Source organism: Cibotium barometz, chromosome 48, assembly GCF_041138505.1.
Source record: "Cibotium barometz isolate CiBa-2024 chromosome 48, ASM4113850v1, whole genome shotgun sequence".
Taxonomy (NCBI): Eukaryota; Viridiplantae; Streptophyta; class Polypodiopsida; order Cyatheales; family Cibotiaceae; genus Cibotium; species Cibotium barometz.
In genome coordinates, this window is record NC_141093.1 from 26,398,257 (window position 1) to 26,470,345 (window position 72,089).

General features: G+C 41.4%; 1 protein-coding gene across 1 annotated transcript; it reads right to left on the reverse strand.

Moving 5' to 3' along the window:
* Positions 1-15,848: 15,848 nt before the first annotated feature.
* LOC147611014 (ATP phosphoribosyltransferase 1, chloroplastic-like) lies at positions 15,849-53,703 on the reverse strand. Its single transcript, XM_086785663.1, has 12 exons — positions 53,334-53,703; positions 53,120-53,217; positions 23,972-24,031; positions 23,765-23,878; positions 23,570-23,635; positions 23,381-23,488; positions 23,223-23,306; positions 17,867-17,968; positions 17,649-17,762; positions 17,476-17,556; positions 17,265-17,384; positions 15,849-16,937 (listed from the first exon to the last, which is right to left on the reverse strand). The coding sequence occupies exons 1-12, from the start codon at positions 53,527-53,529 to the stop codon at positions 16,842-16,844; spliced, it is 1,239 nt and encodes a 412-aa protein (XP_086641789.1). The 5' UTR covers positions 53,530-53,703; the 3' UTR covers positions 15,849-16,841.
* Between the last annotated feature and the right edge of the window lie 18,386 nt (positions 53,704-72,089).

The window sequence follows — 72,089 nt, forward strand, 5'->3', positions numbered from 1 at the left end:
ACTGTTAACACTTGATCCAGTGGATCAAGTTAAGGGATGTCAAATCAAAAATCTGTATAATTGAAAATTCCCATGGAGGACTGTTCAGATAGAAAGTTCGATATAATGGACCATTATTGTGATAAGGATTTGAATGTTATGATCTGAGTGAATTGTTATCTGATGATGAGTTCTATATAAGGGATCTTTATCCCAGGATTCTATTGGGTTCACCAGACTATAAGGAACCCCAGAATCAGTTGGATCTTAAGGAAAAGAGTTGTTCTCTAATTTTGCGAGATGAGGACATCTCGCATTTTTTAAGTGGGGTAGGATGTAAGATTCCTCCCTCCAATTTCTGAGGGGTGCAGGTGTAAGAACCTTCCCTTCTGATCTTATAATTATTCCCCTCTGTGAATTAAAAGAAAGATCCTATTTTACCTTGTTTTTGCCTAGAGAGAGAAAATGTCTAGAGGGAGGTAATTCAAACTTGAGATATTTTTGGATATAAAAATCCTCCTAGTGTCGAAAATGGTTTCCCTTAAAACAGAAATTCAAAAAGAACTTTCCAATGTCCAATTGGAATTAATAAAAAATAGGTATAAAGAACCTTAGCCTAAGGGTATGTCCAAATTTTTAGAAATTTTTGAATTATGCTCCAATTAAGGTTCCTATGGAGCATTAAAATACAAGCATAACATCTCAAGTCTTTCTATGAGTACAAGTTTCTATCTTGTAACCTAACTGAACTTGAGTCTAAACTTAATTAGCACACACTCATCACCATGAGTATTGTTCATTTTTATCCACCTTAGATTAGTGCTGTCATTAGTGTAGGATTAGATAAGGATTAGGTAGTTGATTAGGGAGCTTGATCCATGATTTCAACATGGTATCAGAGCTTGGTTTAAGCTCCCTATAGCTTAGCGTCCATCTTTCCTAACCCCACATTAGTCTAATCTCTTCACAAATCTTATAATCCGTGTGACTATAAAACGATAGAAATTTCTCTCTTAGAGTATTTAATTATTCATTTATCAAAATACTCATAGAATATAAACATAGAATTTAAGAGAATTCTAATTTTGATATAAAAATTCTTTATGCATCTATTTATGCATAAAAATCAACTTCAATGGGAATAACACTTTTATTAAAAAAATCTATTTATGCATAAAATCAAATTTAATAGGAATAACACAACATAGTGCATTAAAGAAAGTCATTGAGGAAGATGAATCTATTGCTATATTTCTAAAAAGTGTTGACAAAGAACCTTATGAATCAATTGTTGTGCTACACTTAAAAATGTGGCCAACACTAAGCTTCAAGATATAGAATCATCTCTACGTGAACAAGAATCCAAATTCAAAAATAAAGAGTCATTCAAATCACATTCGGGTGAGTAAGCGCTATAAAGGGTGGGAGATTTCAAAGGACAAATCAATCAACATCTCAACTTCCAAGATGCTATCACTGTGGAAACTTGGTCATACCAAGAATGAATGTCACAATAAAGATAAACCAAAGCTTGTTTGTGGAAAAATTGGTCACCTAGAGGAAGATTGCTATCACAAAAAGAAGCACTCAAACTACATCGAGGTCGAAGATGCCCCAATTGAAGACGCACTCTTCTAGAGAAAGAACCATTGTACTTTTCACCCCTCTTGTCTCTACAAAAAGTGTGATGTAATCAGCCTCTGAGGCCATATGATGCACTCAAGTTGAAATTCATAAGACAAAGTAGCTATAATGCCAAAGTAGCAAAAGGCCAAAGGAGCCTAGCACAAGGGGAGAGAGAGGAAGAGTGAAAGCCTAAAAATTATACCCAATCTAGCATCCGGGGGTGTTGAAATGAGTGCTGCTAGAGTGCCAAGTCACCTAGCCAAGTTATCCCACATGAGCTATCATAGCTTTGTTGTACTTTCCTCATATAAAAGGAGGACATTTGAAGCATTGAAATACAAGCACAACATCTCAAGTCTTTCTATGAGTACAAGTTTCCATCTTGTAACCTAACTGAACTTGAGTCTAAACTTAATTAGCACACACTCATCACCATGAGTATTGTTCATTTTTATCTACCTTATATTAGTGTTGTCTCATTAGTGTAGGATTAGATTGGGATTAGGATCTAATTAGGTAGTTGATTAGGAAGCTTGATCCATGATTTCAACATGCTCCACAATGCCACCATACACCAAATTATTCTCCAAACTTGTGTCAGCTTTCTCAATATGCATATCAACAGTCAGCTCCAAGGTTCCATGAGTGTCAGTGCATGGGTTCTCCACAACTTCTTCCAATAGGCTTTGATCTAGATCTATATCTTCATCAAATTCATCAAAGGCCTCTTCCCCTTCAGAGGCTGCATCAATCAGATTCACATGATCAAGCTGACCTTGGGGTTGCACCCTTGATTCCAATCAACTCCAAGGATCTCCAACACAACAAGATCTAGACTTCCAACTTGTTGAGTCAACTTCTCAACCTCCTAATGTAATCCTTCTCTACCTGGTTCCACAACTTTTGGAGCTTCCACATGAATTCTCCTTTCCAGATGCCTATCCATAGTAGGCAATGGGTCTACCACTGGTCTAGCTTGAACTTAATCATGTCCTACATGTAAACCTACCTCTCCCTCCTTCCATGCTTCCTCATCTTCTTCCTCCACTATTCTATAGCTACTCTCACAGCTTCAACAAATGTACTTGGATCTTGTAGCTCCACCTTCTCTTTGATCCTCTCATGAAACATGTCAACAAACTTATCCTTCAAGAAATCAGGGGGTTCCTTGTTTTCTCCCAAATCTCTCAGAATTTTTCTCCAAACAGCTTCAAACCTTCCCACAAAGGTTGGCATCTCCTCATCCTCTCCTTGGATACAACTTGCTAAGCTCTCTTCATAAATCCTCAATACTATCAATTTTCCCATACCTCCTCTTCAAAGATCCTCTCAACCTATCCTAGCTTCCTCTTGCAGCATTTGTGGCTTCATCCTCAAAGCACTCCCTAGCTGCATCTTCTAACAACAAACCCACAATCCTCAACTTATAGGCATCCTCATCTCTATTGTTGTTCAAAGCCATCAACTCAATCCTCCTCAGAAACTAAGTGACATCTTCTCCCTTCTCTCCTCTGAACACTTCATATCTCAATCCAGTCCACCATTGGTCCTGAATCCCAGCCTGCTAGTCAAAGTTCTCAACAAGAACTCTCTAATCCTTGGTGGGGGCACCAAAACATGTGATGGTCTTGGGTGATGGCTTCTATATCACTACCAATAGACACACAAGAAGAGAATGTAAAGGGATTAGAACTAGGGAACTCCAAAATCCCAGCTCCAAGGCACCTAACAACTCTGTTGATATCCTCTGATGCTTTTGCTGACTTAAACTGACACCTGAACACTCTCCATCCAAACAAGATAGATCTATCCTCCTACCCCTTCAACTAACTTACCCTAGTGCAGAGATGACTCTAGCTATTTGTAAACCTCCTATCATCACATTTGACTAATATCTAACAGAAAAATCTTCATATCTTCGCACTTAGATGGCTCTCTTCAATAGTCTCAACCCAAAGAACATCTTTCTCAAAGCCCACTTCATACTTGACTCTATCCTGATCCCTCAAAGATTCAAATCTTTATCCACAGTTGATTTCTTTCGACAAATTCAACCAAAACATCCTATCCATAACTGATCCCATAAAAAGCAAATTCATCAGAATAGATGACACCCAACCCAACCAACACATTTCATTAGAAAACATCATCACACCATATACAACATATTCAAGCCCAACTCTCTGTGAACTCCAAACTTGCAAAATCAAACAAGTCTCAATAGCCCTGAGACATGGACTCAAATAGGACAATAGAAACACATAAAGGGGCAGCCTTCACAATTGGAACCTAGCATCATTCTTCAAATCTCCATCTCCAAGTCCACAATTCCAAGCTTCAAATTTCTTTGTAGCCACTTCTGAAAGCCTTCTTCTTCACGCACAAAAGGGAACAGTTGAATCAGGTATTGGATGCATCCAAGTTCCAACACAAATGCCTTTATAGAGATCCTAAGGCACCTCAACATCCTAGAAGATCATCTACCTCCTTGCACACCCTTTGCTTTGGACCAACCCAAACCTCTCCAAATTGTTTGCTTTTCTTTTCTCATCCTGCACTCATGCATCTTCCAGATGGTTTCTCTTCATCGCCTCTGCAACATCGACTCACACAAAAAATAGCCGAAAATATCAAGGCTTCCAAGCCTGCAAACCCTCAAACTTACAAGAATCTAAAGCTCTCAAGATTTTCAAAAACCTTTACAAAATATCTCCCCTCCGTAATCGCTTCTCTTCCCCACCTTCAATGAATTTGCAACTGTCAAAAATTGGAGAAAAACATGCATACTAAGGAAACATTGAACCTTCTCTCTTACTGTGTGATATTAGCCTTTTGCTGTCGATTAACCACCATTCTCTTGCCACATGGACTTTGATGCTATCTACGTCTGTAAAACACATAACCATACAACAATCTTATGCACAACATCATCATTATGTCATCCCCTATCCACTCCATCATGGTTCCACATATCATCCCTTGTCCTCTTCCCATTTTTCATTCCATAACCTATCAAAACCACATCCACTGTCTACACTTTGCCTTCTCTTCCTTTGGGCTTGCATTCATCATAAAAACTCCTCTCACAATGTGATCATGCCAATCGTTTCCATGCATGGCTCAAATCCCAAGACCATTAAAAGTCATGCCACGTGTCCAACATAATTCACCCAGGCCATTGTGATCCTCTTGGCCATAAATAGTCTATTTTTTCATTATTAGCACACTTTTTCACTTATTTCTCTTCGATTTCACTATTTTCTTGTAGCTCTCCATCACTGTGTGCTCGTCGTTTTTTGCCCAATCCCTGTTTGCACTCCTTCTAACCAGTAGCCCCACACCACTTAGGTAGGACTCATGGTCCTTTGATTTTTTTGGTTAGTTGATTTACTTTGTTTGGTTCTTCTATTACATCTAGTTCCATGGTCGTATTTTTAAAAATACCCGATAGGTGTTTCCATGGTAATGTTTTTCAAAATATTTTCATATTCTTTCACATGCTAACTATCTTCTCCTACCTCCACCCTCATATCAAGGTCTATAGTCTTTGAACACTTTCCTACACTAACCCCGACCTACCTGTGTGATTCTACAGTTTGCACAAGCACGGTATCCATTTTATGTGACTGCAAAATCACATCATCTGAACTATGTGAAATCTAACAATTACACATTCCCCTTACACATTTAACTCCCCAATGTTAATTTCTGAGGGTAAATTTCACCCCTTAAAAATCGTGATTCTACAGTCTACACAATCACAGTGTGTGTCTTAACACATCACCAATCACGGTGACACATCAGCAATTACGCCAAACAAATCATGCCATGAATTCCACATCATCAATCATGGGGTGACACATCACAAGTTATGGCATGAATTCCACATCATCAATCATGGAGTGACACATCACAAGTTATGGCATCCAAAAAAATCATGCTTAAAAAATCACAATAGAAAATCACGGATAAGGAATCATCAATCACGATGTGATTACCACATCATGCTCACAATCATGTCACAATTACCTACCTAATCACATAATAAGACATTATCCAATGTTTGGTACCTCCTTTCTAGAAAACCCATGAAGTTTGACACGCTGTGATTCTGCAGTCTATGGAATCATGGGGCATTGATTGTGAATCTAGAGAACTATTTTCTCCTCCCACCAGTTGTCAGCAATGTCATTCCAGCTACACATTCGAATTGCTAACATCTAACAAGGGCTCATGTTCTTCTACCAATCAGTTGTGACTAATTCCATTCTCATTTTTAGCTTAATGGCAGGCAAGGATAAAACCCGAGATCCCTTGTACAAGGATCCATCTTCCTTGGGAGGAGATGACATGACCCCAAAGAAGAAGTCCAAAGGAAGAACAAAGCTAAAAAGGCAAACTACCGTACAGTCTCTTGCTAAGGGCTTGTTCCCGCACACACCCATTCACTTGCATATTTCAACAAATTTGAGGGTTTGCAAGCTTTGGGAGCCTTGCCCTTTTTGGCTATTTGTTTTGTGAGTCGAAGGTTATAGAGGCAATGAAGAGAAACCATCTAGAAGATGCATGAGCATAGGGTGAGAAAAGAAAAGCAAACAATTTGGAGAGGTTTGGGTCGGCGGTCCAGAGAGCAGAGGGTGTGCAAGGAGGCAGATGATCTTCTAGGATGTTCAAGTTGCCTAGGATCTCTGTAAAGGCATCTCTATAGGAACTTGGATGCATCCAGTACCTGATTCAATTCTTCCCTTCCGTGCATGAAGAAGAAGACTTGCAGAAATGGATGCAGAGAATTCTGAAGCTCGAAAGTGTGGATTTGGAGATGGAGATTTGAAAAATGATGCTAGGTTCCAATTGGGAAGGTTACCCCTTTATGTGTTTTTGTTTTCCTTCTATTTGAGCCCATGTCTTAGGGCTATTGAGACTGGTTTGATTTTGGAAGTTTGGAGTTCACAGAGAGTTGGGCTTGAATATGTTATGGTGTGATGATGTTTATGATGATGAAATGTACTGGTTGGTTGGGTGTGATTGTTCTTGGATAAGTTTTCTTTGTGTGGGATCAGTTATGGATGAGATGTTTTGGTTGAATTTGTTGAAACAAATCAACTGTGGATAAAGATCTGAATGTTTAAGGGATCAAGGTAGAGTCAAGTCTGAAGTGGGCTCTGAGAAAGATGTTCTTTGGGTTGAGACTTTTGAAGAGAGCCATCTGAGTGTGAAGATATGAAGATTGTTGTGTTAGATCTTAGTCAAATTTGATGATACCTGGAGATTTACAGTTGGTTGGAGTCAGTTGTGCACCTATAGGTAAGTCAGTTGAAGGGGTAGCAGGATAGATCTATCTTGTTTGGATGGAGAGTGTTCTTTGAGTCTGCATAGCATCAAAGGATACCAACAGAGTTTCTACATGCCCTAGAGCTAGGATCTTGGAGTCCACCAGTTTTGATCCCTTTACATTCTCTTCTTGTGTGGTTGCTGGTGGTGATATAGAGGCCATCACCGAGGACCATCACAATGTCAACAGTCGGCATGATCACATCCAACACGGCCATGGTTATCAAGAATCATGTCAAGTGATATTGCCAAGATGGACTTAATTCAGTGATATCCATGTGTATAACCTTACCATGCTTGTGTAGAGATGATTTTCATATCATTTTGTGAGGCATGATTATGCAGGCATGGCTAGATGGGGTTGGTTAATAAGGGTTTGGATGGGGCTTTGGAGACATGGGGTAATGGATTGTGTCTCTCCATGACAATAATGTGTTGGTTAATATGGGGTTGTGGATGGGGCTTAGGACACATGGTGTAACAGATTGAGCCCTGCATGATGATGATAGGAGAAGTTATTTGACGTGATTCTGCATAATGAGGGTCGTGATTTTGCATAATCACAGTGGTGAGGTAAGAAGAGAGAGTACATAGAGCTTGTTAATCCGCCCGCCACACAGCCAAGGGTTATTGTGCTACATCATGGGTGTTACGGGCTACATACTCCATGAGGTAGGCCCAAGAATATCTAAATGAAGGTCTATATGTAGAGAGAGTGTGCTGATATAATTTCTACAAGTCCTCGGTGGAACACAGTAGCTATTTCTCCATTCATTGAATTAGCCAGTCCATCGAGCCTATAGCAAGTTCTGGTGGGAGCTTTGTTGTGGACTTATGTTCTTGTTTGTCGACTAGAACAACTTTGCCCTTGAGGCAAGGCATTGGGTAATACATCGGTTTTACCTCAGTTTATCTGGCATCTTTTTGCGACATCAGGTTGGGAAGGTTCTTGTGGCTTTTTCTGAGGTTCTTGTAACTTCCCGGTTGCATTTTTAGCATGTATTGACTTCCATCTCTAGTCCCATCAAGGCTTGATCTCGTTGATTTATTTAGTGAGATTCAATTTTGAAGTGAATCTTATCTTGGGCACCCATACCTATTTTGTCACTTGGTGTTGTATAGTGGTCTTCTTGGGTTGTATCCATTTTGGCCTTCCTTTTCTGTTACCCCTTTTTGTGGTTGGATTGGTTGTGGTGATTGGGGTGACTGGTGGTTGCTAATGAGGTTTGTGCACCAGAGGTTGTGCCACGGGATTTCGTGACTTGGGTAGTCATATTTGTGTGTTTCCTTCATAGTACCCTTGTGCTTTCAATAGCCTTGGGAGCCCAATAGCATTAGACATGAGGCTGCTAGGTCGAAGACTTTCATTGTGGAGTGGAATTTTGACCTTTATCTATCCCAGTTGTTGTTGCCTCTCTCTCTCTCTCTCTTGAACACTTGTGGTACCTTAGGTGCTGGAAGGCATAGTAGCATTGTGGATGACTGTGGTGACTCAAGTTTGAAATTGTGGGTAGTTTCTATGGTACTAGTTAGTGGCAATGTACAATTTCCTATTGTTAAGTGAGCAGTCCTTTGCTTCCAATCGAGTTCACCAATTCACAACAAAGATCCAATTCCACCCGAGCAACATCTCTTAAGAGTCCTACTTTGAGCCGCACAAGCTTGATCTCAAGGTTCTCATCCCTGATCAGTGTGAGAGTAGCCATGTTTAAATGGAGTGTCTACCCACTTCATTTAGCCTTAGCTTGGGCTGCCATGGCCTTAGCCTCACCTTGTGCTCCTTTTTTAAACCTTTCTTATCTCAAATTTTCTTGCTTTTTGTTTCGTGCTTGTTCCAACATGTCTTGGGTTAAGGGTCCATTGTATTTCTTGAGTTTAAGTACTAGGTTGCCTTCTTGTTGTTCCTTAGATTTTAGGTTGTGGTCAAACCATTATTTACGTCAGAGCTTTTCGACAATCATGCCATGTAGAGAGATTATTGTAGTCGCATTGAGCTTTTCTAATTCAACCAATCTTTCCGCTAGAGAATTCTCCCTTAGGTGTTCTTTGACAAATATCCTCAAGCTGGGCAGTAAATATTCCATAGGTATCACTACCTTAATTCTGTAGGTGAGCTAAAAGGGAGTTTTTCCCATGGCTACCTTAGAGGAGGTCGTATAGGCCCGCATTGTAGCTACTAGCTTATGTTCCCAATCATTTTGGCTAGCTTCCACAGTCTTGGTCAAGATACCACAAAGGACTTTATTCATACTTTTTACCTACCTGTTGGCTTAAGGGTAGTAGGGTGAAGACTTACGGTGTATCACCAAACATTGTTGGCCACCATAACCCAACTTACAAGATTTTCCTTGCAATTACTTCACCCACAAAATTTCCTCCGGTGATTCTGCTATGGGCTTCTTTGAAGATGGTCAGAATTTCATCCTCCTTGACACATCGTCTCAACACGTGATCTTTGCCTAACTTATACAAATGATCGGCATTAATTGATAAGGTGCAGCTAACTTAATAAGTCATCGCATCCTAGTTTAATGGCTAGTCCTGTGGAAACCCATTAGTAAGATACTCGGACATTTCTTCACTCCATTTTGGTGCCATATCTAATTTGAATTGAGCAACATCTAGTAATTCATCATCAACACCAGTGTGGTAACTTTGCCACGTTATGTATCCGTGACATGTGGTCTACCAACACATGTTGTGATCCTTTCCTTACTATGACAATAAAGCCAAACTCCATCAATCGTAACAACCAGCGTGTAATTCAGACCGTCATGCAAGGCTTGTTGACCACATGCAATAAAGCTTGATGATCCACAAAGAAGATGAACTCATTAGCTCTATGCGTTTTCACTACATACCCCATGGCTAGTCCCCTTTTAGTCATGGTTTAATTTATCTCAACATCATTGAGCTGTCAACTCGCAAAGTAGATTAGGTAATCTAATTTATGCTCCCCTAGCTATGCTAAAAGACACCCAATTGCAAAGTTTGATGCATCGATATGCACATGAAACACAAAGTGCCAATTTGGTGGTCTCAAGATGTGTGCTTTCGCCCTCTTTAATTCATCATATGCTTGCTAGCACTCTTCAGTCCATTGAAACACAATTAAAATCTTGTACAATGGCCTAGCGATATCAACATAGAAGACAATAAACCTCTAGTAATAGCCATGCTCAATGAACCATTGTACCCCCTTGTAATTTGTGGGTGGTGGTAGCTCTAAGATAAGTTTTATCTTACTATCATCAATGGAGATCCCATTTTTGGATACAGTAAGCCCCAGTATCACTCCATGCTTTACTCGAAATTGGCATTTTAAAGGATTCAAGGATATGTGATACAATCAACACCTTTCAAACACCTTTTTCAAGCAAGCTAGATGGTCTAACCACTGCAACAAGTGCACACAGAGATCATCAATAAATACCTCCAATTATTTTTGGAGATAATCCTTGAAGGCTATGCTCATTAATCTCTGGAAGGTTGTGTGGGGGTGTTGGTTAATCCAAACGGCATGACCTTATATGCAAAAGTTTCCTAAGTTGTGGTGAAGGTAGTTTTATGCTGGACCTCAGGTGGTGCAATGGATACTTGGTTGTATCCCGAGAACCCATCCAAGAAATTATAGGCTTCATCTCTCACCACACCTGTTCCAGAATCTGTTATGTGTGTACGAAAATGGGTAATAATCCCTATGGGTTGCTGCATTTACCTTTTTCAAGTCGACACACAAGTGGAGCTCCCATTTTTCTTGGATACGATCACAATTGGTGATACCCGATTTGTATGTTCAATTCATAAATGAAATCTACAACAATGAGTTTATCAATTTCCTCCTTTATAATTGTTGAATATTTTGGATGCATTTGGTATGGATGCTACTTGACCAGCCTTGAACCTTCCATGATAAGGATGGTGTGCTGCACCACTTTTGGCGACACTTCCTTCATGTCCTTTTAACTCCAAGCAAGCAGCCCTCAAACTCTTTTAATAGAGTTATCAATGCCTCTTCTTCTTTTGCAAAATGAGGTTCATGAATGAAAATAGGTTTGGGGTCCTCGCCAATCTCTATAATTTTCACCTATTTCACCTCTGTAGGTCATCATATGAGGATCCTCTTTGATCACCTTTCGAGCATTGTGCCTGTAGGTGAACTACCTTTCTCTCATCAACATCAAAGGATTTGAAATGGCTAGGAACCTTCCCAGATTGGGGTCCTCGTCATTCTCCTATCTTCTTGCCAAAGCTCTTTTGCTTTCTTGTTCCTCCTCAGCCAAAGCTTTGTTTTGCTTTCTTCTTGCTGACCTTCAGATCTTAGGGAGATCCTAACTAGCTTCCGACTCTCTCAAAGTTAGTAGCATTACCTTTCTTAACTCATTCCCCCAATTCTTAGAAAACTCCTCATGAACTTCAATACCTTCGATGTATTGTAGCCAATGTGCATCCATGGGTCTTCTTCGTAGAATCTCACTATGTGATTTGCTTGGTAACGTTTCGTCTTCAGCCATTTTTAAAATTTCAGCCTTGCGGGTAAAATTGATGCTTCTTTCATTTCACCAAATTCCAATTCTTGCCCATCTGAAGAGCTCTCCTCAGATTGGTTGATTTATTGAGGGTCCCAACATTCGTACTATTATAACTGGCATCTCATCAAGTTCCACAAACTTTGTTCCAGTCTTCCCCATGACATCTATCGTGGCCAATATATGCATCCAATTCTCACAAAAATCGCGATTCGGAAGAGAAGCATACAAGATATTCTCTTCTTGTGATGGTTCTAGTGGTTCATGGGTTGCACATAGTTGCAACAAAGTAGTTCGGTTTGTCGTTCCAAATTGTTCCCGAACAACCCCCCATCCATGGGATGCGTCTTCCAAGTTTGCAAGTCCTCTTTTAGGATTTGTGAATCCTTTTGTCATTAGATAGATGTGATGTGGGCCAATCATGTACCAATTCGACACTATTATAAAAGGATTTCCAAGAATCACATCATATGAATCTCCATGTCTAGTAAAATTCATCACTGCAAACGTATAACAATAGCAGAAAGAGAAGATTTTCATCTTCAAATTCTGTAGAACTTCCATGGGTCGTGACACATGGTACCGTCAACCATCTTAACAAATGAGGTTTGTCTACACTAAGGCTGGCATTCCCCATTTTTTCCAACATTGTTTTGTGATGATACTCACTTCGGCTCCCCCATCTAGGATTGCAAGAGCTTGTTAACCCTCATGCACCACTAGGAGTGTCACATTTGTGTCATCACTCTCATAATAATTTACCATTTGGTTAACCAAAATCTAGAGAAGTTCAGGTAGATTATCTCCTCCTTCCTCCTCCATATCTCCATTCTTCCCAAGAGGCAGAGGTACTCCTCCATTGGTTTGAGGATCAGCCTGCATTTGGCCCTCCGTCCAATCTTGCATATCAGTCCACAGTATGGAATTTCCTCTTAGCTAGTTTCCAATTGGAATTTTGATTTCTGCAGAGAGAAAGGCAGATAGTCTGGCCACATCCCCTCCCGTCTAGCCTCATCAATGTATGAGCTTAAAACTAGATTTGCTGAGTTATAAAGCAGTTAATCCCCTTCTTCATCAAACATCCATGAGAATATGTCTTTTCTTCCTTCCTCTTCTGAGTCAGTTTCACCCTCACTGTGTTCTAAAATGGTCTTTGGCACATATAGCCGTTTGGCTTCCTTTGTGAGATTTTGTCTAGGATATATTATTTCAACTACTCGACTAGCTTCATTAATCATATTCTTTCTCAAACCAAAGCTTGTGCAGGCTCAAACTTTTTGATCTCCTTCTGGGAATTTGGGTATTTTCCCACTCCTCTTGGTGTTTGGGACTCTTCATCCTGCTCGGTTTCCTCCCATGTTACTTCCCCATCTTTTCTTGCTAACTCCTATTCTTGATTTGACTTAGTGGATATGGTTTCGACCGTTCCTTCTTCCAAACCATCCTAAATTACTACTACAAAGTCTCCTCGTCTCACCTTCTTTGCTCGTCTTCTCCTCCTCGTTGTTCGCATAGAAAGCTTGGCAAGTCTCCCTTGACTTCCGAGGTCTTTAGTGCTTGTGCACAAGTTTATGATATTATGTAGTGTTGTCACCACCCTAGATCACACCCCAATTATTCAAAGTACTATGGTTGGATTGGTGGTTGTTGAAGACTCTCCAGTGCCCTTATAAGGATAATCCTTAATTAGATGGTCAATTCCACAGTTTACACTACTCAACCTAGGGTGTGTGTTGACGAGCAGTTTGCGGGTTTGTTTCATTGAAATGTAGAAATTTCGACCAATGAGAGTACAAAAAATCGTACAGATTATCACAAACTTGAAATAGATTAGAGAGACATATAAAGGATATGACTCTAGATGAGCTAAGCACCGCACTCCTAGAAAAGATAAAGCTAAAAGATGTAAAGGAGACACCCAAGAATCAGCATGAATCACCCATGAATCAACATTTACACCTCAACGCGAGAGTTGGTGTGGTGTTCCATACGTCGGCAAAATCGTACAAGCACTAAGTGTCCCCAATTGAGACCTCGCTCATTGATGTATTGTGCCCAATGTATACGACTGGGGAGCCATGATACAAGTATGTGTATGTACTACCCACGTTTACGCAACAGATGCAAGTACTTCAAGTGCCTCAATTTCCTTCCACACAGTAACCATTAGATTTACCTACACCACCTAGGCAAGGGTTTGCGCCGCCAGGGGTGAATCTTTCAAACGTGTAAAAACAAATGAGGGGAATGTATACAGTACCTAAAGTGCCTATACTGCCACCTATTCTACCACCACAACCAGAAACACCTTGTATAATGCCAGTCAATCAAATGATTATTGAGGAGGTGCCAAAGGAAGGAGAGTATGCAACCAACTTTGGAGGAATTAGATGACAACTGGGAGGTAAACCCGGAGTACTTCCTAATGCAATGGAATACACGAGTGCTAATGATTATTGAGGAGGTGCCAAAGGAAGGAGAGTATGCAACCAACTTTGGAGGAATTAGATGACAACTGGGAGGTAAACCCGGAGTACTTCCTAATGCAATGGAATACACGAGTGCTAATATTCCAAGCTGCAATGCAATGGAAAGGGCCATGAGATTAATACCACCAAGGAGGAGAACCCCGTTTTGCAGCGCTATCATTGTTAAGGACCTCACCAAGTGGCTATGTCCACATAAGATTAGAGTGGTTTTTTAACACATCAATGTTCATTAAGAGTAGTAGTTTTTGTTACACACCAATGTTCCTTAAGAGTAGTAGTTTTTGCTACACACCAATGTTCCTATTTCAAGATCCTCCAAGTGTTTGTATAGCCTTTTTTTTTCCAAGTCTATTTGTAGGTATTATAGGCTCTCCTCTTGTTTTTGTACCACATACACACACTCTTCATGTGTACTTATGTATACATAATATATAATTGCATGTGCATATGTTGTACTCATTCTCTCTCTCTCTCTCTCTCTCTCTCTCTCTCTCTCTCTCTCTCTCTCCCGTCGACCACGATCACCACATTAGCTCCAGGTCCAGGACATGCTCCACCGTCATCGAGCTACCTTTCCACGTGACATAGATGAGGGAGACCTCTCGGCCATACTCGTCAACCCCATGCTTGACATTTTGGAGAGTAGTATACCACCTACTCGGAGCTGATGTTGCTCCCATGTTTTTAGGTTCTTAGTATTCCATGACGAGTTTCCATGGACAGTTTTGTATCACCCCAGTGAGATAGCTATATTTATGTTTTCATTCTGTTTTATTTTCCATTCCATGATGAGATATGCCATGGACATTATTGTACCACTTTGGTCTCATAAGGCCCATTGGGTCTTTAGTAGACGCTTAATATATCTTTCTTTCTTTCTCTCTCTCCACAAAAACCCTATCACCACAAACATGGATTTGAAAACCTTAAAGAATTTTTATTTTCACCCTCCTAAAACACCATTCCCACACAACTCCAAGATGGCACTTTCCTTCAAAAAACATGTTCCAACTCTTGAAACATAGGGGGTCATTTTCTTCTAGCCATCTCATTTCACTGCTAGCTCGATGAAAAGCCCACGGCCTTGATGAAACTTCGCCTATTTGCCTACTCACAAGAGCATTACTAATCCATTGGTTCAACTACTTTCTATGTTTTTTCCATTACATCAGCTTGTGAACTTTAAGCTCTTCCATGAGCTTATGCAAAGCCCTATACATCTTTTGCAAGGCATTCAATAAGGATGAGATCTCATCTTTGTTCATACTCTTTGCTTTTCTTGCATTCATACTTGCATCTCATACACAGATGCTTTTAAGCTAGACAATTTCCTCAGTTGTGCCTTTCCATGCGCAAACATCACCATCAAAGCTTGTTGCACTCAATTCTTTTTGAACATTTTCCATTTGCACAACCTCCTAGTCATCTACTTTCAAATCCTTACTTGCCCCTGCCAATTTCATGACTATGAACTCCTCCATCGTCTTCCCCCGTCCATCTTTAAAAGATGTAAGTATTGAAATCTCAAAAATGTCTTCCCCATGGAGATATTTGTCTAGTACTATGTGTGATAGCGCTGAGCTCAAGACACTACAAAACAAACAAGAGCATTACTAATCCATTAGCTTCGAAAGCCACCACAATCTTCACATTATGATAGACAAATCTCAAGCTGAAATTTGAATTTTTTGTTAAGAGAGTGCTAGCACTAGGCCATATAGTGCTCTAGATTTCCTTAAGTTCTACACAAGTATTTGATGCAGCCAATTGAGTAGAAATGGAGTGGGTATGAGTAAAATGGGAAGCAAAAATGAGGGGGGTGGGGAAACATGAGTACTATGGTGGGAGATGCATAGTTAAAACTATTAAGTTTGCTAATAAGAAGACATTGATAGATAATGAAGACACCATATATTATATTAAAGTTTGACAAGGTTACGTAGCAATCTCAAGGCCTTGTCTTATGATGGACGTGAGTAAGATCCAAACTCATGGAATACCAGAAGATCAAACCAAGGATCAAAGTGTGCTTGGGAGAGTAGCCTCTTGTGGCAAGCTTACATCTTTGATGTGCTTTGTGAGACATCGTCACAGGTTGTTATGGCAATGGCTAGGCGTCTCGGGCTAGGCGTCTGGTGTTAGGAATGGAAATTCCATGTGAATACAATCTCTTTATGTGCACCTTGATCTGGTGCATCTCCTCCTCATCATCTTACTCTCTTGCTCAATATAGTACACTGCTCTCAAATAAAGACGTGAGAAGTGCCACATGGGTTGTGTTTTTATCTCCTCATGAATTGATATGTATGTCTCCATATCATGGAGACACAGTGGCACACTTTCGGTCCTCAAAGTCCATGACTCAACAAAGTGACCAAAACTTTTTGTGCCTATGCCATGAATGTGGATAGTATGTTGGGCATCACAAAATGGTGCCCTCGGCCTTCATCTCACGCATATTGCTGTTAATGCATCTTCACAGCTCTCAATTCTCACATGTACATGGCACCATTAGGGTGCCACTTGAGTGTTACATCAATCTCATACCATCTCAGGATAGTGAATGCCAAAATGATGTATCAAGTGACCGAGTTAACGATGAATTTTACCATTTCAAAGCTAGTAATCAGTTCAAGTTTCTCAAGGTACATCAGATACAAAAAAAAAAAACGATTTCATGGATGGTTTTGGTTTTCATGGAAGCTAGAAGTATAACAACCGAAAGACGCGAGAAATAAAATCAGAATGGCTTATGCTGTCTCACTACCCAAAATCTTTACCCTGCCAAGAAAACTTTCAAACCACTCAAATATCAATGACCAAAAGTCTTCCACCATAAATGGGTGCCGCAATGAGTATAAGTTTAGAAATACATTGCAAAAATTAGCTAAAGCTTCAGCTTATCCAGTAGTTGGCGCCAACGAGGTGGATCTTCATCAAAAATATAAGTCAAAGGAGATACAAGAACCCCACTTCCTCCAACCTGGGCATCAAAACAACCAAAAGACATTTTAACCATCAATAGAGGTTCTTCATCAAAAATATAAGTCAAAGGAGATGCAACCACCCCAATTCCCCTAACCTGGGCATCAAAACAACCAAAAGACATTTTTAACCATCAATAGAGGTTCTTCAGATCTTTACAGAGTCCAGACATCTCCCCCTTCAATCAGATGGACAGAATTGGATGGAGGAGACCCCGCACCATTGAGGGGCGGGTGAGAGACATCTTCCCTTTTAATGGGAGGGGATTATGTCTGTAAAGCCCTTTATACATGATTTTTAAAGGCTGTGCAGCTGCAGATAATACCTTTCTTAATTGTTTTACTGCATCGTAAAGACGTTTTTTCGCCACACAGATGACAATAGCATAATAATCCTCCTGCACTGTCCCATTTGTTCTACTAAAAACCGGACTGACGGTCGGTCCCTACAACCGAAAGAACAGTCAAAACTGTTGTAAAAAGGAGAGCCTGCATGCACACACAAGGATAAATACTGAAAAAAAAAATTATTAAAACCTGCAATCCATGGAACTCGGTGCCATTTAGGATGAGCTTGGCAACCTCTGCCCTTGACTTGCCACGCATGTTGGCTACAACCTGCATATGAACACAAACAAACTCTATTAGATACATCTCTACACTTCAGGGTGGGGGGGAAATGGAAAAAAAGGGAGAAAAAAAAAACTTGCCATAAATTGACTCCTTGCCCGAATATGAGCCTCCATTCTCTCTAATATTTCATGAGTTGTCTCTAGTGCCGTCTCCCTATGAAGCAATGCACGCTTGCTTGCAACTAGCACACCCTGCACAAATCCTTTGGCAAAGCCATTTTTTATAAATTTTGGAATATGCTACACATATTTAGAAAATGTAGAACAATACTAATATATAAAGAACTTTCAATGACCTGGCTTTTCAAAACTAATCCCCCATCAATCTGCTTCAAATTATTTTCACGTAAGGTGGTGCCACTGCTTACAAGGTCTAGGATGGCATCAGCTGTACCCATCTGCCACAAAACATGCTGTCATTAGACAATGCTTGGACCAAGTTACCAAGCATGTCAAGTGAGAAACTTGAAAAGAAAAGAAAAAAGGTTTCCTAAGGTCTCAAAATCCCAAGTAGCTAAATCCACATCCTTATTTCTTCATCTCGGACACCCACAACAGCACAAACGCACACAGAAGGCCAAACACACGGGAAAGGGAGGGGCGGCATCATCCTCAACATTGACTCGGGCATTCTCCCCAAAGTGGCAAACCCCGACCATCCCCAGTATGGGTAGCAATCTTCTCTCGCTAGGAGAAGCATGATCCTCCTTGGACAGCGGGCCTGTAGGTTGTAGACGGCATAACCAGCCGACCTCAAAAGTTAGCGAAAGTTTTAGCATGGGAAGGATTCTCAGACTCCAGCAGAAACCCAAAGTCAACCCCCGAGCTCGGGAGACACCAATTCAAAGAAGGCAAAGAAAGTGGAGCAATACACTCCAGTACATTAAGGAGGGTCGGTGCTTCACATGTGGTCAGCAAGGGCACATAAGGACGAACTGCCCACAGGCTAAGGGCAAGTCAAAGTCGAAAGAAGCCCATTTGACCGAGATAAAGGAAGCTACAAGTGAGGATGCAACTGAATGATTATATGTATTTGGCAAGTATCTCAGTCACTATTATTATAGGTTGCCTTTTGTCTACTGTCCACAGCAGGTGATCCATCCATGATTCTGTGAAATCTGTTAAACTTTGTAATAAGATAATTATGGAGTGTGTTGTTCCATTTTGTATGACGCTAATTGGAAGGATTCAGTTAGCTTAAGTGTATCGGAATATATCTCAGGGTAGGTAACAATAAATCTATTGAGATGAATGAGGGTGCTTCTTGAAGCACAAGATTGACAAAGGCAACTATACATATCCCTTCCCATACGAATTATTTTTAGAGATAGGTTATAGAGTGCTGCCTATTTTGAAGGTTGACCTTTGTACTTAAGGAATAGCTCATACCAGTTTTGTAATACCCTTTGGGCTCTTCGATGCTCTGCTATGGTCAGCAGATATGAGATGATTTCTTTAGAGCATAGTTAGAGCAGATCCAAAGGGAGATTGACTCGTGGACTTTCTCACTAGGTCAGAGACCTTCACATGGTTATGGGATTTACCTTCTCTTCTAGGGAGTGGGTGAGGGATTAATTTGACCTGAGAGTTCCTTTCACAGCCCACCTGCAAGCAGTCCGTGACATGAGGGAAGGTATAGTCGCATCAAGACAAGGATTAGGAAAGGATTGATCACCCTGACTCAGTCTTGCTATCTAAAGGAAGTTTTATATGGGGTATATCCTAGTGGTAAAGGAAGCCAAGATCTCCAGCATGTAGAATTTCCCCGATGAGGTTGTATTGTCCAAGGTGAAGCAGTAATCTAGGTGCAAGTGAGGGTGGGAGGTACGCAAGCAAAGGCTAGGAAAAATCAAAGGCCTTAAGTAGAATTAGGGAGGCGAACTACTTGAGTTTCGCCGAGAAGAGGACTCACTTTTGTGATTCCCTGAAAGGGCTATGTGAGACCGACATTGTGTAGGTCAATATTGGCAGTAGGTCCAGGAAGGGAGCTCCATTTGATTAGACCACAACACATAGATCATACCCTTTATTAAGGTGATTATTTGTTAGTACCTCTATTGGAACAAGATGTTCCAGATTGAGAGGTCAAGGTATCAGATAATGTTGAGACTAGGAGAGGATCATTTAGCATGCTTTACTCCTATAACAAAAAAATCCAAGGATACAGTAGACTTGATTTTAGGAATGGAGGAGCGTTATTTCTCTAGAGATCCCGAGAATGAATGGGAGATTATACCCATGAATTGTTGGATTGCCACAAACCAGTGGAGAGCATGATGCTATCTGAGTGGTGGTATATGACCGTGGAGACAACCAAAATGCCACAACAATTGTTGGGCAGCATTTCAAGTTGCACGGTTGGGTGAATTTTCCTGGTTATCCTTAGTTTGTCACGCAACAAGAGGATGGATCAAGGCTTAGTGGAAATGCTTTCTGCATATCTCCAAAAGACCATATGACTGGTCAATTCTGCCTATGAGATGTTGAGCGTGATGGTAGGTTACGTTTAATATGGCTATTGCCAGATTCCCTAACATTGAAGGACTCGAAGGTATGACAGCTTTTGCTGGATGCTCTATCAGGGGTCGCTACCCTAGATAGAGTCGGTATTCTTAGGGATCACGACCCTAGATGAGAAAACTCAGATGTATTTGTTTACTTGATAGTTCTACGTTTGATAGGGAAGTATGTTATGTTGTCCCCTAGGTAAAAAGTTTATTACCACATCCAAGTATGGATAGGTAAATTGACTGGAACTAACACTATGTAGTATGGATTCAGGTGCAGACTAACACACAGATGACACATGGCAACACTTATCTTATCCACTTATAAGGGTGTGTTCACACCTAGACAGGTGTTCACACACACTCATTCATGAATAAGTGTTCACACACATATAGGATGGACACATACACACATGGACACCCAGGTGGACACATACGATTACACACACACATGTATATGTATATGTATATGCATATGCATATATATCTATCTATATGTATGTACACACACACACACACACACACACACACATATACATATATATATATATATATATATATATATATATAGATGAATGCAAGAAAAGACTGGAGAAGGAGAAGAAAGATTCAAACATGTATAAGGCTTATGCATCACCATCTAGTACTGAAAAGGAGGAGTCAACAAGTTATGCACATGATGATCGGGCTTCCATCATGCATTGTAATTATGATCCTTTTATTCATCATGTATGCTTATCAGTAAGGATACTGCGCTCCTTGACGAATCCTGTCTGGGTAGCATGAATCAACTCCCCAAGGAAGGGCTGGATCCTCAAACTCAAGGCCTTTGCTAGGACCTTGTAGTGGTACTTTGATAGTGGTGCTAGCAAGCATATTACTTCGTTTTTCTCCCTTGGGTCTACTCTTCAAGGAGGTACAGTCACATGTGCAAATGAAAGGAGTTAGAAAGGTTGTGCTCATTGCTGCAAATGATGGGATAATCACACTCCCTCATGTCTTGTCTATACCTGGCATCAAGAAGAACTTATTGTCAATCTCAGCCATTGTCAATCTTAGCCATTGCTAGAGCAGGTCTACACATCAAATTTATGGATGTGAGATATGCGGTTCGTGATCAAAGTGATGACGACATCATTGTTGCCTCCGGTACACTATGCCATGGACTTTACAAGTCCGATAGTTATGAGGATTGACACATGATGCATATTCACTTCTTGCTAAACATGCTATGATAGATACGGAGCTATGACATGCCCGCTTTGGTCACTTAAAATTTGGCAGTTTGTTGCGCCTTAAAAGGCAAGATATGGTGTCTGAGAGCCACAACTTTAGACTCCTGTTAGGCATGTATGTGAGAGAAAAATGCAACCGGTAAATAAGACAGCTCGAGCATACACAATGATGTATGTGGTCCCATGAGGACACCATCTACGAGGAATATCTCTACTTGGTCTCTTTTATTGATGATTACTCCAAGCACACCTCGGAGAAGTTAGAGATTTTTATATGCTTCACACACTTGGTTTCCATAACTGAAACTGGGTCTACATGTAAAGTTGGCACCCTACGTTCAGATAGAGTGGAGGAGTATTATATGTCAAAGGAATTTCATGCATATATGGCTGAACAAGGTATAAAGAATCAATGTGAAGTGCTCTACACACCTAAGCAAAATGGTGTGGGTAAGAGGAAAAACAAGTATCTTATGGAGATGACACGGTGCATGGCAAAAGACCAGGACTTGTCTCATGGTTTTTGATTGGAGGCAGTTGTGTGCCACTTATGTGCTAAACAGACTTATGCCTTACGAAGCTTGAAATGGCAAGAAGCCCTCTTGGCTCATTTGCATGTTTTTTATTGTCTTGCTTATGCTCTTGTGCCTAAGTAACAAAACAGTAAGCTGGATGATATGGTGGTTAAATATATATTTGTGGGATATATTTCGGAAAGCAAGGAGTATAAACTCTACCATTTAGCCACAAAGCCGATTTTGGTGAGTAGAGATGATGTTTTTGTGGAAAAATCAGTTCAGCCCATGCTTTCATGCAAAAAACAGGGAAGTGTATGCTCACAGGATATATTTGATTCACTCCTACCTTTGTGCAATTTGGGTCAATCATTTATGATGCAGTCAAGTGCTCAACGGGGTGCTGAAATTCAACCCCCATTGGCTGAAAATCAGCTCATATTACAACCCACATATCAACCCATTGATGAGCATGTTGTGGAGAATGCAGTGAATGAGGAACGGACAGCCATTCAAGAGACCAAAAGGGTGCCGAGATGGCTGTTGGATACACTACATGATAGTAAAATCACAACTCCATTGTCTAGCATGACATGTGCACGTTCTCATTATGCATCTAGTTATCATGTGGATCATGCTCTCATTTTCAGCACACGTGCGCAGTGACAAGGAACCTGTTTCCTTTGAGGAAGCACAGGAGAATGATCATTGGTTGCATGCCATGCAGGATGAGTATGACTCAATTCTCAAGAATGATACTTGGTATTTCGTAGATTTGCCTTATGGCAAGAAGGCCATTGCTACAAAGTAGGTTTACAAGCTCAAGCACAAGACTGATGGTAGTGTTGACCGCTACAAAGCAAGGCTTGTTGCAAAGGGTATCGATTATGATGAGACCTTTCTCCCCACATCTCATATGACTATCATTAGGTGTATCATGACATTGGTGGCACAACAATGTACATCAATTAGACATCAAGCCTTCCTTCTTGAACAGTGATTTACATGAGGTCTATGTAGCTCAGCTTCATGGATTTATTTATAAGGGTCATGAGAGCAAAGTGTGCAGGTTACGGAAGGCTCAGTATGACCTCAAGCAACCACCTCAAGCATGGTATGAGAAGATTCCTGCATACTTGATTGCTATTGAGTTTCAAAATGATCCAACTCAAAGTACCCTCTATGTCAAGAGGACTCCGGACGTTTTCTTGGTCATCGTTTTATACGTTGATGATATGCTACTCACAGGCCCTAATGAATCAGCCTTCAAGGCTGAATTACATACATCGTGTATATTTCTTTCATGAAGTCTAACAGGCCTTAGAAGACAAATAACAAATCTCTACAAAGAATAGGCAACTTAATATACACTCTAAAAAGAAGAAAGCTCCTTACTGCAGGAGCAGCTTCCAAGGCTCCATCTGCCGTGAGCAATTGCACATGTTTGAGACCATTTTTTTGAACAAATTGTTTCCCTAGCTGCACATCAAATTCTCCCACCATTCATGTTTTATCTTAACAGAAAATGCTGAAAACATAGCATGAAAACACACATATGTATAGCCTGTAACGATCCGCAAAGGCCTTTCCGCAGACCATTGTGGCATTGCTGCCAGTTCAGATATGGATGAAACATTTGCAAATATTCCATACGTCGGGACCTGCACCTCATGATCAAAAAGTTAGTTGGTGTTCTCCTCCTCTAGTTGAAACTATGGTTGGATCTGAAAAGCACGACTTACACCAATAGCCAATTGGCATTCTCCAAACTCAAGAGCATCATGCACAATTATCAGATCATCATCCCCCTGGTCAAGATCAATAACAGACAAGAGCCTTAATCATGCAACTCCCTTTAGCTCTTCAATCCCAACAATCCTAAGCTACTTCCTGAAGAAAAGGATTCTAGAACAGAAACTGGAAAACAAATGACTCACCTGACCATACTCACACACCATGTCATAGCCCACAATTCCTAAATCCACATCACCTGCCCTGATCTTACGTACCACATCTGAAGCGCGTTGGAACCAAACTTCCAAGCCTGGCAACTGCACTTAGCAATCTAGAATATATAACATACATACTTGCATGTTGGCACGCTACTTTAAGGCTATCAGAATCTAGGAGGTCAGGAGTGTTACGCTTGGAATGTTTGCAATATACTGCCGTGGATTAGGCTTATGAACTGAGAGTTGGCAGTCCTGAAACAAATAAAACCCTATCTAAGCTAGATAAATTGCAAAAAAAATTGCAAATTAATGCACTAGTTTTTTTTTTATGAACAACAATCTAGCAGAACCTCTCAAAACCTGGTGCATGTGTGCACACACAGAGAAGAGAAAGAGAGGGGGAGAAAAAGACGGGGGAGGGGAGGGCACCGGGGAAGGGGGGAGGGGGGGGGTGGGGGGAGGAATGTGTTGGGGGGTTGTGGGGGGGTGTGGCACAGTATTGCAACAATTGAAACATAACGGGGGTGCATGCATCAGCTCCTGATGGACCCATTTCACTCACGTGGGGCAGTAAGTGTTGTCCAAGTAACTACCCATCTAAATCATGGGTCGTTCCATTAAGGATAATAATGTTTTCTTCTAGAGACGAATTACATAAAATAAAGCATCCACTTATCTCCCAAGCAACTCTTGCAAGCCAAACACATATGCAAACCAACATAGATATGGTGCCCACAGCTCACCACCCGCCAACCGTAGTGTCCTCCAGAACAACCCCAAGCTAAGGGGCTAGACCAACATCACAGCCATGCTCTATGCCCAAGCCACGGCATCCCATGCCACAAGAGCCATGGCCAAGGCCTTGCTTGGGTCTCGATCCCCTAGAAAGCCCTCCCTAGCGGGGTTGTGCACTTATGAGCCAATAACTCACTTGTATACGGCTCGGGCTATAAATAGAGCAAGAAGGCACACGTATTAATAAATATAACTAAATATAGATTCACATTAACTGTGACACCTACGAGTATGCATGGCACAACCAAACATCAGATAGCAACTCATGCAAAGTTGGACAGCGCGCAACTGACACGTGGCACTGCCACATGGTAGTGATGATGTTGCAACACTGATGTGTAACTCGTGACATGGCAATCGTGTACAAGTGGTCGATAGCAATACTACTGGCCATCCAGCAACATTGGTGCATTTATATGCATGGGTAGCCAAATTGTCATATCCATCTACTTTCCTCAATGTTGGACTTCATAGAGCATGCAAAGTGCTAGCCAGGAGTGCATGGTAGGTCAGAGGGGTGTGATTTTGTCTTCATTCTCAGCCACATCTTGTACTTGAATTTGTTATTACTTCTTTCTTGTACATAATACAGAGTAGTAGTTTACGACTCTTGTGTGTGTTGTATGTGTGATTCCACCGCACTCTTCTTTCTATCTCTAGAAAACCCTAGCACATAGGCACAAGTGTTCTTTTTTTTCTCTATTTTTTCTTGTTTCTTTTCCCAAGAAAGAGATCCTTCTATTAGTTACCAAGCAAAACAGCCATAATGGCTAAGTACAAACTCAGCTCCACATAGGGAAGCGAGAGTCAAGAAACTGAAAAAAGGGGAAGGATGCTCTTCTCCTCCGACTTGGCACCTCTAGGAGGAGAAGGCTATCTCATACAACAGGGGGAGGGGGGAACAACCACATAGGTGGTCCATAGTGCCAAGTGGGCTCACCACCACTGTCAGTGAGGAAGAAGCACTGTGACGCCAAATCCTCAAGAAGGCCTTGCGACGTTTCTGCATGCGACGTTTCTGCATGCGATCAGAGCCACCCTGAAGCTTCCCCCACTTTTTGTGGAGGGTATGAATGATACCAAGCCAGATGCTCTGAATGGACTCCGTTGGCAAGGTCAGGGTGCCCTCGATGGCCTTGCTGCATCGAGCTCTCCAAATGTGCCACACTGCATTGCTACAACTTCTACAAATCTCCAATCTCTAGCTAGAAAATGGAGTCCAATGATTAGTGGATGGAGCTAAAAGAACGCAGAACATTAAAACACATGCAAGAAGCGGCACACAGCACACGAACGGAGGTCAACAACAAGCCAAGTCCCCCCCCCCAAACCCGAAGATCCCGTGAGACCATCGTAATGGTGGGGGATAAGGGGAGACCAATGAGCATTTAGCCCTATATAGAGAAGTCAATTTGACCCCAACCCACTATGTGGGATAATACACTGCCACATGACAATGTGAGGAGGAGGGGGGCAAGAATTCATTCCAACACCCCCTGGATGCGAAGCCCGATACAGAGCAAGAGCAAACGAGGCTCTAATGCAAAGCCCAATGCCAAGCAAGAGCTAACGAGGCTATGATACCATGAAAGAATGCGGAACAGCAGAGTACATGCAAGCAAAGATGCATCACATGGACGGAGGCCAACAACCGGCCAAGTTCCCCTCAACCCGAAGATCCTGTGAGACCACCGTAAAGATGGGAGATAAGGGGAGACCAAATGGACATTTAGCCCTATATAGAGGAGTCAATTCGACCCCAGCCCACTATGTGGCATAATACACTGCCACATGGCAACGTGAGGAGCAAGAGGACAAGTGCAATGCTTCTTGAGGAGGAGATGCAATTCAAGATAAGGAGTGAAGGAAACCAGGCAGCTTTCTCTGCCAATGCGAAGGGTAAAGGTAAAGACTCGTCATCCTCTTCTAAGCCTAAGAAGAAGAATGTGAAATGCTTTTACTCTAACAAGAAAGGACATGTAGCAAAGGAGTGTAGAAAGAAGCAAAATGATGCTAAAAATGGCACTCTAAAGACAGAGTCTACGAATGCTGCCACTTCATCAAAGAAGAAAATAGAGCTCTTCGTCGCCATTGAAGAGGTTCAAGGAGAAGCAGCTCATGTGACTACTCATGATGATACATGGATCATAGATACTGGTGCTTCGTGGCACATGACCAATCATAAGGATTGGTACTCTGTCACAAAATTTCTTCCAGCTTCTATTTTTCTATTGTTCATGTGTCGCATGTGAAGCCTGATATGACATACATGTATGGCTGGTGTAGCCTGACATGGTGTGTCTGTGTGGCATTTGGAGCTTGACATGACAGTACATGTATGGCTGGTGTAGCCTAACATGATAGTACATGTGTGGCTTGTGGAGACTGACATGGTGTATATGTATGGCTCATGGAGCCTGACATGATGTAATTCCCTGGGACTAGCTATCCTAGAGATCTTTTGTATTTATGTTCTGGGAAGGTTCTGGAAGGATCATGAGCCCTGGACATTTTATTGGATACAACTGAGCAGATGGGTGTTTCTTCCAGTCTAGCTGCACTCATGCGTGTTCATAACTTTGATTTTATCTTTGGATGACTTGTATTGTTTGCCTGGACAATGCGTGAGATTTCTACCTACGTTGTCCATGGGGCTAGGGACGCTTGGGCACCTTGTGGACGTGTATGTGCACACCTGTTTGGGACTGACAGGTGGTCTTCATGTGTTTTGCAGGTGGTGAATATCCCCAAAAACTCAATTTATAGCTTTATGTGTTGGGGTAAAGGCATTATGCCCACCCTTATAGTGTGTACAAGCCCATAAGTTATAGTACATAGTACACTTAGTACTTTTAATGTACTAAGTGCACTATATGTACTAGTGCAATATACATGTGTGATAGGGGAGTCACACACTCATCTTGATGAGTTGACTTATCCCCACAACTCTCTCTCTCTCTCTCTCTCCCTTGCTTCTCTGTGTATGTCTCCCACACATGAATCTCTAACCTAACCCTAATTCTCTCTCCCATTCAACTGGTATCGAGCCCTGGTTTTAGGGTTTTGTTCTCAAGGGTGCTCATAGCTTCGCAGGCCCATGTTGCTGGAGAAGTAGCAACCAGGAGGAAAAGGTGCAAAGGATTTCCCACAGCCGGACTTGAGTAGCTTGCAGGTGTCACCTGACAGGCAGCGCAGCAAAGCGCTGCACAGCAGGTCGACTAGGGGTTGACGATCAAAGCTATGCGTAGCAAACCCGCTGGGCGTTAGACGGCGTAAAAATTGACCGGCGAAGGCAGCAATACGTGAGCGTAGTCGGGCGAACACACAACGCGTGTAGCGCAAGCCACTAGGCGGAGGCGGCAACGTTGAGTCGGCGGCAGCTGGTAGGTAGGCGAGCGAAGAAGAACACCAGCGCTCGCAACTGATGAGTCGAACAGCTGCTGACAGGAAGGTGTTCAGCTGCGGCGACGTGGTGTTGTGGAGCTCGGATGTGGAGGCGCTGCGCCGCTGTGACTTCCTGAACGACCGCCTTATCAAGTTCTTCTTCGCCCACCTCTCGGCCCCCGATCACCTCCTCCTGGTCTCGCCCGCCATCACCTTCTGGATCTCCCACGTTGCTGTGCGTCTCGCACTCTAGAAGGCGGAGAGGATCGATGGTGGCGTGTAAGGTGTGGGTGTCCGGGCACGGGCGGCCTTCATCGTTCAATACGACAGAAGAAGCTCACCCTTTTGCAGCAGCAACAGAATCAGCATCAACATCAGCAAGTTTTGCCCCCCCCCCCCTTTCTGCATCAGATTTCTGCAACAGCATCAACAGAAATTCAGCCTGCAAATCTCAGAGAAATTCAAAAATTAAGAGGTATTTGCCTTCAATTTTGGGAATTTCTTATAAATTCAATCAATTGAGCAGGTACAGGTGCCGAATTGCTCAATTTCTGAGCAAAATTGGCAAAATTGGGTGACATTGGTCACAATCAGGATCAATTTGCACGAAATTGGATGTCAAAATTTGGGACTTTTGATGTATTTGTGCAATTAAGCATTCATACATGCTGTATGATGTGAGAAATCACACATTCGGGCAAAATTGCAGCAAATTGCAGTGCAAATCAAGGGGTTTTTGTGCCGATTTGGTTGATTTGCATGCAGGCAATCGCATTTGATGCTGTGGATAATGTGTTGATGCCTGACAAGCACTCAATGTGCCTGTAAATCAAGGGGCTTTCATGTATTGGATGTATATGTGGCCAGGGGGAAGCATCGCGAAGACTTTGGATGCCTTCATGTGCGTCAATGTACCATGTATGATCAGCAATTGATCTTAAATCAAGGGGCTTTTCAAGATTTTATGCTTGTTGAGCTTGGCAAAGCAGCAGGCAAGACTTTTATGCCTTGAATCCTCAGAAATCAGCTTGCAGTCAAGGGGCTTTTGCCCAATTTCTGTTCGGGACTGTTGTATGCAGTGTTCGGGACTGTAAATGTCTGATTTTCACTCATTTGGACAGCCAGGAGAGCATTTATTGCTACTGTACCTGCTGGTACAGATTTGGCACAGCTTTGTGCAAGTTTTGGCATGGCTGTACACTGATTTGAGTGAGGAAAAGGTTCAATTCCAGCTGCTGTACTTGCCGGTACAGGTTTGGTACATCATTGGTGAGCACTTGGTACTGTTCTACAGTACTTTGGAAGGGCAACAGAGCACATTTAAGGTGCTGTCCTAAATCTGCAGCAACCAGATTTTGGTGATTTCATCACATAAAGTGGGAGTAGAGTTGCATTTGTGCTTCCGCAGTGGGAGATAAAGCTTGGGAGAACAACTGTGAGCACTTTGTGTGCTTTGATGGGAGTATTAGGGTTAGGTCATGTGGGAGACATACACAGAGAAACAACAAGGGAGAGAGAGAGAGAGAGTTGTGGGGATAAGTCAACTCATGAATGCATGAGTGTGTGACTCCCCTATCACACATGTATATTGCACTAGTACACATAGTGCACTTAGTACATTAAAAGTACTAAGTGTACTATGTACTATAACTTATGGGCTTGTACACACTATAAGGGTGGGCATAACGCCTTTACCCCAACAACCTCCCACTTAAAGGCAAAGTGCCCTTAAATGAAGGAAAAGAAAAATCAGCATGTACATGATAATATACAAGGCCATATCAAGGCTGAAACTGGCCTCATCCAATGCCCATCAAGTGTCTGCAATGAGCAAACCGCTCCGGAGGCAAACTCTTTGTCAACAGATCAGCCGGGTTGTCATCCGTATGAATCTTAACAAGCTGAATTTGCTTGTTCTCTATCACCTCTCTGATGAAGTGATACTTCACATCCACATGCTTCGTCTTTGCATGAAAAACAGGGTTCTTTGCCAACTGAATGGCACTCTGACTGTCACAATGCAACAATGGAATATCCCCTGTATAGCCCAAATCAACCACTAACCGAGATAGCCATAATGCCTCCTTGCAAGCCTCTGTGGCTGCAATATACTCGGCCTCTGTAGTAGATAAGGCAGTGCACTTCTGCATCCTGGATATCCATGACACAGCACCTCCTGTGAATGTAAACACATAACCGGTAGTAGACTTCCGGTTATCTGGATGACCGGCATAATCCGAATCCGTGTAACCATGCACTAATGCATCCTGTTTGCCAAAACAAATGCACATATCCTGTGTGCCCTTCAGGTAACTCATGACACCTTTCACTGCTTCCCAATGCTTCTTGCCAGGGTTGGCCATGTATCTAGAAACCACTCCCACTGCAAATGCAATGTCCGGCCTAGTAGCAACCATGGCATACATGAGACTGCCACAAGCTGAAGCATACGGAATCTTGGCCATATCAGCCCTGTCTCTATCTGACTGTGGGCTGTCCATAGCACTGAGTTTCACATATGGAGGCAAAGGAGTACTAGTCTTCTTCCCCCCGTCCATATTGAACCTCTGCAAGACTTTGCCATTGTATTCCTTCTGAGACAAATACAACACATGCTGATTTCTGTCCCGAAGTATCCGCATACCCAAGATGTGATTTGCATCACCCAAATCCTTCATATCAAAGGTTTCATGCAGCCTCTTCTTCAAGGCATCCATCTCTTTACGAGATTTCCCGGCAATCAACATATCATCAACATACAAAATGAGAATCAATAGACTGCCATCAAAAGCTTTTTTGGTGTACAAGCAGTGATCTATGTCACTTCTCCTGAATTTCTGAGATTTCATGAATGTATCAAATTTATGATACCATTCTCTTGGTGCCTGTTTGAGCCCATAAAGACTCTTTTTCAGCTTGCATACAAGCTTCTCCTTTCCACTTACTGCATAACCCTCTGGCTGCTGCATATATATCTCCTCACGGAGATCACCGTGAAGAAAAGCAGTCTTCACATCCATCTGAATCAAGTCCAGATCATCATGCGCAACCAAAGCCAACACAGCTCTAAGTGTGGTCATTTTGACCACTGGAGAGAAGATCTCCTAAAAGTCCACACCATATTCCTGCTTGAAGCCCTTAGCCACTAACCTGGCTTTGTATCTTGGCTTTGCATCTGGTGCAACTTTGAGCCTGTAAACCCACTTGCATGGCAAAACCTTCTTGCCTGCAGGCAAAGGCACCAACTTCCATGTTCCATTTTTATGCAGAGAATCCATCTCTGACTTCATGGCACGCTCCCATAGAGCTTTGTCTGCCCTCTGTAAAGCCTCTTTATAACATGAGGGCTCCCCACAGTCAGTAAGCATCAAGTAGTCAACCCCTGGAACAAACCTGTCAGGGGCTCTGGAGGGTCTAGTGGACCTCCGTACCCAATGACCATGATTTGCAGGTTGCTGTCCAACCTGCATATCACCCATTGGTGGCTCCTGTTCCATGCCATAAGGCTGAAATATCATGCCCGGTATCTCCTCCAACTGTGGTATATCCATAAGGATATCTTCTGCCATCTCTGGTTGTCCATTTGGACCATTTTCAGCACCATTTAAGGGCTGGTTTTCCTGCTGTAATGGCTGATTTACAGCCCTTTGTTGTTGTCCATGATGTCCATCATCATCAAAGATGAGTCTGCCAGGCTCCTGTTGCCTTGCAGGCTCCTTATACATGCATGTTTCATCAAAAATGACATCATTGCTGCGTATAATCTTTCTATTTATGGGATCCCAAAGTCTATACCCCATTTCACCTCTGTCACCATATCCTAGGAATATGCATTTGTGAGACTTAGGAACAAGTTTGGTGCGCATTTCCCTGCGTATGTGCACGTACGCAACGCAACCAAACACTCTCAAGTGCTTGTATGACGGAGGCTTCCCTGTCCATACTTCTTCTGGCACTTTTCCACCAAGCCTCGTGTTAGGTGACCTGTTTATAAGGTGAACGGCTGTCATAACAGCTTCAGCCCAAAAACCATGAGGTAATGCAGCATGTGACAACATAGAACGGACCTTCTCCTGTATGGTCCTGTTCATCCTCTCTGCTGTCCCGTTTTGTGGAGGATCATAAGGAGTAGAGAGCTCCCTCTTGATGCCTTTAGCATCACAAAAGTCCTGAAACTGTTTGGACATATACTCTCCACCATTGTCGGAACGCAAAGCCTTCAGTGTTTTGCCAGTTTGATTCTCAACAAGAGCAACAAACTTCTCAAACACTGAGAATGTATCACTCTTCAAACGAAGAGGATAAACCCACACCTTGCGTGTGGCATCATCTATAAAAGACACAAAATATTTTGCCCCTCCCAAAGAAAGCTGAGGCATCTCACATACATCTGTATGCACAAGCTCTAACTGAGCATCTTTCTGTCCAAGAGCTTTCTTGTGGGGGCACTGTAGTTGCCTACCATATATACAATTGCTCCATTCCTTTGACACTCATGTGTCCCAACCGGCTATGCCACATAGAGATTTCCGGCAGCTCGGTTGCATTTACATTAGCATGGTGACAAACACCTGCATGCATGAAGTAAAGAGTGTCCACCTTAGAGCCTCTGGCAACAACCAGTGAGCCCTTACTAATTTTCCACTTTCCACTACCAAATGTGGTAACATAATCAGCATCATCAAGCTGTCCAGTAGAAAGCAGATTCTTCTTGATCTCAGGCACATGCCTGACATCATGGAGCATAAGCTGTGAGCCATCTGAAAATACAAGCCTCACATCACCTCTGCCAAGAATCTTGCATGCATGGTTATCACCCAAATAAACAACTCCTTCATTGCCAGCAGTATACCTGACAAACAAGTCTCTGCAACCTGTGACATGAAAGGAGGCACCTGAATCAATGATCCATGAGTGCATACCATGACCACCTGTAAGAAGTGAATGGGCATCAAGTGAAGACGTAAAGAGGACCTCATCCTCACTGCCACCTGCATGTGACACATTGATTTCTTCAATCTTGACTCCACTTTTGCCCTTTGGCTTTACATCTTTGGCTTCATCTTTCTCTTTGTCTTTGCCTTTTCCCTTTTCCTTTTGATCATTTTTCCATTTGTAGCATTGCTTTTTAATGTGTCCCTTCTTGCCACAATAATGGCATTCCAAATCCTTTTTGGAGCGAGACTTGCTCCTTCCCCTTTCTTGGCTTTTCCCCCTTTGCTGGGATCTCCCACGTGCATTCATTGCATTGGACTTTCCAACAGAGTTGTTCTTCCTGTTCATCTCTTCTTGAAGAAGAGCACCCTCAACATCTGCATATGACAGCATAGCATTCGAATTGCTAGTGGCTGTCCTAAATGTGTCCCAACTCTCTGGCAAAGTGCATAAGAGAAAAGTGGCTTTGAACTCATCGTCCATCGCCAACTTTTGATTAATGACCTGGCTGACAATACCATTAAACTCATTTAGATGGGCTGTCATAGACGCCCCTTCCTTCATCTGAAGACCTATGAGTTTCTTCAACCAATACACTTTGCTTCAGGCACTTTGCTGGGCATTCAAGTCCTGCAATCTCTGCCACATTCCCCAAGCTGTCTTCTCTTCACGAATGCTGAAAAGTAATGAGTCTGACACAGACAACATGATAGTAGATCTTGCCAGCTCATCCATATCTTCCCACTCTTCAGCAGTAAGAGAAGCGGGCATCACACCCCTTTCTTTGATAGGCTTGTGCTGCTTTTTCTGGAGCAACACATTGTAGCACTGGGTTTCACATATGGAGGCAAAGGAGTACTAGTGATACCAGTTGATGGGAGAATTAGGGTTAGGTCATGTGGGAGACATACACAGAGAAACAACAAGGGAGAGAGAGAGAGAGAGTTGTGGGGATAAGTCAACTCATGAATGCATGAGTGTGTGACTCCCCTATCACACATGTATATTGCACTAGTACACATAGTGCACTTAGTACATTAAAAGTACTAAGTGTACTATGTACTATAACTTATGGGCTTGTACACACTATAAGGGTGGGCATAACGCCTTTACCCCAACATGCTTTTGGTGCAGTGTTTGCACATTTTGCAGGGAGTCAGGCATTGACAGGTTGCATATTGCTATGGCAACCATAGGTGAGAGCTCTTCATTGCTTTACATCATGGAAAGTCAAATGCAATGAATGCACGTGGGAGATCCTAGCAAAGGGGTAAAAGCCAAGAACGGGGAAGGAGCAAGTCCCGCTCCAAAAAGCACTTGGAATGCCATTATTGTGGCAAGAAGGGACACATTAAAAAGCAATGCTACAAATGGAAAAATGATCAAAAGGAAAAGGGAAAAGGCAAAGACAAAGACAAAGATGAAGCCAAAGATGTAAAGCCAAAGGGCAAAAGTGGAGTCAAGATTGAAGAAATCAATGTGTCACATGCAGGTGACAGTGAGGATGAGGTCCTATTCACGTCTTCACTTGATGCCCACTCACTTCTTACAGGTGGTCATGGTATGCACTCATGGATCATTGATTCAGGTGCCTCCTTTCATGTCACAGGTTGCAGAGACTTGTTTGTCAGGTATACTGCTGGCAATGAAGAAGTAGTTTATTTGGGTGATAACCATGCATGCAAGATTCTTGGCAGAGGTGATGTGAGGCTTGTGTTTTCAGATGGCTCACAGCTTATGCTCCATGATGTCAGGCATGTGCCTGAGATCAAGAAGAACCTGCTTTCTACTGGACAGCTTGATGATGCTGATTATGTTACCACATTTGGTCGTGGAAAGTGGAAGATTAGTAAGGGCTCACTGGTTGTTGCCAGAGGCTCTAAGGTGGACACTCTTTATTTCATGCATGCAGGTGTTTGTCACCATGCTAATGTAAATGCAACCGAGCTGCCGGAAATCTCTATGTGGCATAGCCGGTTGGGACACATGAGTGTCAAGGGAATGGAGCAATTGTCTCGTTTGGGTTACTTGCCTTCTCTAAAGTTTTCAAGTTTTCAGTTTTGTGAGCATTGTATATATGGCAGGCAACTACAGTGCCCCCACAAGAAAGCTCTTGGACAGAAAGATGCTCAGTTAGAGCTTGTGCATACAGATGTATGTGAGATGCCTCAGCTTTCCTTGGGAGGGGCAAAATATTTTGTGTCTTTTATTGATGATGCCACACGCAAGGTGTGGGTTTATCCTCTTCGTTTGAAGAGTGATACATTCTCAGTGTTTGAGAAGTTTGTTGCTCTTGTTGAGAATCAAACTGGCAAAACACTGAAGGCTTTGCGTTCCGACAATGGTGGAGAGTATATGTCCAAACAGTTTCAGGACTTTTGTGATGATAAAGGCATCAAGAGGGAGCTCTCTACTCCTTATGATCCTCCACAAAACGGGACAGCAGAGAGGATGAACAGGACCATACAGGAGAAGGTCCGTTCTATGTTGTCACATGCTGCATTACCTCATGGTTTTTGGGCTGAAGCTGTTATGACAGCCGTTCACCTTATAAACAGGTCACCTAACACGAGGCTTGGTGGGAAAGTGCCAGAGGAAGTATGGACAGGAAAGCCTCCGTCATACAAGCACTTGAGAGTGTTTGGTTGCGTTGCGTATGTGCACATACGCAGGGAAATGCGCACCAAACTTGATCCTAAGTCTCACAAATGCATATTCCTAGGATATGGTGACAGAGGTGAAATGGGATATAGACTTTGGGATCCCGTGAATAGAAAGATTATACGCAGCAATGATGTCATTTTTTATGAAACATGCATGTATAAGAAGCCTGCAAGGCAACAGGAGCCTAGCAGAGTCATCTTTGATGATGATGGACATCATGGACAACAACCAAGGGCTGTAAATCAACCATTACAGCAGCAAAACCAGCCCTTAAATGGTGCTGAAAATGGTCCAAATGGACAGCCAGAGATGGCAAAAGATATCCCTATGGATATGCCACAGTTAGAGGAGATACCGGGCATGATTTTTCAGCCTTATGGCATGGAACAGGAGCCACCAATAGGTGATATGCAAGCTGGACAGCAACCTGCAAATGATGGTCATTGGGTACGGAGGTCCACAAGACCCTCCAGAGCCCCTGACAGGTTTGTTCCAGGGGTTGACTACTTGATGCTCACTGACTGTGGGGAGCCCTCATGTTATAAAGAGGCTTTACAGAGGGCAGACAAGGCTCTTTGGGAGTGTGCCATGAAGTCAGAGATGGATTCTCTGCACAAAAATGGAACATGGAAGTTGGTGCATTTGCCTGCAGGCAAGAAGGTTTTGCCATGCAAGTGGGTTTACAGGCTCAAAGTTGCACCAGATGCAAAGCCAAGATACAAAGCCAGGTTAGTGGCTAAGGGCTTCAAGCAGGAATATGGTGTGGACTTTGAGGAGATCTTCTCTCCAGTGGTCAAAATGACCACACTTAGAGCTGTGTTAGCTTTGGTTGCACATGATGATCTGGACTTGATTCAGATGGATGTGAAGACTGCTTTTCTTCACGGTGATCTCCATGAGGAGATATATATGCAACAGCCAGAGGGTTATGCAGTGAGTGGAAAGGAGAAGCTTGTATGCAAGCTGAAAAAGAGTCTTTATGGGCTCAAACAGGCACCAAGGGAATGGTATCATAAATTTGATACATTCATGAAATCCCAGGATTTCAGGAGAAGTGACATAGATCACTGCTTATACACCAAGAAAGCTTTGGATGGCAGTCTATTGATCCTCATCTTGTATGTTGATGATATGTTGATTGCCGGGAAATCTCGTAAGGAGATGGATGCCTTGAAGCAGAGGCTGCATCAAACCTTTGATATGAAGGATTTAGGTGATGCAAATCACATTTTGGGTATGCGGATACTTCGGGACAGAAATCAGCATGTGTTGTATTTGTCTCAGAAGGAATACATTGGCAAAGTTTTGCAGAGGTTCAATATGGACGGGGGGAAGAAGACTAGTACTCCTTTGCCTCCATATGTGAAACTCAGTGCTATGGACAGCCCACAGTCAGATAATGGCAGGGCTGATATGGCCAAGATTCTGTATGCTTCAGCTTGTGGCAGTCTCATGTATGCCATGGTTGCTACTAGGCCGGACATTGCATTTGCAGTGGGAGTGGTTTCTAGATACATGGCCAACCTTGGCAAGAAGCATTGGGAAGCAGTGAAAGGTGTCATGAGATACCTGAAGGGCACACAGGATATATGCATTTGCTTTGGCAAACAGGATGCATTAGTGCATGGTTACACGGATTCGGATTATGCCGGTCATCCAGATACCCGGAAGTCTACTACCGGTTATGTGTTTACATTCACAGGAGGTGCTGTGTCATGGATATCCAGGATGCAGAAGTGCACTGCCTTATCTACTACAGAGGCCGAGTATATTGCAACCACAGAGGCTTGCAAGCAGGCATTATGGCTATCTCGGTTAGTGGTTGATTTGGGCTATACAGGGGATATTCCATTGTTGCATTGTGACAGTCAGAGTGCCATCTAGTTGGCAAAGAACCCTGTCTTTCATGCAAAGACGAAGCATGTGGATGTGAAGTATCACTTCATCAGAGGTGTGATAGAGAACAAGCAAATTCAGCTTGTTAAGATTCATACTGATGACAACCCGGCTAATCTGTTGACAAAGAGTTTGCCTCCGGAGCGGTTTGCTCATTGCAGACACTTGATGGGCATTGGATGAGGCCAGTTTCAGCCTTGATATGGCCTTGTATATTATCATGTACATGCTGATTTTTCTTTTCCTTCATTTAAGGGCACTTTGCCTTTAAGTGGGAGGTTGTTGGGGTAAAGGCATTATGCCCACCCTTATAGTGTGTACAAGCCCATAAGTTATAGTACATAGTACACTTAGTACTTTTAATGTACTAAGTGCACTATATGTACTAGTGCAATATACATGTGTGATAGGGGAGTCACACACTCATCTTGATGAGTTTACTTATCCCCACAACTCTCTCTCTCTCTCTCTCTCCCACACATGAATCTCCAACCTAACCCTAATTGACTAGTACTCCTTTGCCTCCATATATGAAACTCAGTGCTATGGACAGCCCACAGTCAGATAGTGGCAGGGCTGATATGGCCAAGATTCCGTATGCTTCAGCTTGTTGCAGTCATGGTTGCTACTAGGCCGGACATTGCATTTGCAGTGGGAGTGGTTTTTAGATACATGGCCAACCTTGGCAAGAAGCATTGGGAAGCAGTGAAAGGTGTCATGAGATACCTGAAGGGCACACAGGATATGTGCATTTGCTTTGGCAAACAGGATGCATTAGTGCATGGTTACACGGATTCGGATTATGCCGGTCATCCAGATAACCGGAAGTCTACTACCGGTTATGTGTTTACATTCACAGGAGGTGCTGTGTCATGGATATCCAGGATGCAGAAGTGCACTTCCTTATCTACTACAGAGGCCGAGTATATTGCAGCCACAGAGGCTTGCAAGGAGGCATTATGGCTATCTCGGTTAGTGGTTGATTTGGGCTATACAGGGGATATTCCATTGTTGCATTGTGACAGTCAGAGTGCCATCTAGTTGGCAAAGAACCCTGTCTTTCATGCAAAGACGAAGCATGTGGATGTGAAGTATCACTTCATCAGAGGTGTGATAGAGAACAAGCAAATTCAGCTTGTTAAGATTCATACTGATGACAACCCGGCTGATCTGTTGACAAAGAGTTTGCCTCCGGAGCGGTTTGCTTATTGCAGACACTTGATGGGCATTGGATGAGGCCAGTTTCAGCCTTGATATGGCATTGGATGAGGCCAGTTTCAGCCTTGATATGGCATTGGATGAGGCCAATTTCAGCCTTGATATGGCCTTGTATATTATCATGTACATGCTGATTTTTCTTTTCCTTCATTTAGGGGCACTTTGCCTTTAAGTGGGAGGTTGTTGGGGTAAAGGCATTATGCCCACCCTTATAGTGTGTACAAGCCCATAAGTTATAGTACATAGTACACTTAGTACTTTTAATGTACTAAGTGCACTATATGTACTAGTGCAATATACATGTGTGATAGGGGAGTCACACACTCATCTTGATGAGTTGACTTATCCCCACAACTCTCTCTCTCTCTCTCTCCCTTGCTTCTCTGTGTATGTCTCCCACACATGAATCTCTAACCTAACCCTAATTGAATAGTACTCCTTTGCCTCCATATGTGAAACTCAGTGCTATGGACAGCCCACAGTCAGATAGTGGCAGGGCTGATATGGCCAAGATTCCGTATGCTTCAGCTTGTGGCAGTCTCATGTATGCCATGGTTGCTACTAGGCCGGACATTGCATTTGCAGTGGGAGTGGTTTCTAGATACATGGCCAACCCTGGCAAGAAGCATTGGGAAGCAGTGAAAGGTGTCATGAGATACCTGAAGGGCACACAGGATATGTGCATTTGCTTTGGCAAACAGGATGCATTAGTGCATGGTTACACGGATTCGGATTATGCCGGTCATCCTTATCTACTACAGAGCCGAGTATATTGCAGCCACAGAGGCTTGCAAGGAGGCATTATGGCTATCTCGGTTAGTGGTTGATTTGGGCTATACAGGGGATATTCCATTGTTGCATTGTGACAGTCAGAGTGCCATCCAGTTGGCAAAGACGAAGCATGTGGATATGAAGTATCACTTCATCAGAGAGGTGATAGAGAACAAGCAAATTCAGCTTGTTAAGATTCATACTGATGACAACCCGGCTGATCTGTTGACAAAGAGTTTGCCTCCGAAGCGGTTTGCTCATTGCAGACACTTGATGGGCATTGGATGAGGCCAGTTTCAGCCTTGATATGGCCTTGTATATTATCATGTACATGCTGATTTTTCTTTTCCTTCATTTAAGGGCACTTTGCCTTTAAGTGGGAGGTTGTTGGGGTAAAGGCATTATGCCCACCCTTATAGTGTGTACAAGCCCATAAGTTATAGTACATAGTACACTTAGTACTTTTAATGTACTAAGTGCACTATATGTACTAGTGCAATATACATGTGTGATAGGGGAGTCACACACTCATCTTGATGAGTTGACTTATCCCCACAACTCTCTCTCTCTCCCTTGCTTCTCTGTGTATGTCTCCCACACATGAATCTCTAACCTAACCCTAATTCTCTCTCCCATTCATTATGAGTTCACATGCTAATAATTATTGGTGCAGGTTCACACTCACTTATAAGTGACCGGACAACTTATAAGTGAGTACACATTGAGCAGGACTTATTTAATACACGTGGCAGCCAAAAGCTGGGCTCTGGACAATATTTGGGCCTTCTTCAAGTAGGCGCCTCCTTCTGGACCTAAAAAGCATACAAGTGAGCTATTTCCGGCAAGGAGCCTCTATTATTGAGAAAAACTCCAAATTGGAGGGGGGCCCATGCTTTTCAGTGGTGCATGAGGGTTGGTCGGCTGGTTTTCAGCCTGTTGGCAAGCTTCTACAGCCATCCATCGCGACTCAAGTTCATCGGGTGCATGGGAGAAGCTGCCTGACTCTTTCTGTGTGTCTTCTACTGCTAGCCGGCTGGTTTTACAGCCTGAACAGAGGCTGGACAGGGGATAAAAACAGAGAGGAGGAGCTGGTTGTGACGATCTGGACAAGTTTCCTTCAGACTTGGAGCTTGCAAGTTTGTGTGCTGCTACTGGTTGCATCTTTCTATGGCTGCTGAGGGCTGGTTGACTGCTGTAAATAGCCTTCCATGGCTGGTCAACTTGCCCTGTGAGCCAGACAGGAGGAGAGTGAAGACACAAGGTTGTTCCGGGCTGATGCGGGAGTGCTATGGGCTGTCCATAATTGTCTTGCATGTGCTTGATGCCGGAAGTGCCTTTTATGCTGAGGATTTTCAACAAAACTCTGCATATGTATTTGTTTTGCTTTCATATTGTATTGGAAGAGACAGGTGCTAGCCAGTGGAGAATCCCTAGGCACCCATGAAGTTGTATTTGGAAGCAGACTCCTGGGTCAGCCCATCTTCTAGCCCCTAGTGTGGTGTACTGTGCAGATTTGTCATCTCTTTTGGTTTGGCATGCTTATATGTATTTTCAGTTTTCATGATTGATAAGATTTTCCGTGTCCAGTTGCCCTTCCGTTTACATACTCCTCCCTTAGGCCTACAAGAGATCGAATCAAAGTGGCCTTCAGCAACAATGCAAAATGTCCAGTGATGCGCATAGGTCATATCCCCTTTCTTACCAAGGAAGGTTCTACCAAGCAGCTTTCGGATGTTCTCTATGTCCCAGACCTTAGCAGAAACCTCTTGTCCATTTCGGCAATCAGGATCGAGATTTGAAGGTGATCTTCCGCAAAAAAGATGCAGTCATCATGGATCGAGATGATAAGGTGGTGGGAAGAGGCATACAAAGGAACAACCTGATCAGTCCTTAGCTTCTTCACCTTCATGCCAGTTTCCGATTCCACAAGGGCAACCCACTCCTTGAATTTCCCAAACGCTTGTGATTTCTCCTTGAGAAAGTAAACCCAAATCTTTCTACTGTAGTCATCGATCAAAGACATGAAGTAGAAAGAACCACCCAGTGCCATGGTTTGCATCTGCCCACAGAGGTATGCATGAATGAGCTGAAGAGGAAATGTAGACTTACTATTAGATTCTTATGGGAAGGGTTGTCTATGCTGCTTGCCTGTCATGCAAGCATAACAAATCTCTATGTTGTCAACAATTGGCGTCATGTCCACCACCATCCCTAACTTCTGCATCTTAGCCAATGTGGAGAGACTAAGATGCCCAAAGCGTTCATGCCACAACCTGCTATTCCCTGCATTTGTTACAGAGGTACGAGCGGTAGGTGAGTGAGTGTATATATGATGGTGAGTGAAAATATGTACAAGAGGCCCTCTGATGTGAGGAAACTCTGAGTAGAAGACCAGTGTAGAAGCAAAGACAATGTTGGAGCTGAAGCACGGTCGATGACGAAGGCTCGCGTCGATGTGAGGCAAAGGCACTCCGTGAGATGGTCGGTGTCAAAGGCTCATGTCAGTGGATGCAGAGGCACTCCGAGGTGGTAGTGGGCAGCGAAAGGTGAAGTGATGCAGACTCTGGTGACAAGGGTGCTGCGGTACCTGAAGGGTGATGAAGCGCAGACAGGGCTGCCAACCCGAGGGGTGCAGGCTCTGGTGACGAGGGTGCTGCAATCCCTGAGTGGTGATGAGGTACAGAGAGGGCTGCCGTCCCAAGTGGTGTAGTGGTGCAACCTCTGGTGACAACGGTGCTGCAATACCTAAGTGGTGGTGAGGAGCAGAGAGGGCTGCCCGAGTGGTGTCGATGGTGAAGATAAGCAGAGAGGGTTGCTGTCCCAAGGAGAACTATAGAAGAAAAATGCAAATGTGTTGTAGTAGACAGTGGGTTGTTGTCCCAAGGTAAACTGTAGAAGAAAAACGATGATGTACTGTGGCAGAGAGTGGGCTGTTGTCCCAAGGTAAACTTTAGAAGAAAAATGATGATGTACTGTAGCAGAGAGTGGGCTGCTATCCCAAGATATATACTGCGGTGTTGTACTTTAGCATAGAGTAGTGTGCTGGAGGAGAGAGCCAATCATGATGCAACAGATGTAGTGCAGGCCCCAGCAACAGCAACAAATGTGGTACCTGATGTGGTCTATGAAGTGGTACAAGTGCTCAATGATGAGGCTATGCCATATATAGTACATGGACTGCAGGTCGACCCAGTGCAAGGGTCAATCGGCCAGCATGAATGTTAGCACATTCATCCCTAGTTTCTACCCATTTCTAGTGTCCTTTTGGTCCCTTTTGCATGGCCCTTGATTGTGAGCTAGCCACCCATATTTTATATATTTTTTTGGGATTTTTCCCAACCCGTATGATGGAGGAGCCTGATTCTATGCTATGTGATGCTATTGAGGAGGCTACTACTACTGTGAATGTTCCTATTTTCCTTACTCTGTGTGAGGATTCTGGATTGTGGTCAGGTGTGTCCATGACCGTACCCGGGGCACAGTTCTAGGGCTTGAAGGATTGGGATTTGGATTTGGTTAGGCTTGTGGAGTCCCAACATCAATTTTCAGAGAGGGCAGTTGAGTTCTTACATCTGGCAATGCCGACCTTCGAGGAGGATGCTACTGTACACATTGGGCTACTCTTGGTACAGAGTTGGAGTAGATGGACTCTATTTCTTTTGAGGGTATTATCTTCTTGGAGCTACAGGCTTCTAGGGATTTATGTGGCACTGTGTTTACATTTGGGTTTGGCACCAATATTTGGAGCAGCACGACGCAGCCTACATGGTTGTTTTCTTCTAGTGGAGCAATGTACCTGGCAGCTTGTTCTGTTGCTTTTGTAGCTGAGTTGCTGTGGAGATCGCCTGTGGAGCTTTCTTGGTACCTGTTGTTGCTGCATTCTTTTGTCTTTGACAGAGGACGACTTCTTTGGCTTCTCAGAATTTGTTCAACATCTGGTGCTGAGAGGGGGTGTTAGCACATTCATCCCCAGTTTCTGCCCATTTCTGGTGTCCTTTTGGTCCCTTTTGCATGGCCCTTGATTGTGGGCTGGCCACCCGTACTTTATATATTTTTCTGGGATTTTTCCCAGCCCGTATGGTTTTTTCCCAGTCGGCCAGTTCAGTTCTCCAGTCGGCCAGATTCAGTAGCTCCAATCGGCCAACACTCCCCACCTATAAATAGGTGGGCTGGCCTCTCAGTCTTGTATCTTGCCTTGTATATCTTTTGCTCCCTCACTTATGAGACTGCTTGTGTCTCTTGCTTGGGACTATATTGCTTTAGTATAATCAGCATAGTTGCTCCATATCTCTCTCTCTCTCTCTTGCACTCTCTATTCAGCACACTCTAGTGCTCTATTGCTTCCGCTCTGTGCACTCTTTCAAGCAAGACCCAAAAAACAAGAATAAAACCAAATAAATCCAATAAAATCCCCTTCTTAGGGCTGGACAAAATGCCATTTTCACACATCCGAGTACTCACATGTCTCTCCCTTGGCCCCAGGGGTCGTCCAAGGAGAGAATATCCGATGCGTGGTAGGAAAAAGTAGTGCCAACCAGAATACCAATCATGCCATCACGACCACAAGCCTACTCATCTACATAGAACCGATCTAATCTAGATAGGTTAGGACCAGTACTCCTCCTGTCAGATCTAGAGAAACATAGAATCCCGGGATTGCGTCCAAACTCTAGAAGATGCGAAGGATCCAATCCCCTGAGAGTCAAAAATCAACTCCTCCCAAGCCAAGTACTCTGTACGTGATACTGTAGCCATGCTACCTCCAAGTCTGTCCTGTGATGACTCTAGCATGTTAAAATTCCCACCCCTACACCAGAAATCCGCCTGCGGCAAGGACTGACGAACTATACCCTAGAAGGTGGCTCTGCTTGCTGCAACGTTCGGTGCGTATACATTCGAGAAGTATAGAGAATGTGGGGGAAAAGGAGAGCTTACGTTCCTTGCAAGCAAACACACACACACACACACACACACACAAGAGAGAAAAAGACACTTCCGGAGGACCCGAGGTTTCCACAGAATTGTAAATGAGAGATGTGCACACCTGACACCGCATAGAGGCCGGAATGGGCCGAGCCCCCGCCTCCCCTTGGAGTATTTGATTACCCTAGGGCCCTGCATAAACTGACTCACAAGTCCAATAGTATAGCTCAAGTCTGGCTAGTAATGGTCATGTAGAGCAAGCTACCCACTATGCACCTGTACGTAGTGGGGTCCTCCAAAAGCTCACCTATATCTGTGGAAAGCTTTGTATTTTGTTCCAATGGCACGAAAATAGACTTACAGCCTGTTAGACCATACTTGAACAACATGTCCAAGCCATACTGCCTCTGTAATAACAAAATGCCATGAGGTGATCTCACCACCTCTATGTCCAAGAAATACCGCAACTCACCCAAATCCTTCATCTCAAACTTCTGCTTCAAAAGCCTCCTGACATCATGTATGTCAACATCACTATCACCAGTCATCCACATAAATGACTAATAGCATGATCCCTCTGTCTGTCTTTTTCACATAAAGTGAAAAATCTACAGTGGATATCTAAAATCCAATGATAACAAGATACTCCCCAATCTTGTTTGACCATGCTCTGGATGCCTGCTTCAAACCATACAGGGCTTTGCATAACCTACACACAAAATCTGGGTGTGCATCACTCTCATAACCTGGTGGCTGCATCATGTATACTTCTTCTTGCAAATCACAATGCAAGAAGGCATTCTTTACATCCATCTGATGTAAAGACCAATCCTTTGCTGCAACCATAGCAATGATAGCTCTCACGGTTGCCGTTCTCGCAACCGGGCTGAATGTCTCCTCATAGTCAATGCCACAGGTCTGCGCATAGCTCTTGGCAACCAATCTCGCCTTAAGCCTACTCACTGAACCATCTACGTTATGCTTTCCCTTATATGCCCACTTACATCCAATTGCCTTCTTTTCCTTGAACAAAGGCACTAACTCCCACGTTGCATTTGCGTCGAATGCTTCCATCTCCTCATTCATGTCATCTTCCCATTTTTTATTTTCAAGTGCCTCCTCAAAATAAGTGGACTCCAACTCCTGTATTGCTTTAACCATGTAAGCATAATGATGGACTGTATATCTATCATATCTCAACCTATCAACAGGGTACTTAACCCTCGTAGACCTGCGTACACCTAGATCACTATCAGGTATCCTCAAAACAGCCCTGGTTCTTCTTACACCAGGAGGAACCACAAACGAAATGCCAAGCTCCTCATCAAGGCTCTGCTCAGAGCCACAAGAATCACCATCCACATATGAGTGACCTACTGACAAATCAGGCACAAAAAGTTGATCTATCTTTCTCTCCCTTTGCGTAATGCATGCGTACCTACATCTGTCTCCTTAACCTGCCTAACCATGGACTAACACTAGATCCACTACTAGAGGACTCTCCAAATCCACTAAGCACCTGTGATTGCTGCTTTACGTGTGGTACTTCTTACATCTGCATCTTCAGTTTCCTTCCCTACCGGTGCATACCAACTACTCATCTCATTAAAGACAACGTCTCTGCTTACTCGCATCTCATGAGTGGTAGGATTATAACATTTCTGCTCCAAAGCATAACCAATGAAGATGTATTTCTTTGCCTTTGGATCCAACTTTGTTCTCACTTCGTCGAGAATATGCACATATGCAATACACTCATACACTTTCAAGTAAGACACATCCGGTTTTATGCCTGTAAACTTCTGTTCAAGCATCATACCATGAGCAGCTGTAGTAGGTATCCTGTTCATAATGTACACAACAGTTGCTGCTGCTTCTACCCAAAAATAATGTGGCATATTCTTTTCAGACATCAAGACACATGCCACTTCTGCAATGTGCCTATTTTTTCTTTTTGCAACACCATTCTCTTGTGGAGTGTACCTACATGTAAACTGTCTCTTGATTCCCTACTTTCTCAAGAAATCAGGGAACTCGTTGGAGAAATACTCTCCCCTACCATCTGATCTCAAGCATTTTATTTGTATGCTTTTTTCCTTCTCGACCGAGACTTTAAATCTTTGAAAGTGAGTAAACACCTTACTTTTCTCCTTCATGAAATAAACCCACACTTTCCTAATGTGATCATCAATGAATGTAACATAATACCTACAACCTGCAATTATTGCAATCTTGGTCGGTCCCCATATATCCGAATGTATAACATCTAATAGCCTTACACTAACATGCTTTTCATGTGAGAAAGAATGTTTGGCCTACTTACCAAGCTGGCATGCTTCACATACTTTGTGCATACCATCAGCCTTAAACTTTGGAAAACCTGCAACAATATTTTGGACCTACATAAACTTTAGTTGTTGCTGTATATTCACATGACCAATGCGCTTGTACCATATGTCAATATCTGCAATGACACATGTTCCATGTACAAACATGACTGCCTTTACCTCAAGCATGTTCACATCCAAAGTAAACATCATGTCCTTTCTGTTATTCTTTGCAACCAAGCAACACTGATTTTTGAAGTCTTCCACAAAACATTCTTGAGGATTAAACCTCACTTGCAGACCCTACTCAACCATCTGTCCAACACAAACCAAGTTCTTTGTAATATTTGGAGCATGAAGTACATCTGCCAAGTACTTCATTTTGTTATCCTACATAGACAATGGCACTTTACTAACATGCGCAATGGGATGCGCAGTATCATCACTTGGTTTTTTCATTTTCTCCATGTCTCTAAATCACTCACCATGACTAGTCATGTGGTTAGAGGACCAGAATCCACACACCATATATCTTTAGATCCTGACACATCTCCTATTGTGGAACTAAGCATGTGTTGCATCACAAACAAGTCTCGAAAGTTGGGAGCATTCTCCTTGACTGCAATGGAGATCTTGAATGGCTTATACTCTTTGCCCAACCCATTCAGACAGACGCTCACTAAATCATCATCTTCCATCGATACATTAATAGACCCAAGGAATTCAACAATGCTCTTCATCTTTAAAGCATACTCATTGATAGATATGGTTTTCTTCTCCATAGTATGCACCTCTTGTTTTAGTTGAAATTTCCTTGCCTTTGTGTTGGTCTGGAACATCTGCACCAAGTCATGCCGTGCAACTGCTGGAGTGTTGGCATCCTGTATGTGTCCTATCATTGTGTCTGTGTCATGTGACACTAATTGAAAGCCAATACATACTTTCCTTGCACCATAGTCACAAGGGATGGAGGAGACGGACCCTTGGAACGAGGGGACGCCGTCCCAGAAACACTTTGGGACGGGGACGGATGGACATCCCCAGCTGGATATCCCTCACAAGGGACAACATTCCGGGGATAGATCCAAGAGAGGACAGTTGTGAGGGACAGCTACATGGGAGCGCCCCAGGTTAATGTTTGGGCAACAGTCACATTTTTTACCGTTTTTTTTCTGGCCGTTTGGAGGGGGCTTTTCGTGGGTCCTTAGCCTTGGCCCATAGGCCTTGAGCCTTTGAGGCTTGAGGCCTTGGCCTCTCTCTTGCCTCCCTCCCTATAAGAACACACACACACACTCTCTCTCACACTTCAAGCTCAAGCTTGCCTCACACACACACTCTCTCTCTCTCCCTCAAGCGGCAAGCCTCAAGGACCAAGAACTCAAGTTTCAAGCTCTCACACAAGAAAGCTCTAGCCTCTCAAGACTCACACACTCTCCCTCATATATATTCTCTGAAGCTTCACACACACACACACACCCACCCACCCACACACTCAAGTTCTCCCTCAACTTTCAAGGCTCGAGCCTCACTCACTCTCTTTCTCTCAAGCTATGAAGTGACAAGGAGGCAATGGGCATCCATCATCCATGGCATCCTCCTCATGTGGCGGGCTCAAGTTCCAACTTCCCATAGAAGGACAACGGGATAGACATGGTGGGATGAGGTCAATCACACCCCATCCCCTCATGGAGGCGGTGCACGGCCATGCACATGGGCATGCAAGCTTTGCCCGTATAGACAAGTGGGTGGCACCGACAAAGTAATTTTGAGGTGTCGTTCCTACCTCCGTCCCCGTTCCCTACATACGGTCGTCCCCCATCCCGCGTCCCGTTCCCGTCCCCGTCCCCGTCCCCGTCCCCCGTCCCTTGTGACTATGCCTTGCACCCTGGTTTCAGTCCTTGAATGCCTTTACATCTGCTAGAGTGACATTCTTTTCAAGCAACTCTGGAGGCTCCAACATAGTCCCAAAATCCTTTACCCATCAAGAAATTGGTCATTCTAATCTTCCAAGCATAGAAGCTGTTCTTGTCCAGCTTCTCACTAACAATCTAATTGATTTCATCAAACATCTTTGCATGTAGCAACCACACACCTGCAAACAGATAATTTCTGTATGCAACCTATAACACAGCAATATCTTCAGTGATTGCCACAACGGTACTTCCGCACAATCTGTATATCACCAGATGTGACCACAATACCTGTACATACACCCAAGATCAGCAATACATGTGCACACTGCAAACACTGTCTGCACTCCCAAAATGCACTGCTGCAGTGTAATAACTAGATTTCGAGCAAAGGTTCTCTACCAGAACTTGCCGGCTCTGTCGAAAACACCTTGCAGTAACCAAACGGAGACCGAAACGCGTTTCTAGCTGCAAAATTTCAATACAAAGTGCTATGCACCTAACAGGCACCTCCAAGCTTACAAAGACAACTCCTCGATCGGAAATGTGTAGCTCTCGGAGCTACGCAGGGAGTGTCGTACCTAAACAAGAAGGGGAAGAGATGATGATGCTCTTACCCATGTACAACTTCCTTGCTTGCTTCGTTCTTGCCTCCTTAGCTCTCACACGAACCGGAGCTCTAATACCATAAAGAGAATGCAAAGGAGAGGGATAGCTTCAGTTCCTTGCAAGCAAACACACACACACAAGAGAGAGCAAGACAAAAGAGGTGGATGGCTGAATTTTCTTTTATCTTCTTCACTTCTCTATAACCATAGAACTAAAAAGATAAGAGTACATCCTATAAGGGAAAGTACTGTCCTACAATAACATACAACGGTTGGTCCATCTCCTGCGCTGGTCTCAGCCAAGGTCGGGGCCTAGTGCTTTGGTACCTTGGGGCCTATGTAACCCCCAACCACCCCCCCCCCCACCCCCCCGGGGGAGAAGGGATTCCATCACTCTCCCGATAGCACCACCTATCACCGGGAGGAGAGAAAGATATTCCTAAGACTTGGAAAGTAGACTGTACAGGAAAGCCTGAGACGCCAGCCAGAGGGTCAGACACTGGGTCAAAGCCGTGTTGCCACCTCACAAAGGAAACCTGGGCCATATGCACTGCGACGAGGCTCAGCTACATGCCTCTGTCTAAAGAGGAGGCGAATCGAACTCAATCTGATAGTTGCCACGACCCAGAGAATGAATGTTAGTGATCTTTCCACATGCACCGAGAAGGCTTGCCTATAACAGATCCCTGAATTGTCAGTGCACCGAGCGGCTGCCCACAATCTTGCATACCAAGGTGGAGGCCTCCAAAGAAGCGGTAGTAGTAGCAAGGAGCTAGAGATTCTCTTCTAAAAAGGCAAGGGACGGTAGCCTCGGGCGGGGATGACAGAGTGGTTGCCATGGAGTCCTCCTAGGAGTTTAAGACCGGAAGATTCCGAAAATTGCCACATAAAAATCTAGAAAGCTATAAGCACCTGACTAGGAAGAGAAGGGGGGGAGCCGGCAGAAGCACAAAGGGAAAGGGGGGGGGGGACTCTTTAGCAAGAGAAGGCCGCTAGGAATGGCTACAGAGGAGGGCAAGATGAACAAAGAGGTGGCTAGGGCTCACAGCAGCTGGGGCAGCAAGGCACGACCGGGAGGCAAGCTTAGAGGGCGGCAAGCGAAGGAAAGCAAGGCGGCCGCGCAAATGAAGGTAGGGCAGCAGCAAAGGTTGGGTGCAAAGGCTACGCGGAGGGCATGGTGTCAGAAAGCGCAAACGAAGGCAGGGCAGAAGTAGAGGTTGGTGCAAAGGCTACGCGGAGGGCAGGGTGTCAGAAAGGGGGAGGGGGGGATTCCCCGAAGGAACTAAGGGGGGGTCCATCACCGTCGATGGGCTGCTCAAATAAATGCTCGAAATGGTTCTCTGACACAACCGTATCTTCCTAGATCCTACCAGCCTGGCACGCCTATCAGCACCGTTCTGCTCTTGAAGACGCCTCGAGTCAACAGTCTACCAATCTCCGGCACACTGGTCTCAGCCGAGGTCGGGGCCTGGTGCTCTGGTACCTTGGGCCTATGTACTACCCACCCCCCTAGGGAGGATTTGAGCGGGGACTGGAGGGGGGACAACTCAAGGCAACCTCCTAGACTCGCAATGAGGACAAGCTCTAGCGAGGTGTCCCATCTGGCAACGGATGAAACATTGACCGGGGAGGCTAGAGTACTCAACTCTCTACAAAATAGGGTCACCCTGCAGCCTAGGGAGCGAAATGGTGTGAGGCATTGACTCTAAGGAGGCAATGCAGATACGAAGGGACAGTCGTCCGTGCAAGAACCGAGCGGCGGTGGGGGGGGGGGGGGGGATTCCATCACTCTCTCGATAGCACCACCTATCATCGAGAGGAGAGGAAGATATTCCTTCCTAAGACTTGGAAAGTGAAAGCCTAAGATGCCAACCACAGGTTCGGATGCCGGGTCAAAGCCGTGTTCCCACCTCACAAAGGAGACCTGGACCGTACGCATTGCGACGGGGCTAAGCTACATGCCTCTCTCCAAAGCTGCAAGCGAATCAAACTCAACCTGATAGTAGCCACGCCCCAGAGAATGAATGCCGGTGATCTTTCCACACACGCCGAGAAGGCTTGCCTATAACAGATCCCTGAACTGTCCGCGCACCGAGCGGCTAACCACAATCTTACACATACCAAGGTGGAGGTCTCCAAAGAAGCGACTGTCGTAGCGAGGAGCTAGAGATCCTCGTCTAAAAAGGCAAGGGACGGTAACGGCAACCTCGGGCAGGGATGACAAAGCGGCTGCCATGGAGTCCTCCTCGGTTTCAAGACAAGAAGATGCCAAAAATTGCCAGAGATAAAAATCTAGAAAGCTATAAGCACCTGACTGGGAAGAGGGGGGGGGGAGCCGGCAGAAGCACGGGAAGGGGGGGGGGGGGGGGGGACTCTTTGGCAAGCGAAGACCTCTAGGAATGGCTAGAGAGGAGGGAAGCTAGACAAAGAGGTGGCTAGGGCTCAAAAGAGCTGGGGCAGCAAGGCGTGACCGAAAAGAGAACAGGAGGGTGGCGAAGAATCAAGGAAAGAGGAGGGAAGTGGGCGCAAAGGCCGCCTCCCTACTTTCCTCCGCCTGCCACCGCAAACGAAGGCAGGGCAGAAGCAGAGGTTGGGTGCAACGGCTACACGAGGGCAGAGCTGTCCGTCAAATAATGTAGTCTAATATTATTCCAATCGAGTGATGTGGTCGATTGGGTCCAGCTAGATCCAACGTAAAGTGGCAGACACGGGTTGACTTGAGCTACAACTCCCATTGGAGGCTTTATATATAGATGCATAGCACTACCCCTTAATTGTTATCAAAAGATCAATTATTATACTACTTTCTTTGCATGTGCGCCTTTGGATACCCAGGGCATATATCCTCCATCTCAAGCACACCATCGAAGCCCCTCACTCGAGTGGGATGCAGTGGCCATCAATTGTAATCACCAGTTTGCAACTATAATTGAGTATTATTCTCCATCTACGCCTAGTCTTGTCTTGTGGGGATGCTACATTAATATTGTCGCTAAAGATCCTAGTCTTGCCCTTTATATATGCACGTTAAGCAATTATAAGTTTTGAGTGTGTTAATGCATAGATCAATACTTTCTTATGAATCTTACAGCCCATCAGTATGGACAAGATGAACTCCATTGGACCAATCTTCTATCCATATCCCATGCACAACCACAATAATCCATGGGCCATGGGCAACCAAGGTGGGTCCCAGTTGACTACTCTGCTATCCATAGCAAAGATAAACCCGCGTGACTGATCCTTGTGGAACATGGGTATATGTGACAAATAGCCCATCGCCCTGCGAATCCCATCTAGACCATGAGCCCATATGATTGATGCTACTATCCGAAGCCCAAAGGCTCCCTTGGGGATTGGTCAAATGGTTCCCAATCTGATTGGTTGCCTAAGGGCTATGTGATAGCGGATCAGATAGAAAGGGATCTGACAAATGGACCCACTTGGGTTAATTCATGGGGTAAGGAGTTTGAAATTAGGGTGTTTACACACTTGGGTGGAAGCCCACGAAAAAGTTTTGCCCAACCAATCAGATCACCATAATCACCGCAAAATCACCCGTCTGTCTAACATTTCTTTAGAGACTATGACCACGCCCATGCACCCTCAGCTGTGTTTGAGGACTGGAGCCCAACAACCACCATTCCAGTTCCGGGCAGAATAGCCTACTCACAACTCTCAATTGCAGGACTCCTTTTCCGTGGGCATGCCCGCGGTTTGTAAAGGGTATTGTCGCCCAGCAATTGTTTATCAAAAAGATGCCTACCCACAGCTCTCAACCTTTTTCTTCGTGGGCAGGCCCTTAGTCTGTAAACACCTTTAGATCCTAGCTTACTCGATCAAATAGCTCTTGCGAAATCCTCATCATAAAGTGCAAAAGTTAATAGGAAAGCAGGTGGACCGTCGTACCTTCAGCAAACCGAGTGTGTCTTCTGCCATCCTGCCTTTGCTGGGAAGGGCCAGGCGTACAACTGAGCGATCGCTTTTCTGCGGCACCGGGTTATCACCTGCTTCGGTGACCATTCTGCATCAGTGTGCAGCCCCCAAGTCGCGCCCAAAGAGGAGGCTTGGACGAAAACCCTCGAGAGAAAAACAGAAAACCCAAAGTGAAGGGGTATAATACCTGCATTGGTCTGGGGCTGGGCGATGGTACAGGGGGAGGAGCATCGGAGGAGGGGGAGATCTCGCCCACGATCAGCAAGAAAGGGGGGTGAGAGGCAGCGTTGCAATGCTAGGCCACGAGAAGAAGAAGAGAAGCAAGGCAGGAAACCAAGGTTTTGCTGAAGCTCAGGCACAGACCACGCATTCTGCAAGGCCATGGCCAAATTGCTCACAGTTGTTTGACACAGGGTATTACTTATACTTGACCCTGGCCTCTTTGATTTGAACTCAAACTTTGTCTTATGATAGGCTTTTCAAAGGTCTCCATAGTGTTGTGGTATGTCTCCCATTGATACACTCTTGCATGTTTTCCATGTGGAGAGAAGAGTTCCACAATCCTCCAACTTCCAAAGCTCGACCTATGTGGTCAACTTCCAAAGCTCAACCTATGTGGTCAGAGGAGCTTAATGAGATCTTCCCCTGCTGATAAAATGCTTATCTCATGTGTGGTGCCTCTTTTTCAATAAATTTGTAAACCATCACTATTAATAAAGCTATGCTAGCAAAGAAATTGTATTCATCATCGTCAATAAATTTGAAAACCAACAATATTAATAAATCTATGCTAGCCAAAAAAAAAAAATTGAATATGCATAGGTTGGCACCAAAGGCCTGTAGCTTGATGGTGAAGCTTTGAAGATATGTTGGTGGTGACATCAAGAATGTGACATCAATTCTTGATGTTACCACTTGAGAGAGAAGTGTACCCCACAAATTCCACTAAGGGTAGAAGCTTCACCAAGGTGTACCCTTAGCAATTAATCATGCAAGCTCCCTTACTTTAAAAGGCACCAAAAATAATAGAAATGATGGTTTTAACCAAAAGCTAGGCATGAAACTCATTGGGCATCATTATCAAAATTTGAGATGCTTAATGCAAGGAAGTCCATTACGCAGCTCATATATCATTACTACCTAGTTCTTTCAAGTCCTTTTGATTTGATCCTCCATAGGCATCAATCTATGGTAATGACCATTACATGTAATTTTTAGTGATCCAACACCTTTAGAGACCTACAAGAAAGTTAAAGGTGGTTGCACACATTAAGGTTTTCCATGATAGACTTACAACTTTCCTACCAAAATCGATACAAGTGGCAATCTTGGGAAGGTTCCCAAGCCATTCAATGAGTAAGGTACAACATAAATTGTGAGTCCTCTCTCTCTCTCTCTCTCTCTCTCTCTCTCTCTCTCTCTCTCTCTCTCTCTCTCTCTCTCTCTCTCTCTCTCTCACACACACACACACACCACATATCACACTCATTATATCCTTCTTCCATAGTACTAAAAGTACCATAGAGAGGAGTTTTTGGGAGAAGACCCTAGCTTCTCCACCAATGGAGGCAAGGTAGAAAACCCTAGCTTCTCCATAAGACAAGAATAACTAGTTGGAAGAAGGAAGAATGCATTCCTTGCTTCTTCCTGTTGTGCAAGGCTCAAGTTCCCCCAACTCAATAAACACTTTATAGAATTAAACCATGCATTTAAAGTAAGCTACAAGGGACTAGAAATTTAATTTTATCTTTGAGAACAATGTGGACACAATGAGATCGTACACTTACCGATCATATATTTTTAATACAAAATTATGTGACAATGGTATACATAGCTAGAGAATACATATGGATAGCGAAATAGAGATTTCATTTTTACTCTTAGTAATTGTGGACCATGTCCATCCTCTTAGTAATTGTGGACCACATCCCTCCTCTTAGTAAGTGTGTACTATTAGTAAATGTATATTAAATCCCTCCTCCTCTCGTTGACTAGTTAGACTAGTAGCCATCTATAAGGAAACATAATGCACAATATATGATACGCTTCATGAATGGAGATGGGAAAACATGTCGATACTTTGAAGATATCTAAGAAGTCCTCATCTCAAGTCCCTCCTCTTCCCTGAGACTAGTTAGCCTAGTAGCCATTCATAGGAAAACATAATGCATAATATATGCTACAATTCATGAATTGAGATGGGAAGGCATGTTGATACTCTTATAACATCTAGGAGCAAGTCATTCATCTCAAGTCCATCCCATTCACAATATCTTAAAGGAGTGTGCAACCCATTTTCATACACACATGTTAAGAGGGTAATGCTTTAAACACACCCTAGAGAATAGATATTTTATAGTTCATTCTAGCATCTATTTATGTAGCTTACCTTGAAAGGAGTGGATCACTACAATTCTATGCTATGACCTTGTACATCCAATCATGTGTGCCTTTATCATACAACCAATACACCACAAAGAACATAGAGCATACCATACACATAGGAAGCTTGTAACTCATTTACTTAACTATAGGCTAGATAGCTCTAGCTTGCCCTAGATTGTGAGAGTCAAGTCACATGATACACATGATATAATGCCTTCACACCATATAACACATCGTGGGTACGTCCCATACCATGCACATTACTCATTAATTGAATGGGATAGACTAGAGACTTGTAGGGCTATGTTTAGAGTGGTAAGTTTTTAACTTTGAGCTTTGTATGTCTATAGTTTGTCTTAATGCTTGCATAACCTTTGGTGGGGGCTCTAGGTGCAAGTTGGATCAACAAGGCTTTTGCAATCTACTCCTATCACAAGAAAATAACATCAAAAGGCTATTACAATCTACTCCTATCAATAAAAATAACTTAAAAAGGCTATTATAATCTTTTCCTATCAATAAAAATACCAAAGGCTATTACAATCCACTATCAACACAAATAGCTTCAAAAGGCTATTACAACCTCCTTCTATCAACAAGGCTAATACTATCACAAGAAAAATAACTTCACATAGGCTCTCTCTCTAGGAAAATTACCACCAATGTAGTTTATTATGTAGTAAAACAAAATAAAATTGTAAAAAGTTGCACATGGTTGCCTACATAGATAAAGATTTTATAGTTTTTATCATCAATTGAAGGGGTTGTAGATTAAAATGTATCGTTGTTCTACCAACACTTATCTACATATTCAAGCCATTAACAATGCAATTAGCTATTTGATATCTTATACATAATGATGTGTCAAAAGCAACTTGGGATAATTAGATGTATAAAGGCTTTTCTCGCTCTAATACCTCTCATAAGAAAAAGGGGCAAAGTCTTTTTTGGAGCTCTTATTTCCTTAACTTGATGCCATATAATATATATCAATTTTGTTGATAATCAATTAATCTTATGTACAAAGGGTGTTTTCATAATGTTTACACTTCATTAAAGTGAAGTAGAAAGAAGTGAAGCAAAAATACATTATTGTTCTATAGTTTTGCATGGATAACAACCATCATAATTGACAATGGATTATAAATATTATTCTATGTAATTTGTTTTATTAGAATTTTATAACATGTAGATTTATTATTATTTTAAAAATTCTAGCAGAACTAAGTATATGTGTTATTCTATGTAATTTATCTTCTTAAATGTGTAAATATGTAGACATATGTGTATATATTCTTTATTTTAGCACATTATCACCTTAATATATGGAGTAAATAAGTAAAAGTGTGGCCATGACATAAATTCAATCTTTTCTAAAGATTTAATTTATAAAAAAATGTGGATTGACAATGGACAACGATTTGTTTTTTCCACTTCTTGCTTTTCAAACCTCTTCATATTTTTTTAACATATAAGTATGTACTCTTTCAAATAGCTTATATCTTACCATAAGTACTATGTGGTAGGCATCCCAATGCATACATATTTTGTATTCTATTAAATGAATTATTTTCCCTATTTTGATTGGGTTGCATGTTTCTATTGGCAAGGTCTATTTTTTATAACATACATTATGCCAGCTTTGTTGGAACTTGGGACAAGAGTAGCTGGAAAAGACTTATTTACATTTATTGGAACTTGTGAAAAGAATAGCTTTTAAAATAGTATCTACATTCAAGTAATTAATTAATCCGTTTTGCTTCTTTTTCTATTCTCTCTCCAATGTTATTAATATAGACTCAAGATAAGTAATTTTTTTGTTTGTTATTCTTTGATTACTTTTTTTAAAATAATGTGAGTAGATATATTGAATTAAGGTGCCACAAGGGTAGATTCAAACCCATAATCTCCTTCTTCGGAGGCGTGGGGGCTACCACTAGAGAAGCTGATATTCCTTGATTCTTAAAACTTCAAATGATATATTTGCTTGGTTCAATGATATATTTGATATGGATTTCACTAAGATAACATGTCAAAGAATTTTAAAATATTATTAACACCCTTAAATGATGTTCTCATAATAAATATAATTAAGTTAAGAGTTAAATCCGCATCATCATCTTATGCTTTTGAACATGTGAGCCAATTATTTTTGAGGACTTGTTATAAGCAAGGAAACTATTAATGATATATTTGATATGGATTTCACTAAGATAACATGTCAAAGATTTTTAAAATATTATCAACACCCTTGAATGATGTTCTCATAATAAATATAATTAAGTTAAGAGTTAAACCCACATCATCATCTTGTGCTTTTTAACATGTGTGCCGATTAATTTTATAATATTATTAACACCCTTGAACTATGTTCTCATAATAAATATAATTAAGTTAAGAGTTAAATTCGCATCATCATCTTGTGCTTTTTAACATGTGAGCCAATTATTTTTAACATGTGAGCTGATTATTTTTATGGACTTGTTTTAAGTAAGGAAACTATTAAGTGCACTATTGAATGGTATAGATGATAAAATATAAAATTAACTTATTGGTAAATTGATATTATGCATAGTGAATTGTGTATTATTTTTTTAAGTATGTCTTCCATGTTGACAATATGAAATATAATTGTTTAATGCTTAATGTAGAAGTTTGTATAATATGATATTACTTTTCATATGTGCAATTTATAGTAGCCTTTTGGGACATGTTTTCTTAGAGAGCAAAATTGTTAATAACTCTCTAGTTTAATAATATAATCGACAAAATTTATGAATTTCTAATTAATTTGAAAATCTCTCACCAATCTCTCTCTCTCTCTCTCTCTCTCTCTCTCTCTCTCTCTCTCTCTCTCTCTCTCTCTCTCTCTCTCTCTCTCTCTCTCTCTCTCTCTCTCTCTCTCTCTCTCTCTCTCTCTCTCGCCATCAAACCATCCCCAGTTTCTTCCAGGCCCAAGAGGTGGAGGCCACAATCCCCTCATCAACTCCAAATCTAGGATATGCTCCGCGTTATTTCCACGTAACATAGCTGAGGGAACTTTACACCATGTCTTTTGTTTATTTCTATTTCCTTGGATGCACAGCTCATCATCTTCCTCTTAGGATGGTTATGTTGTAAAGTACTCAAGGCCAAGGGGCTAAGCTCCTTCATATTTGGCATCAAATCCATAGGAGAAAACCTGTATGGTGACACCAAGCAAGTGATAGGGAAAGTGTCACTCAATAGTTATGGTGGCCACATGTTATGATATGTCAGTGATTCAAGTCTATAATGGATGCAAATACTAAAAGAGTGAGAAATCTATTACAATGCCTTAATCAAACTGGTTATATTTTATTGCATAGTGCATAATAATGGTAACAAAGATGTTTGTATAAAGGATGTGAAGTGCATTAGAGGAGAGAGTAGCTACATAAGATGTTTATATGAGGGATATGGAGTGCATTGAGAATGAGAGAAAAGCTACATAAGATGTTTGTATGAGGGATGTAGTGTGTATTAGATGAGATGTATATATAGTTTGAGCAAAAATATCCTAGTAGGGTTTTCTGAGCGGTTATTTATTGGACTCGTGTAAACATGATTCTCTCAAAGAAATATAGTTTTAGTGTCAAAATAATGGGGAGTATGCACAACGGAAGCAATAGTTGATGGCAAGATATGAGAGAGAGAAAGAACACAAGATGTATAGAAAGCTTCTATATTACCTTCTATTTCAGCCACTCTAAAAGTGGCTTGACCTTCACCTTATGAATGTCTTGATTGTGTTACAAAAAGTGAAGCCTCCTGCCCTTTATATAGGGTTCACCAAGGGCTAGGGTTGGTGGGCCAACCCTAGATCCCTTTTTCACCCACATGCCCACTTTATTTGGGGTGTGTTCACACCGACATGACCTCTTTCTCTCACCCTTTATCACTTGTACATCATATATTTCAACACCCCCTCTCAATGCCACCATGGAACAATGCCAAACATGGAGCAAGGTGAGCATTGGACATACAAGAACAAAATGACCCCCTCTTAACCATAGGATAGATGACAAGGTAAGTAGCCTTTATAAATTAGGCTTTACAAAAGTGATGAGTTATAGAGAAATGTGGTTCACTTCCAATTCTAGTAAGCATGCTTCACTCCTCAACTAGAAGATTTGTTTATGATGTGAGGAACTTCCAAAATTTCCCTCAACCTTAGTAACATCTTTGGTACCATTTCTTCCATAGTGGTTTTGTGCACCACCCTTGTTGCTCCTTCGTTTTGATGAAACCATCTTCTTGCAAAAGATAATCTTTAGGTGGGATTCAGATGTACCATTCTTCATTACATAGGCTTGAGTTCTCGATGCAGATGTAGATCCACCCTTTGCTTTGACCTTTACCATATATCTTACTTGAACTTGCCAAGTATCCTTGCCATCAAACTTCTCAATTGAGGCTCCAATCTCCTTTGACATGATTGATAGGGGCTGGAGAGGTCTTACCACTTGCAAAAAACAAGGGCAGTGTTAACTCCATTTACAAGGCGAAAAATAATAATTCAAGTTTGATAAGCAAAAAAACACATTGATTTTTGATGAACAAGAACCGTCTTGAATCTCCTTGAAAAAAAAGGTGTAATAAAGTTCACCTTTGAAAGGTTTAAAAGCGTTAGAAGAAAGGGTTTTTTTTTCCTTTAAAAAGAAAACATTGATGAGATAAAACGCAAAGGTTTTGAAACCTTTATAATGGCCTTTTTTTTCTTCTCTGTTAAAAAATGCGCGACTGCGTTGCTTGCTCGTGATGCGCGGATGTTGAGGCTACTTACTCTGTTGAAACTTGCCACACTTTTTCTCAAGCAGCAGAGAAGGACGCTTAGCACATGTCGCTTAGCATAGGGTGCTCGTTGTTGATGTTGGACGGCCGGCAACGGCGGCAACAACGGACGGCGAGCAGACGGACGACGACAGTGTGCGTCCGCTATCGTGACTGTTGTGACTGCTTGCTTAGCTCGTCAGCCCAAAATGTTGCTTAGCCACCGTACAAGGTGGCACCCACCATACTGGCCAGCGATGGCAACAGCAACGGAATCTGTGATGGACGAAATTTCGATGGCAATGGAAAAACTGGATGGCCGATGGAAAAACGCACGGCTGCGTTTTTTTTTCTCCTCTTTCCTTTGTCTTCAACCTTCTTGTTTGTGAAGCTAAGGAAACAATAGCTTAGCAACTTCAAAAGACTCTCATACCTCTTCTTCACCACTCCAAAGCTTCAAGGAGATCATCGACGGAGAACAAGGATGGAATTTTTTAAACTAAAATTCGCATTTTCTTCTTCTTTTTCTCCTCCTCTTTGTTGAAGCTCTTTTATTGCCTTTCTTCTTTGTGCCTTTTTTATTCTCACCTTCTTCTACCACCGTTCTTCTTGATGAGGATGTGAATGGCTTCTGATAGTGAGAGAGAAAGAAAAGGGGATTGAAGGAGAACTTAGCCTTTGCAAGGCTCTGATACCATGTCAAAATAATAGGGAGTATGCACAACGGAAGCAATAGTTGATGGCAAGATAGAGCAACATATATGAGAAAGAGAAAGAACACAAGATGTATAGAAAGCTTCTATATTACCTTCTATTTTAGCCACTCCAAAGTTGGCTTGACCTTCACCTTATGAATGTCTTGATTGTGTTACAAAAAGTGAAGCCTCCTGCCCTTTATATAGGGTTCACCAAGGGCTAGGGTTGGTGGGCCAACCCTAGATCCCTTTTTCACCCACATGCCCACTTTATTTGGGGTGTGTTCACACCTACGTGACCTCTTTCTCTCACCCTTTATCACTTGCACATCATATATTTCAACATCTAGTGCATAGTCTCTAAAGCAAGCATGCAAGTAATGACATATTATATCCTATAATTGTGAGTGGTTGATTTAAATATATTTTGAATACTTAATTTCTTAAAATATTACCAATATTTAACTTATATTTATGATAAATCTAGCATCACAAGTTACTTAATTTATATAAAACACACGTCAAATCTCTACCTTATTAAATCTAACCTAGATCCCTTTATAAGATTTAAGTAAATATATATGACCTGACTAAGAAAAAAAGATTGATACTAAAGTAATAAATAAAAGAAGTGGTAGAGTGTTCTAAGTAAATTAATGTTGTTTAAATATATACTTTTTTTAAAAAGAAGATTAAAAACATATAAAAAAGAAACTATATTGTATCAAGAAAAAATAAGTATTTTTATATGATCTTTTATGTTAAATAATCCTTAAAGAAAATATCATTCAAAAATAAATAATAAAACACATATACATTTTGTTAAAAGATCACATGCATATCTGATTTTAAAAATAATCGAGAGAGAAATTATGATTATAATAGTGATTTGTGAGATAAAGTTTACATAAAATATCACTATTATAAGTTTTTTGCCTTTACAAAAAATACTCACATTTGTATTTTAAAAAATCTATTGTAAATGATGAGATTTATAAAATTCAACCCTTTTAATGTTTTCAAATGGCACTTTCCCTTCGATTTCAGTGCTTGGACACACCATATATAGGAATTATGGCTACATTAAAAAATTTACAAACCTAATTTTACTAAGGAAACTATATTTAAAGACTACAAGTCATGCGTTTTTACCTTTGGGCCTCAACATACAAGAAAAGATTATACAATTTTTGTATGGAAATAACATGCAAAGAGAAACATTTATATTGGTTTTCTCTAAAGAACTTGACATAAAACTCAATAACTTGTATTATGCTTTCATTTTTTTAAATAATAATCTGTAACTTCTCCTACTTAATTGTCTTATACATATTGTTTTCACAAAAAATAAGGTTTCAAAAGGGGTGCATGGCCTCTCAATTTTTTTTAAGAAATTTATAATTTTATGGTTGTTTATTGTATTTTGAAAACATGCATGGTGTACATTTTTTCAAGAAATAAAAAATGAGAAGAAGAAATTCACAAAACCTATTTTTTTAAACAAAAAGAGTTTTGAAAAGAGGTAAAGATATTTTGAGAAAATCTTGAGGAAAGTTGTAATTTGGAGTGTTTGTTTTGTTTTTCAGCATGCATTGTGCATATTTGTTTGAGAAACTAAGATAGTTCTTAATGGGTAGAAGAAGTCCAGAGAGTGGAGCACAAGTATGAATTTTTCAAGATCGAATCGCACGGGGATGATGCACATATGGGAAAATATGATCTACATGTGAAAGATAAACCATGTTGTACATGTCCAGATTTTGTAGATAGAGAATCCAAGAAGAAACTGTACTTGCATGCAAGCACTTGTACTTCAATTATTTACGTGTGCCAGGCTTAAGCTAGAGCGAGAATATGTTCATCCACCAACCTATCCTATCCGATCTTGATCTTTACAATGTCTTGTCTCGTGAGAACGCACCCTAATTTAGATAATTGAATGCATGGATAATCAGTTGACCTCTAGTATTTAGGGACCTATGTAACCTTTGTGGAAGTAACCTCATTGTAGAGGGTTCAATTGTGCAATGTATATTTCCTTCAAATCCTATAGAGGGTTCAATTGTGCAATGTATATCTCCTTCAAATCCTATAGAGGGTCCAATCTGTAGAATGTTGTCATGTATTGATGAATGATATTCACGTTATGAGAATTCATGGGTTTGGAATCTTGCAACAAGAGGAGAGAAGAGAGAGGGTGAAGGTGCTCCAATACATACTCTCTCTTCCCCAAACAAGTTCAAAAGATGTCTTTATTATTGTGGTGTAGAAATTTGAGGAAAGATATCTTTATTATTAACATTAAAAAAGATAAATATTATTTTTTATTTTGTTTATTAAAAAAGAAGAGTGCACCTCTCTCATTGTTATAAATATAGAGGTAAGCTCCAAAGCACTTTGTTATACACCATTGCCACCAAGCCTTGTTAGTAGACTACACCACCCTAAACCCTCCTTCATTTTGTTTGTGATGGCCTCATCAAATGTTAGCATTGAAGTCGTTACTGCGCGTATCCAGAGGCAAGGCACTAATGTGGAGGTCAAGCAGAAGACCACAGATGGTGCACAAGCATGGAAAGGTCTCACATCCTTTCCACTTCCTGGAAATGATGATGCTATTTCTCAAGTTAAGGTGGGCTCGATTGCAATATGGCAAGCCCATGGTTTTATAATGAATCGTCTGATCGTGTCTTACTAAGGAAGTGTAGAAGGGTACGAACATTGTTTGCTTACTTTGCACCTACACCTTAGAGAATAAAGCGAGGCCCATAGTAGTAAAGATGATGGTTTTCACATTTCTATATTTGGAAGATGTACGTGAATGAACTTGGTTTTATTTTTCAGTTTGAACCAATAATCTCAATGTAGAGGATGTGATGTTGATATGTTTTTCTGTATTCACTTCCTCTGGCTCACTATTGCCCTCTCCCTCTCAAGTAATTATGTCATGTTGCTCTGTCCAACTTGCTTCGCGCCTCTCTCTCTTCATGGAGGGGGGTTTCACATTTCTGTATTTGGAAGTTGTACATGAATGAACTTGGTTTTATTTTCAGTTTGAGCCATTAACCTCAATGTAGAGGATGTGTTGTTAAAATGTTTTTCTATGTTCACTCCCTCTGTCTCACTGTCACCCTCTCCCTCTCAAACAATTATTTCATGTTGCCCTCTCCAACTTGCTTTGCCCCTCTCTCTCTTCATGGAGGGGGGTATCTTTTTGAAATCCGCTCGCGCGATTCCCAAAAAACGCTCACTCGAAAATGTTTGCCAAAAAAAACCCCCTTTGTGTACAAAGGGTGTTTTCATAATGTTTACACTTCATCAAAGTGAAGCAAAAATACGTTGTTGTTCCATAATTTTACATGATATTTTTTGCATGGATATAACAACTATCATAATTGACAATGGATTATGAATATTATTCTATGTAATTTATTTTGTTAAAATTTGATAACATGTAGATTTATTATTATTATTAAAATTCTAGCACATCATGGGCTAAGTATATGTGTCGTTCTATATAACTTATCTTCTTAAACGTGTAGAATATGTAGACATATGTGTATATATTCTTTATTTCAGCACATCGTGTGAGGAAAAGATGAAAAGTAGCTTCTTTTCTTAACCTATTATCACCTTAATATATAGAGTAAATAAGTAAAAGTGTGGCCATAAATTCAATCTTTTCTAAAGATTGAATTTATAAAAAAATGTGGATTGACAATGGACAATGATGTGTTTTTCCACTTCTTGCTTTCAAACCTCTTCATATTTTTTTTAACATGCAAGTATGTACTCTTTCAAATAGCTTATATCTTACCATAAGTACTATGTGGTAGGCATCCTAATGCATACATATTTTATATTCTATTAAATAAATTCTTTTCCCTATTTTGATTGGGTTATAAGTTTCTATTGGCAACATCCATTTTTTTAAACATACATTATGCTAGCTTTGTTGGAACTTGGGACAAGAGTAGCTGGAAAAGACTTATTTACCTTTATTGGAACTTGTGAAAAGAATAGCTTTGAAAATAGTATCTACATTCAAGCATTAATTATTCCATTTTGCTTCTTTTTCTATTCTCTCTCCAATGTTATTAATGTATACTCAAGATAAGTAATTTTTTTGTTTGTTGTTCTTTGATTACTTTTTTTAAAATAATGTGAGAGTAGATATATTGAATTAAGGTGCCACAAGGGTAGATTCAAATCCATAATCTCCTTCTTGGGAGGAGTTGGGGTTACCATTGTAGAAGTTGATATTCTTTGATTCTTAAAACTTCAAATCATATATTTGCTTGGTTCAATGATATATTTGATATGGATTTCACTAAGTTAACATTTTAAAGAAATTTAAAATATTATTAAAATTGTTAAATGATGTTCTCATAATAAATATAATTAAGTTAAGAGTTAAATCCGCATAATCATCTTATGCTTTTTAACATGTGAGCTGATTATTTTTGTGGTCTTGTTATAAGTAAGGAAACTATTAATGATATATTTGATATGGATTTCACTAAGATAACATATTAAAGAATTTTAAAATATTATTAGCACCCTTGAATGATGTTCTCATAGTAAATATAATTTAGTTAAGAGTTAAATCCACATCATTGTCTTGTGCTTTTTAACATGTGAGCCAATTGTTTTTTTGGCTTGTTATAAGTAAGGAAACTATTAAGTGAACTATTGAATCATACAGATGATGAAATATAAAAATAACTTATTGGTAAATTGATATTGTATATTGTGCATTGTGTATTTTTAAGTATGTCTTCCATGTTGACAATATGAAATATAATTGTTTAATGCTTAATGTAGAAGTTTGTATAATATGATACTAATTTTCATATGTGCAATTTGTAGTAGCCTTTTGTGACATGTTTTCTTAGAAAGCAAAAAATGTTAATACCTCTCTAGTTTAATAATATAATTGGTAAAATTTGTGAATTTCTAATTAAGTTTAAAATCTATCACCAATCTCTCTCTCTCTCTCTCTCTCTCTCTCTCTCTCTCTCTCTCTCTCTCTCTCTCTCTCTCTATGTGTGTGTGTGTGTGTGTGTGATGCCCTTAATGTGCCAGCAAGGATACGAGGATCAGGCCATGGAAACGAAAGTTATGCTTAAAACGATAAGCTGTCTAAAGTTGAGAGCTATTTACATAGCATAGTGATACACACTGACACATTGAGGAGATTCATAGATGTGAATGGCTATTTGTGGTGAAAAATCAAAGGATAATGAGGGTCTTGGGTTTTAACTATTGATAGGAGTTTAGTTATGTGTGTGCATGCAGGATTAAAGGGCATGGTGTGAAATATTTATGTGGACAAGTGGGTTCACATACTAGAGTTACATTAAATATATATATAGTAGGTGTGCGACTTTACACCATGTCTTTTGTTTATTTCTATTTCCTTGGACGCACAACTCATCATCTTCCTCTTACGATGGTTATGTTGTAAATTACTCAAGGCCAAGGGGCTATTTACTTGGAGGCACAACTCATCATCTTCTACTTGGGATGATTATGTTGTAAAGTATGTAAGGCCAAGGGGCTAGGCTACTTCAAATTTGACATCAAAGCTATGGGAGACAACCTACATGGTGATGCCAAGCAAGTGGTAGTTAAAGGCAAAGTTTTTCTCAATAGTTATGGTGGCCACATGTTGTGATATGTCAGTTATTCAAGTCTATAATGGATGCAAATACTAAAAGAGTGAGAAATCTATTACAATACCTGAATCAAACTGATTCTATTATATTGCCTAGTGCCATGGCTAGAGATGCAATAATGGCAACCCATAAAATGTTTGTATAAAGGACGTGGAGTGCACTCGATGAGACAGAAGCTACATAAGATGTTTGTACGAGGGGTATGGAGTGCATTGGATGAGAGAGAAGCTATATAAGATGAGAGAGAAGCTATATAAGATGAGAGAGAAGCTATATAAGATGTTTATATGAGGGATGTAGAGTGCATTAGATGAGATGCAAATATAGTCTGAGCAAAAATCTCCTAGTAGGGTTATTTAAGAGGCTATTTTTTCGACTCGTGTAAAAATTATTTTCTCAAAGAAATATAGTTCTAGTACATAGTCTCTAAAGCAAGCATGCAAGTAATGACACATATTCTACCTATAATTGTGAGTGGTTGATATAAATATAGTTTTAATACTTAATTTCTTAAAATATTACCAATATTAACTTATTTTCTCAAAGAAATATAGTTCTAGTACATAGTCTCTAAAGCAAGCATGCAAGTAATGACACATATTCTACCTATAATTGTGAGTGGTTGATATAAATATAGTTTTAATACTTAATTTCTTAAAATATTACCAATATTTAACTTATATTTATGTTAAAGCTAGAATCATAAGCTACCTAATTTATATATTACACATGTTGAATTTCTACCTTATTAAATCTAACCTAGATCCCTTCATGAGATTTAAATAAATATGTATAACCTAACTAAGAAAAAAATGATTAATACTAAAGTAATAAATAAAATAAGTGGTAGAGTGTTCTAAATAAATTAATGTTGTTTAAATACATACCTTATTCTAAAGAAGATAAAGAGCATATAAAAAAGAAACTATATCCTATTCAAGTAGATTAAATGAAAAAAATAGTATTTTTATATGCTCTTTTGTGTTAAATAATCCTCAAAGAAAATAAATAATGAAGCATAGATACATTTTAATTAAAGACCACATGAATGTCTAATTTTAAAAATAATTGAGAGAGAAATTATGATTATAATAGTGAGATACACTTTACATAAAGTATCACTTATATAAGTTTTTTGCCTTTATAAAAATACTTACATTTTTATTTTAAAAAATCTATTGTAAATGATGAGATTTATAAAATTTAACCCCTTTAATGTTTTCAAATGGCCCTTGCCTTTCGATTTGAGTGGTTGGACACACCATATATAGGACTTATGGCTATTTTGAAAAATTTACAAACCTAATTTCACTAAGGAAACTATGTTTGAAGACTAGAAGTCACGCATTTTTACCTTTGGGTTTTGACATACAAGAAAAAGATTCTACACTTTTTGTATGAAAATAACATGCAAAGAGAAACATTTATATTGGTTTTCTCTAAAGAACTTGACACAAAACTCAACAACTTGTATTCGGCTTGCTATTTAAAAATATCAATAATATACAACTTCTCCTACTTATAATTGTCTCATGCATTTTTTTTGGGAAACGTTATAACTTTGGGATTATTTATTGTATTGAAAGCATAAATACTTGAACCTGGACACTTGAGCCTACATACATGAGTCTAAAGGCATGAAGCTGGAAATATGAGCCTAGAATTGTGAGCCTACATACATGAGTCTAGAGATGTGAACTTGGACATGTGAGCCTACATACTTGAGTCTCTAAATGTAATTCTAAAGGCATTAACCTAGATAGGTGAGCTTGCAGATATGAGGTAAAAAAAAAACGTGTCAAAGGCCATTTTTAAACTTAATCTAGAAGTACTTATCTAGAAGTACTAAAGGCCTTTAATGTGAACCCAATGGGACTAATTATTGGAAATGACAATAAAATTGACTATAGTACATTACATTAGTGACAACTTTGGTAGCTATGAGAGCTACAAGCAGACAATGAAGTTATTGTCTCAAATTAAGATATAAAACCCACAAAACCGTCAATCCTAGCAAACAGAGCAGCCAATTGAGTGTTATAAGCAAGTGTGGGAAGAAATGTGCTAACAAAACACAGACGGGAGGGGAGGAATAATGGAACACTTGAAAACAGAAGCCGCCATGGTCCTTCGAGCTTTAGATTCACTATTGGTCTGTAAAGAACACCCATAAATTTTATGAAGAAGGCATTAAACTGCCCTATTTTTGGTCGAAGCTCCAACAAAAGGACGAGAGGAACCTCAAGGTTTGCTCCCTCAAGAAACAATTAAACCATGTCTGACACCATAATCTTTCAAACATTTAGTGTCAATCCTGAGCTAGGTCTATCCCAAGTAGGCCATTAGTCTATCAACAATCATAGTTTATAGCAGTCAGGGCATGTCTCTTATGTCGTACCATTAGGGAAAATAGATCCTTAATACAATCATCAACAAGTGTACATAACATAGGCAAGAGTCTTGCTCTCCACAAGAGCTTATTATAGAAGCACCTTTATCACTCACGGAGCCAAGTTCTTGTTCTTCTCTGTTTGAACAAGGAATATGGAACTTGGGGACTACCTAAACACAAAGGGGTCCACGAGAACATTCACATAATGCTATTGAGATATCGAGCTCAACTAGTGCTGTGGACATTGATGACCCATCTGGGTGATAGCTTTCACACTTATACCACTGGCATGGTTGGTGAGATTATGGTTAATATGCAGCCATTGGATGATAGGCTCTGTGAGAGGACATCCACTTTGGAGTACTAGAGTTATGGTATAGTTATAGCGCCCAACTCATATAGTTGGATTCATAATATAGACCTACCATATTATAGTTATAGCGCTAGCTCTCATATAGTCGTATGTTATTATAGGAGAGTACTTTCTCTTGATATATGTACTCTTATATTTTAGTTATATGGTTGTAGAGAAGAGAACAAGATAGAAGAAAATTCAGCCATCCACCTCTCTCTTGTGTCTTACACTCTCTTGTGTGTGTGTATGTTTACTAAGGAACTCAAGCTCTCCCTCTTTCCTGCATTCTCTTTATGGTATGAGAGCTTCGGTTTGTGTGAGAACTAAGGAGGCAAGCAAGAGGCAAGAACAAGTAAGCAAGAAAGCGGTACACGGGTAAGAGCATCATCATCTCTTTCCCTTCTTAGGTACAACACCCCCTCGGTAGCGCCAAGAGCTACACATCTTCGATTGAGGAGCTGTTTGGAGATTCCTATGTGATACACAATTGTTTGTACTATAACTTTGAGGCCAGATTTGCATTTTAGGTGCGTTTTGGTCTCCGTTCGATCACTACAAGGTTTTTTGGGTAGTTTCCAGAAGTTCTAGTAGAGAATCGTCTCTGGTCGAAATCTGGTTATTGAAGTGCAGCAGTGCATTTTGGGAGTGTAGATAGTGTTTGCACATGTATTGTTGATATTGGGTGTATGTACATGTACTTTAGTCAGACAAAGTGTTATACAGGTTATACTAAAGTACTGCTCAGCTCACTAGTCGCACAAAAGGTACTGCTATTATAAAACATATAGAAATTGTCTATTGGCAGGTTTTCGATTGTTGCAAAGTAAAAATGTTTGGCGGACTCAATTAGATTGTCAGTGAGAAGCTAGACAAGAACAACTTCCATGCCTGGAAGTTCAGAATGACCAATTTCCTAATGGGTAAAGGATTTTAGGACTATATCAAAGGAGACAATGAGGAGCCTCTAGAGTAGTCTGAAGAGAATACCTCGAGTAGTCTGAAGAGAATACCACTCCAGTAGATATAAAGGCATTCAAGGACTGGAATCAGGGTGCAAGGAAAGTCATATATCAGCTTTCGATCAGTGTTAGACACAATGATAGGACACATACAAGATGCAAACACTCCAACAGTTGCATGGAAGAACCTCGTGCAAATGTTCCAAACCAATACAAAGGCAATGAAACTGCAGCTAAAATAAGAGTTGCATACTATGGAAAAGAAAAGCATGTCTATCAATGTGTATACTTTAAAGATCAAAGGTATTATTGAATCCCTTGGGTCTATCAATGTATTGGTGGAAGATAATGATTTAGTGAGTGTCTATTTGAAAGGGTTGGCAAAGAGTACAAGCCATTCAAGACCTCCATTGCAGTCAAAGAGAATGTTCCCAACTTTTGGGACTTGGTGTGTATGCTGTGATCATAGAAGAAAAGTCTCTCGGTGTGAGGAATCTTCTTTACAAAGTAAGAACACATCAGAATAGGCCTTCTACTCTAATTCCAGCATAAGAAGAGGTAAAGGTCATGGTCGAGGCCAAGGTGGTGGGGTTGACAAGAAAACCAGAATTCTAGACAACAGCAGTCCAATGATTCGTAGTATAGCAATTACACACAGGTGGAAGAGGCCAGTCTAAGAAATCAGAGTGCAAATAGCATAGAGTGCTATTATTGTGCAAACTAGGACACATGGCAAAGGACTGCTTTAAAAAGCAGAATGACATTAAAAGTGGAAAGGATTAGCAAGGCAACTATGCATCATCTACTAGTAAACAAGGTGGTGATGATAGAAGTGACCAGTTGCTTGTGATGTAGCACATGCTCAGTTCCACAACAAGAGATGTGTCAGGACCTCAAGATATATGGTATGTGGACTTTGGCACCTCTAACCACATGACAATCATGGTGACTGGTTTTTAGAGATGTAGAAAATGAAAAAACCAGGTTATATAGAAACATGTGACAATACCGTGCATCTCATTGCGCATACCACATGAGCAGTCATGGTGAGTGGTTTAGAGACATGCAAAAATAGAAAAAACCATGTTACATAGAAATATGTGATGATATAGTGCATCCCATTATTGCGCATGTTGGTAAAGTGCCATTGTCTATGCAAGATGGTAAAATGAAGTATTTGGCAGATGTACTTCATGTTCCAAATATTACAAAAAATCTAGTTTTTGTTGGACATATGGTTAAGTAGGGTCTGTAAGTGAGGTTCAATCCTCAAGGATGTTTTGTGAAAGACTTCAAAAATTAGTGTTGCTTGGTTGCAAAAGGGTAATAGAAATGGCAGGATGTTACTTTGGATGTGACCATGCTTAGGGTAAAGGCAACCATGTTTACATTATGGAACAGGTGTCATTGCAAATATTGATAAATGGCACAAGCACATTGGTCATATGAAGATACAATGGCTGAAGTCTATGCAGGCCCAAAATATTGTTGCAGGTTTACCAAAGTTTAAGGTTGATGGTATGCATAAAGTATGTGAACAAGAGTTACCGCCATTATCTTACATCAAGGAGTCAAGGTACATACACCAAAAGGTCATACATTCAAGATATGAAGCAATGGTGTCCAAACCTACAACTTGGACGGGCGCCCATAATGGTGTGACGAAATACTTATGGGGCGATTCCCAC

Excerpts from the sequence above, each read along its gene's own strand:
- LOC147611014 (XM_086785663.1), bottom strand. The coding sequence starts at position 53,529 with ATGGCCTTGCAGAATGCGTGGTCTGTGCCTGAGCTTCAGCAAAACCTT. Across the intron at positions 24,032-53,119 it reads ACACACTCGGTTTGCTGAAG|GACTGCCAACTCTCAGTTCA; the intron begins GTACGACGGTCC and ends TATTTGTTTCAG. Across the intron at positions 23,307-23,380 it reads TCGTTACAGGCTATACATAT|CTAGGGAAACAATTTGTTCA; the intron begins GTGTGTTTTCAT and ends TTTGATGTGCAG.